At 42.0% G+C, this 72,089-nt stretch overlaps 1 long non-coding RNA gene across 1 annotated transcript; it reads left to right on the forward strand.

Moving 5' to 3' along the window:
- The first annotated feature begins 14,925 nt into the window (after positions 1-14,925).
- Positions 14,926-38,083, forward strand: LOC142492094 (uncharacterized). Its single transcript, XR_012800735.1, has 3 exons — positions 14,926-15,438; positions 36,892-36,961; positions 37,954-38,083. It is a non-coding gene; the product is annotated as an uncharacterized LOC142492094 (long non-coding RNA).
- The last annotated feature ends 34,006 nt before the right edge of the window (positions 38,084-72,089 follow it).

Genomic DNA, 72,089 nt, shown 5'->3' on the forward strand with positions numbered 1-72,089 from the left:
CCTCTATCTGCTACCATTCATATATTGCATGTTTGACATCTTCCACTTTATCTTCATCCTAACTTACATTATCAGTGCTCAGTCCTCACCCACCTGTCAAAACCAAACTGGCTCTAAATTCACTGCCATGCCTCCTCTACTATTTATATTTGCTCTGACCTAATTTCTTTAATAATATATACTTCTCTTTCTAAAAGCCTCATGATTTCTCTAACTCAATTCATATATCTTAATTTCTCCTTATTTACAGTATCCACCTCTTAGTTCACATGAACTCCTTTCATATCTGTACCCTCAGACAATACACAACTATACCCTCTGCACTAAAACACACCCCTATAAATCCTCCTCACACATCCTCTATCTTTCCATGCTTCTTCTCCTTGCTTCTGGTGATCTCTCCCAACCCTGATCCCTGCCTTATTTCTATATGCTCTCGTTCTCACCTCCCACATACAACTTCTACTTCTCCTGGTGTAATCCCCTCTAACCTCATACCCATCCTAGCAACCTCTCTCCCCTCTCTCTTACTCCTGTACCCTTTGGAATGCTCGCTCCTTTTCCAACAAATTCCTGTCTGCACATTACTTATTTTCTTTCACTTTCTGCTCCTCTTTGCTATAACCGAGACTTGGCTGACTGAGTCTGACTACACTGGAAGTTGCCCTCTCTAATGGTGGCATTTCTTTCTCCTACACCCTGCCCCTGATGGCAGGGGTGGAGGCATGGGGCTCCTCCTCTTTTCAATCTGCCGTTACCAAACCCCTCCTATTTTACCCTTTCTTTCTTTTTCTTAATTTGAGGCTCACATTGTCCAACTTGCTTCTCCTCTCCCTCTCTATGCGATGTTAACTATCACCTGCCTACCTCTAATCACCTCATCCCTGACGAACTCATATTAAGTGAAGAAACGCGTAGGAGCAGCATACAAGCCAGTACAGAGAATCATGACCAATTCCTGACCAACTCCTGACCCCCTTGGAGTAATCACAGCCCTCAACTGTTCCTGCCACCAGCGGTCAAAGGAGGAGAAAGTCAATCAAACTTTTTGGTCAGGCAATTATATTTTACAATTTATTTTTATAATTTATATTTATTTTTATAATTTTATAGATAATTCTATTTTTTGTGCTATCTCATATTGTTCATTCATCAGCTCTCAACTGTCACACTCTCATGACTCTGTGGGAGGTGTGAGTGTTTACCATTTTATTGTGTGCATTTTAATATCCAAAGTTACATATAAAGTAATTTCATTTGAATCTTGCGCCTTTCAGTTTCTTTTTTCTTTCCTTTTTAGGTAATCTCTATTCTGAGAGGAGTGGTATCCTCTCTTGTGGGGCAGCAGATACTAACTAATGAACAGCACCATCACGAAATAATCTTCCACACATAGGAGGACTTTATATGGTTTTCCTCATTATACTCAGGATAAACAAGTGGGATTTTCTATCTGTACTGGCTTCTGGTCTGCATTCACAGGGTTGTAGTTATCAGTGGTTATCCATTCATCACGTTTATATTATCAGGTTTTATGCATTATTGAGTGTATGTTTACCAAGCCGTAGGCTTTCTCATTTATCAAGCTCTGTGTTTTAATCTATTTGAAGGTTATCAGTCCACTGGTCGGATTGGGGTCAATATTTACCCCTAGAGTTTTTATGTTAATTCCTAGGAGGCTAGGTGTGTACATAGCCAAGCGCACCCCATAAGCACCTTTGTGCATGTACCTTGGTACATATTTTTTCTCGATCACCCCACTTCTGTCTTTCTCTCTGACTTTGAATCCTGGCTCTCGTTTTTTCTCTCCTAAGACTTGTCTGTTCTTCTCCTTAGGGACTTGAACTGCCAAATTGATGACCCCGCTCTTCAATGGGCTTCCCGCTTTCTCTCTTTAATCTCTTCTTTTGGGTTCCACCGATAGACTGCAGCCAGCAACCAGAAGGATGGCCACTACCTGATCCTGGTTTTCACAAAAAAACAATTCTTTCCCTGATTTCTCCATTCCACCATTTCCTCTCTCAGATCATCTAATCTCATTTTCTTTCTATCACTTCACCCCTTCTCCACCTCCATCTACCACTTATTTCTGAAGAGACCTGCGTTCTTTTAACCTACCGGCTTTTGATTGCACTCTGCGCTCCTCCCTCTCCACACTCTTCTCTGCTACAGACTCTGACAACCTGGTCATGAACTTGTACTCTGCTCTATCCTCCTATCTTGATCTACATGCCCCTCTTTTCTCTACCGTTCTCACCCTTATAACCCCAGACCCTGGCTAAACTGCCACACACGCATGCTGCATTCCTGCATTCGTTCCTCTAAACACCTCTGGAGAAAATACTCCTACTCCCACAGACTTCCTGCACTACAAATTTATCCTAGCCTGTTACAACCTGCCCTCTCCCAGGCTAAACAAATCTACTTTTCTTCACTAATCAACACGCACAAGTCAACCCATGCCGCCTCTTCTCTGTCTTTGACTCTCTACTAAGACCACATCTGTTACCTGTTTTTCTTCTTCCTTTCTTCTCAGGACTTTGCTGACTATTTCAAGACAAAGGTGGATTCCATTTGTTAAGAAATCCCCCTCACATTCTACACCTCTTCCTAACTCGCCTCCTGCCCTCCTCAACTCTTCTTCCTCTGTTACAGAGGAGGATGTGTCGCTGCTGATCTCCCTTTCTCCTTTACCACTTGCCTTCTTGACCCCATTTCCTCCTGTCTCCTCAAACCTCTTTCTCCTATTCTAATCCCCACACATTTTCAACTCCTCCCTCCACTCTGATACTTTCTCCACCTCCTTCAATCACGTAACAGTTATACCTGTTATGATGACTTACCTTCTATGGATGTAACAATGCTTGTCTCAAAAAGGAAGCGACCCACAGGGCTGAGGTAGGAAGGTGAAAGAACCGACCTGAGCTGATGGTCCAAGTCCTGATAGTGTAGTGAGTCGTAGGCCGAAGGTCAGGGCTGGCAGCAGAGTTGCGTAGTTGGTGTGGATGCAGAGGTCGAGGTAGGCTGAAGACAAGGATGGTCGAGGTATGTGAGCCAGGTTTTATAACGAGGACGACAATAGGAAAGCGCTTTGCATGTACTCAGCATGAACTGGAACTTTGCTCTGCAACTTCTTGCTTACAGTGTTGTCCTTTTAAAGGAAGTTGCCAGGAGCAAAAATGGACGATCCTTCCACAGAGGGCAAGCAACAGCAAAATCCCAGACCGGACTCTGAAAACCCAGAATGGATTTTGCCAAACCTCATAATACAGTGGCCTTCCTCCAACATCATCGAAGCATCAAGACAAAGGCACGGAGCCCAAGGCAGCCGCCTTGCTTGCCTTGCCTTAAGGCTTGCCCTTTGTAGGTGTTACAATTGACTCCTCCCTCATATTCTCCTCTAATTATCACAAAGTAGCTAAACCTGTATACAACTAATAATACAATAATACAGCACACACATTCATAATAAAAGCTGCAAAAGGCCTACAACACACATTATTTAGCTTTTTTTTTTAAATTGTTGTTCAGTCCAAAATATTCAGAGTAATTACTCTATGGTGAGTATCATTGTTCAGTTCTATTTTTAATATTTACCATGCCATGGGATCAGGAGTAAATTTTTTTTTTTTTTTTTTGAAATATCAATACAATTTGATTTCTTACAAAAAGAACATTTGTTCCCTGCAGGTAATTTGCTTCTAGAAGTAATCAAGAATGCATGGTTTCTCGGCTCCAACACAGCCCAGAAACAGAATTCTATATATATATAAGCACATGTTTACTAAGCGGTTGTCTGCTGGCACTTACCAGTTTTAGTTGCCAGTGTTCCTTCCTGGATTTTCAATGATGCACACAGTCATCCAATAGGAAGTGGCAATATCATCCGTTGCAACTTCCATTTGGTCTGTGGGATTTTTTCCTCAAATCGGATTTTTAGAACCCACCAAATAAAACAATAAGAATCTTGGGTTCCCGGAGCTAAATACAGCCTGGGTCCACTTTGCAGGGCTGCTTGGTTTAAATTCTGCAAAAAAAAACTAAAGCAGCTATCTTGTCTGCTTGTTTTGTTTTTTTATTTGATTTTTTTTTTTTTAAGTATTCGAACCATGGGACCTCCAAAGCTAAACAACACAATTGTCCGCTCCAGGGATCCCCCCAGCTCTCGAGATACTGAATTACTGTGGCCACCAAATACCCAGGAAGTGTACTGGCACCTAAAACTGTCGTGTATCTGGAGAACTCAGAGCTAAAAATAACAAGGTACAAATACTGTAAATTAATCAATTACAATCTTGGGCAGGATTGCTGCATTAACATAAAGTCACTTGTTAGCAAAATGTTACCTACATTCAGTGACACTGTATATGTGCTGCATTTATAGTCTGGAAAATCCAGGAGATGTTAAAGGATATTTGGCATAGTGGTTGCCTTTTCTTTTTCTTATCCCTAATTGAAATTGTGGTGATTGGGTGTGTGTGTGTTTTTTTTTTTATAGATGTTGAAACGTTTGTTAATTGTGGCAGTGTGCATATATCACACACCTTTACTATGGGGAGTGCCACTATTTTCTATAGCTTTGCTATTGTAGAAGCTTTGGTGATACCACACTGTATATTTTACGTTTTTTATAGTTGAGGTGTACAGTAGGGCAGCATAACAGTAGCAGGCCATTGTAACCTATTGAAATTGGAAGCAGTAGGTAGCTAAGAACACCACCTGGTTAGTGATTTTCCCCACCTGCTCTAATTTGCTTCTGCCTGCATTACATTATTAAACCTAATCTGTAGAATTATAGTAGATGATCTATGGCAATACTGTATTAAGCACATTTCTCAGTCTTCTCTAAATACCTGTCCTCTTTCACCATGTTGCTTTTTTCTATTCTGGATATTTTTACAGCAAACTCAAGTTCCAGGACTACCTCGTACTTGATTTGTTTTGGCTCTTCTCTACTTCTACACTCCCTATCTAACCTGGCCCAAATTAGATTTTTAGAGCCTTAGTTAGTTAGACAACCTCCTCGAGCTCAACACTCCAGGTAAGTGGAGAAAGCAGGACAAGGGAGGAGGGGGGAGATGTGTCAATAGGATAAAGGATGCAATGAGGGCAAGTGTCGGGGAATAGTAGAAACAAATAGTACTAAAAGGGCAACTAAAAGTTTAAGAGGTTCGAGGAACAAGAGAGAAGGGTACAGACAAAATTGCCAATTGAAAAAGATAATTTGTGGACTTTCATATGGAGAATCAGTGCTTTTAATGTGTGGTGGATTGATGAGGAGAAATCTACCGGTAGAATTTCTTTGAGACATACGTTTGTCAAGATCTCAACCAAATATTTTGACTCTCACATGAAACTATGCAGAAGTTTGACCTAAACTTAATAATAATATTAATAATTAAGGAAGAAAAGTAAATTGTATTTATTTTATTAATAGAACGTTTTACCAGGAAGTACTGCATTGAGAGTTACATCTTGTTGTATTGTCCTGGGCACAGTTATGATAACAATACATGGTTACAAAGACATTTCATGAACAGTTAAAGATAATAATGTTATGGGTGTATGTAAAAGTTACAGATAAGATTAAAATGTGAGACATCTGAAGTCTTGAAAAAACAGACTGGTGGTGGCTTTGACGACGGTATGATGATTCCATACATTCATAACAAAGTACGATACAATGGCATTTAAAATACAAAATATACTCAAAAAACACTGGTCAAGTTTAAAATCACATTTAAAATGTTACTGTACCATCCGAAGGTAATATTCTCAAAAGCTGATCATTTAAAATAAATCTAGCACCAAGAAGCCTAAAGAAAAACAATAAAGACAATAAGAAATCTTGGCTAAATAAAAGTCCAAAGGGGTTTTTTCCCTACACAAAAGGAAAATCCTGTAAATGAAAAGGTAAAAAAAATACAATGTATAAACTCAAAGGTAACAAAAAGAGGAGTTTAATTTTAAACAATTCCTAAACTGTATATGTAACTATGTAGTTTACCTACTGGAATGGACTTGTGGCTTCCAGTACATTGGATGGACAAGTAGACCCCTCAAAGCTCATATAAGAGAATATTTCAGAAACAAAACAATTGGGCTTACTACACATAATGTCTCACCATTTTCAAATGAGAATCCCGATTAAAATCCAAATTGATTGTCGGGTGATAATTTCTGGCAGAATTGGAGAGCCGGATGTCCACAGACAGTAAGTGACATTGTGTATATGGAGCAAGTTTTGTAAGTCACATTGAGGACACCAGAGCTATCCAGGTAAGATATCGCCATTTGTTTTTAAGCACACATTTCTTTTAATCTTGTGAGTTCAATAAATAAAAAAATATTTGATCCTTTTCTTGAATTTGCTGCCCTTCTCTCTTCCTTCTTCCACTATATGAGGTTGTAAGCAAGAGGGTCGCTTCCTGTCACATAAGAAAACTATAGAATTGGTTTAGGATGATTAAAGCACTTATCACGTGAGTGTATTATAGTAGGAAATTCCTTTTTTACTTATTTTACTTAAATATTACGCTTTATTATTTCCATTTTTCCCTTTTTTCCATATTTTGCACTCCCGAGTAGAAGAAAATACATTTTGGAAGAGTCTGAGGTGAGAAGGACTTTCTCTGAAGCTGCCATTGAGGATTTAAATACGGAAATATATATTTGTTTATTAGCGGATAGCACATATGGTTTTTATACGGTACTGATTTTGGAGTCACGTTTACATAAGTTGATACATTTTGTGAATATTAGATTGGTTGTATTTATATTTACATTTTGGGAATACCACAAGTGTTTAAAAATCACTTTCTACATATTTTACGAGGTATGTCATGTATGTATGTCTTTATTTATATAGCTCCATTAATGTGCATAGCGCTTCTCAGCAGTAATATATGTGACAATCATATAAATAACAAATAGTACAAATAACACATAATGGGAAGAAGTGCTTCAGACATAAAAGTAACATTTAGGAGTCCCTAAAGCTTACAATCTAATTGGTAGGTAGGCAGAACGTACAGAGACAGTAGGAGGGCATTCTGGTAAGTGTGTCTGCAAGAGGCCAAGGTTGATGTATGAGGTGTAAAGTAGCAGCCATGGAGTTAATCATATGCTTCCTTAAGCAGGTGTTTTTTAAGGTGGGTCTTAAAGGTGGGATAGAGAGGGTGCTAGTCGAATATTGAGGGGAAGGTCATTCCATTGGTGTGGGGCAGACAGTGAGAAAGGTTTAAGGCGGGAGAGGGCTTTAGATACAAAACAGGTAGAGATAAAACATCCGTGAGCAGAATGCTAGAGTCAGGATGGTGTACAGCGAGAAATAAGGGCTGAGATGTAAGGAGGAGCAGAAGCGTGTACAGTAAAACTTTAAAAGTGAGGCAGAGAATAGAGTGTGTGATACAGGATTTTATATGAAGCCAGGACATGGATTTCAGCAGGGGAGATGCTGAAACAGATTTAGGAAAGAGTAGAGTGATTCTGTCAGCAGCATTTAGGATAGATTGTAGGGATTGACATGTTATTAATGCAGGTTTTATTAATACTACTCAAAGGGGTATCCTCTATCTGTTGGTTTAAAATAAAAAGACAAAAATGTCAATTGCCTGTTAAAAATAAAAAGAGCAAGGCTCTTTTAAAAACATAAAATGTGCCAATAAATCAATATTTATTTTTTTAAGTGCTACTGTAGGTCTCCATGTGACAGCTCTTTATAACATGCCCAAACAATATTTCTAATTCTCATAATTTTTAGTACAAACATTATAGTTGTCATTTAAAACAAGATATTTTTTATGGAGATACAAAATGGGTGTGTTGTTAACGAAACAAAACTGCACAAAGGGAATTGGTTTAAAAAAAAAAGTCCATGATTAATATAAAACTGCTTTCCTGGAAAGTATTCCATAGAGTGTCAATTGGAATGCATCAGGGAATATGTCTTCATTTTCCTGTACCCCCATGGTGGAAACATCCAGAGGGAATGTCCTTAGCACTGAATGTCTGGGATTCTTGCACAGGTCCATGTGTAGAAAATATGCACTCATTTTAAATATAAACATGAATTGGGATTAGTTTTCTAACTCTAGGTTTAGTGCAAAAGAAAATGCTACATTTAAGCCATGGAATAAATAAACAATGCTATCAACTTCTATGTTATATTTTGCTTGTGCGGTGTTATTAAAGAACCCTTTTATAAATGTTGGTTTTAAATGTACAGTAAGGTGGATTAAACAGTGATGCTGCAGGGGAAATAAATGTTGTCAGTAAAGAGGATAAAGTGTTACTAGAGATGGCTGAAACTTGTGCTTGGCCTTTTTTAGTGGCTAAGGTGTGTCTTCATGAATGCAGTCTTAAACTTTCCTGATCCCTGGGCTGTACAGATATGGCTGTATTCCCCACTTGTACCATGTGGATGAATCCTCAATACAAGAAACAGGACATAGTGTGTATCAAAAGTGACACAGTTTAGTAAGTAAGTACACAAAATACTCACTTTGTATCAAATTCACAGGCCATTTGATACAAAGTGTGAGTATTTTGTTTATTTAGTGCATATCAAAAGTGACAACGTTTAGTAAGTAAGTACACAACATACTCACACGTTGTATCAAATTGCCCACTTCCATTGCAAATAATGTTAGTGTGGGAATGCCGTCCATTTTTTGGGTGTATGGCCTTTTTAAGTAACAATAAAAATTGTGGCTCAGTCAAAGTTCGCAAGTGATATGCCAAGCATTAAGTCAATATGCTTTGCTATTCATGTAATATGCTAACTTCCTAAGTGCCATCCAGACTCTGAAAAACGGAGAGGGAGGGGGGGGGGGGGGGGGGGGAAGAGGAAGATATTTTCTTGTAAATTCTGTATTTTGTACTTATATTAAACAGGCTGGTTTTTTTGCATCACATAAGTTGCAAGACATTTAAAAAATTTTTTACAACATTCACAATAAATATATTTTTAGTTTTAGTTAGGAATCAAGAGAGCAAACGTTTTGGAGCTAGTCCATAAATGACACACAGATTTCATGGGGCAGCCAGATGTAATCTGAACTGGGTTTCACATTCATGATTAACTTGTCAAAAGATGGCTCATACAAATTTAGTACAAACACATTCCAGTGTGTATTATGTTCTTCTTAACAGTAAAAAGCTTTCATGAAACACATTCCATACTCTAAAATGCAACACGGAACAACCACTTTTTTATTCCAGTGACATCATTTTAATTATAAAAATATTTTTAGCATTGAAATGGCTTTTAACAGCCAATGTAAAAATCAACAACTAAAAGCAGAAGAGAGCAAGTTTTGAAGTCACAGTAAAACTGCAGATAGAAATAACACTTTGTAATTATGGCGTAATGGGGATAACTGTCAAAACATTCTGAACAGATAACGCAGATAAATCTAAAATGCATCGATGTTTCCAGATGGATCTTCTGTTCTGTGTGTTCAAGATGAGTTCAAACTTTAGTGGGGTGTTTTCTCAAAGTTCATTGGCTTAAAAAACTGGGAGAAAAAAATCCACTCGCTTTTTCAACTACATTTATGTCCATTGAAGCTTTGGAGTTTATTGAATGAGTAAAAAAAAAAAAAAAAGGTGATTAAAAATTTGACCGAACAATTGAAAACCTTTTGAATCAAAATATATTATCTTGAAAATTATAAAAGTAACAATCCATTATTTTAAGGTGGATGTTAATTTAATGTAGATGTTGCTCATTAATAATGTCTCCATGAACTTACACGTTGTATATTGATCATAACTACAATCCATATGGGTAGAAGGTCGCAAATTGTTTAACATTCCATTAATGTCAACTTAACGTATCCATCTCCGTAACGCATATCCTCAAAGGTACTTGGGCAACAATGTCCTGATATTTTCCTTAAAAGTAACCGATCGATACATTTGAATGGATATTAGGCTTACTCATATGCAAATCGTATGGTAATGACAAGTTTACCTAACAAAGGAGATCCTCAGACCTCCATTACTGTTAGCACATAATAATAACACTACGATATTTAAGACCTTCCAAAATCTGCCCTTGGGCTACGGCTCCAGTCCTCCCTGCAGCATTGGCTGTGCGCTGACCCATGTTGCGGCATGGGAAGACAACATTTTTGTCTTCCCTGTTAGCGTACGTGTCACAGAGCGCCCACACACATACAGCCACTGGGACCTGCCCCATAGAGGGCTGTGCTGTGGTGTGTGCAGGGCCGCCAACAGGGTGGGTTTGCCGGGGTTGGCGTCCCGGTCCCGGTGAGTCAGGGGGCCCGGCCGCCGAGGCCCCCTGTGCGGCCATGCCCATTTCATAAAAAAAGTGTAATATTTTTTTTAAATATGCTGGTGATCAGCGTGCGCATGCGCAGAGCAGAGGTCTTGGCGCACATGCGCAAGGAAGCAGGGTGTTTGGCCTGCTGCCTGTGGGCCCACTCCCCCGCTCCCAACGTGAGACAGAGGGGAAGCGCTGTGGCGAGTCGACACCTGCCAACTCAGCTCCCCCTGTGCCCGCCAACCCAGCTCCCCCCATGCCAGCCCCCTGACCTGGGCAGCAGCCTCGGGGACCAGGGGCCGGGTTGGGGGAGAAATGCTCCTGTGAGAATTAGCCCATCAGTCTCGCCCCACAGCCTACCTCCCACACTCCCGTGCCCTCCAAGCCAGCCAACCTCCTGCCCTGGGCAGCATCCATGGGGATTGGGGGCAGGGGGGGAAGCAAGGCAAAAACAATGGACGAAGCGTATGGTGGGCAGGGAAGCAGAAAGCAGGAATCAGCACCCACCTGGTCAAGGTCAGTCACCCACCCAGGCAATCACTCACCCACTCAGACAGGCTGTCACTTACCCACCCACCTACCCACCCACGCAGTCACCCACAAGCCCACCTTGGCAGGCAGTCACCCACCCACCCTGGAATTCAGTCAATGGAAGTCAAACCTGGCAGTCAACCACCCACTCATCCTGGCAGGTAGGCAGTCACCCACCCACCTAGGCAGTCACCCACCCACACAGTCAGTTACCCATACATAACCCCCCCCCCGGCCCATACTGAACCCCTCCCCGGCCTTTTGTCACATTGGATGTAGAGGTATCTTTGTCTTTTGTTGAAAATATTAAAATAAACAGATTGCATTGTAATGTTTTTTTCCATTTGACAATAAGTGAACAGTTAAGTAAAAGTTGAGCGCTAAAACCATTTTTTCCATGGTAGGGGCGCTATTGGTTGGGGGAGGGGCTGCTCCCTTCCTTTAATCTGGGCCACATGATTTCTGTTGGCGGTCCTGGGTGTGTGGTGCGCACCCCGTCGTGACCTCCGGGGACTCAGCTTTACTCACATCCAGATCCTGATTATTACTGCGTTATTTCTCGGAATAGCCTAATAGCAAAGTATTAAGTATAGGACCTAACCCTTTCATTTCAAAAAGTTACATCTGTCATACAAAGATATATATTATGCATCATTTAAATGTCTGAAGCACATCATAAACTACACTATGGTTTTTAGTGATTACGTGATATGTTTGTGTGAACTATTATGGTATATAATGTAATAATTACTATATAAAGTATGGGTGATATGTACAATAATGTATATCTATACATATCTCTACAATAAAAATTAATTTAATTTTTATATAATGTACAATTAAAATAAATGAAGGATGGTCTTCATTTATTTTAATTGTACATTAATAAAAATGATATTAATTAATATTGTTGAGGAATGTATGGATATACATTATTGTACACCCATTTTATACAGTCATTATTACATAATATACCATATAATTAAGTGAAAACGTTAAGTGTAAAAATGATACATTTCTCAATATTATAACAAAATTTGCATTAACTTTTGGTAACACATGAAAATCTACGTTAATAGCACTGTCTTAACAACACATCTTGTAGTTTGACCAATGTACATGTGCAGTGTATTTGTTACGATTGTGCTTGCCACAAACCGGGAGCGGACCGCGGGGCTGAGTTGGGGTTATATAATCACCGACCTTAGTCCGCGCATACTGATCCAGAGTGCTCAGTTCGTAGTCGTACATAGCAGGGTCAGGATTGGAGAAGGTAAGATCGTCGTTATTCAAGCAGGAGTTCGGCAACAGGTAATCAGGAGTTCCCCGCTTCAGCTTAGGAGCGTGAGCAAGGGAGTGGCCTCTGCGCGAGGAGCGGCCTCGGCCCATGACGCCGGTCTCAGCAGGGGGAGACAGCAGGCTGGCCAAAGTACACTGCAGGGCAGCATCGGGAAAACCAACGCTTCAGCACAGAAGTCAGGAACGGGCATCTGCATGGAACTAGCAGCAGGCCTCAGGAACAACGCTTCAGCACAGGAGTCAGGAACGGGCCCCTGCATGGAACTAGCAGCAGGCCTCAGGAAACAGGAACTAGGGATGAGAACTAGGGAGGTTAGTACAACAGGAGACAAGCCAGGGTGGCTTGTGGTAGAGACAGTAACGTCCAGGGTAGGAATTATGCTCGGCCCTGATTCAGAGCCAAAGCCCAACCTATAAAGGGCGGAGATCCAATCACAGGGGAAGGGTGTGGGAGCATTCCTCCAATGATAGGGCACAGGGCAGAAGCTGCAATGAAAGGCAGCACATGTGCCCTTGATTGCCAGAGGAAGCTTGCAACTGCAGAGGTCTGCAAGGCTATAGTCAAAGCCAGGAGTGGATTCCTTACAGTATTAGAGCAGGGATGCGTAAACTGGGGGCGTGAGATTTTCTGGGGGAGGGGGCGCGGTGCTTACAGAGGCCCCGCGCTCTTCACCAAAGCATTTCAATTAAATGCCGGGTGAGTGCGCGCGAGGCCTCTGTATGGTCCCTTACCTTGTCTCCGGTGGCTTCTGGCGATGCGTCGCCATGGCAAGGCGGTGGCCGTGTGGTCACATGACGTCATGCCGTTAGCAACACCGGAGACAAGGTAAGGGAGGGGGCAATCGGGAGGAGAGCAGGCAGTGGGGCGCAGACTAAAAAGTTTTGGCAGCCCTGTATTAGAGAACGTGTCTTTGAGACATGAAAATCAAAGTTAATAGCTCTACTACTTTGAACAACGGACATTAATTTTGCATTTTATTAGCTTTTAGGATCCCTGTTAATATGAAAAATAACATCTGTTCTCTATTCAGCAACGTAACATTATTAGGTCAAAATTACCGGAGCTCTGAGGTTCTATCCCCTATGTCCTTAAATAGAGTTTCCAACATAAGTGTAGGGATTGGCTTGCTGCTAATAGTTTACACTGTTTAGGTTCTGATGTCTCACTTATATTTACAAGGAGCAAGGGTCTCAATTGATTTGCATACATTGCCACTACATAACAAAAAAACAAAAAAAAAAAGCTGGGTTTTGCCAAAACACGAAAACAATTAATTTGTGTATTCAGTGCACCAACAGCATGCCTGCTGTTATTGTGATGTTACTTTTACAGGAGGAACAAACAGTGTTGCCAATTTGGAAATGTAAACCATTTTGATTACTAATTCCATAAGGGTTTTTGTTTGGTTAGAATAGAATGGATGTACAGTAGCTTTGTTAATAGATATTTAGGCATTTTACAATTTCTCTTTAAATGCATATTACTTTTGTTAGTGGCTAAAGTAGGGAATATACACGTATATAAGTTATCATTATTATTAATATTGTTTATTTGTATAGTGACTATAAATGTTGCAATGATTCTGAAGTTGCACTTATTTATATTGAATTACAAGGCATGTTGTAGAAAAGTCTAAATGATGGCCATATTCAAGAAGCTAAAATTATTTCAGATCAATACTTGACTCTGCCATTACAAACATACTGTATGTGACAACATCCAAGCATTAATGCGAGTACTTGGGTGTTTCTTCCATATTTTTCCCACAGCACGATCTTAGGGGGAGATGGATTAATCTGCACCCTTGGGTCTAAATAATAAATAAAAAAATGAAGTTTTTATACACAGTGGTTTATTTAACGCTTGTAGATATAAGCACTGCTTTGCAATGAATGAATGTTGAAGTTTATTTGACACATCATCACTGTTTGATACTATACACTGTTTTTTTATTATCTTTTTTCTTCACATATTGCACTGTGCACTTAAAATTGAGGACCAGCGCCAAGGAGGACATTAGCTTAGAACAGGCGTGCACAAACTTCTGGAGCTGCGCCCCCCTGCGCGGGAGCCGTAGCGTTCGCGCACCCCCCTCTCCAAAGACTCGGCGACAAATGACGTCGTGGGTCATGTGACCCCGCTGTGTCATTTGACGCACGTTGCAATGGCCATGCGTGACGTCACATGACCCGGCAGCGTCATTTGACGCCGCATTTCCATGGCTACGCGTCGCCGAAGACCTGGCAGAGAACAGGTAAGTGAGTTACAGAGGCCTCATGCCTCCCCTGGCATTTAATTTAAATGCTGTGGGGGAAGAGCGCGGGGTCTCTGTAACCGCCGCTCTTCCCCAGTTTGCGTACCGCTGGCTTACAACTCTTAGAAAGGGTTTGGACAATCCGTGAGACTTCCAGGCTGCAGGACTTCTATATTGAGATGGTTTTATACACCCTCAATTGGCACTATTTTGATTGAATATCATATTGTGTATGTATTTTTAAATGGATTTACTTTATCTACTCCCATTAACAATATTTTTTTCATTACTTTGCGGCCAAGCGCTGGAGCTGTGTATCATCCTGTTGAACTTTTCCATGTTAAACAAAATCTTGCCAGAGTTTATGTAATCTTTATCTCCTTTCATTTGGTGATAAGATTGTCAGTAATTAAAACTAGAGATGCATTGTTGTTTTTGTTTTGTCCATTGTTTGAACAGTATTTACAAAGCCATCATTATTCAAACTGATAGACATAAGCAGCTGACATACTTGAGTTCAGCAGACTTGGAGAAAATGGAAAAATACTCGTTTTAACAGGATGCAAATAAGTTTAATTCTTATTTTAAGGATGATTTCATCTTTCTAAAGAAGCCAAATACACTGATACATTGTTTACAAGTTGATGCCAGCTATGTGGGACTCTAAAATAATATTTTTCTTGCAGGACTGGAGCTTTAATTGGGCCTTTGCATACGCTATAGAAACAAAAGAAGACTTATCTGAATTAGAAAACATTAAAAATAAATAAAAGGGTGTGTGCATGTGATCTTAATCTGTTGCCAGATTTTGCTGATATACAGTAGATTAAAATGCAGATGAGGCAGTGCTTGTCTTGTATGCAAGACTATTGTTTGAATGATGGCACTCTTTTCAGATAGATAACTGTGGCATTAGAAATACACAAGGTCTTGCACTTGGGCCAATATCAGATATGAAGACACATTGCAAGATTGATAGCTACTACCAGCAAAACAGATCACTAAAACCCTTGGATGCGACACACAGGAGGGTACTGCAGTACGATTTTGCACAGAAGAATGAAGGTAGCAATTATATTTTATGCTCAGGACAAATTAAGATTTTAACTTCTGCTTCTGGGAACATTCATGATGTCGTTTTCATTGGAGCGCCGAAAATCCCCAAACTGCTGACGTTTTGATGCACAATAGTGACAAGATACAGTAAACAAAAATCGATATGCACTTTCCATAGCTCATGTAAAAACCTGCACAGAGATGTGAAGTGCGGCTTCTGTCATTTAAATGTAGTTGCCGACATTTTTTGCTGAGTAGCTGGTGGAGTCTTTTGGTACGTTATTAAAAGCTACTTAAAATTAAGGTATAAGAATATAGAGATACCCAGTATAGTTTTGCATTGTAGTATTTTTATGGATATGTTATTTTGCACAGAGGGTTTCCTTAACATATATAGCAACATCCTGATACTATGGAACCTGTGTAAATTTCCCACGTCTTAGATCAGTTCTATAATAATACCACCATTTTTTAAAATGTACTGATGTCTATTGTCCTGTACATGGTGACAAGTTAATCAAGGACACTTACTAAGGGGGTTATTCAGTAAGGTCCATTACAGGTTAATGCACCCGATCCGCCATTACCTGCCATAGACTTAAATGGGAGTTAACGTCGGGTCAAGTGTGTAAAACATAACGGACCATAATAAATCACCCCATAGCTGAAATTAAGATGGCGAAACCAATGAAGTTCATTAAGACATTTATGAAGGCTGCTCTTTTCTGCATGATAGCTTATATACAACTGTAATCCTGTTTCCCCTACCAAATCTCACATGGGGTCTCATAAGGGAAATAGCTCTCTGGTTACATCGGTCTTGTTGGTGCATACCTGCTGGTAATAGGGGGGCCTGGGTCTCCCACGATGACATGGGGGATAACAGGTCAGGTTCCTGGGGTTGTGCCCGAATTCTTCTTACTGATGCAGCGCCTCCATCTTGTGCAGCCCCCAGTGGTATGGGGTGAAGTATCTGCAAAATAGTTATGTTCCCCCTCCTCCCAATATACTGCACTCTCAGGCAGGAGGTATAGGTAAAAAGCAAGTGGTCTTTATTATCTTCTCTTCTTCAGCAGAAGTCTCTCACACACAGCAGACAGAAGGTATTCACCCTCAGGATGTCTCTGAACTCACTCCTGATCAAGGGCACAAAGGGTGGTTCCTGCTCTTCCCTACCCTCTTTTAGGGTAGGAGGTATGGGATTACCCCAGACTCCCCTAGGGGAGGCCTCAAGCCTACCAAAGCCCTGGCAGCTTATCACGGGTACCCGGTCTCTCTCAATGATAGAGACCAACTGACTAAATGGAAGGAACAGCACAGTAAGCAGCTCCAACAGGCACCACCCCTGTGTCTTCTAATTGGACACAGGGCCTGATGACACTGCCTTCACTGAATCACTGCACTGCATGAAGTGGGGAAAACCCATAATTACTCCTGGCAAACCTGCCTTTACCAGGTATTATTGCACAGGAGGAGGACAGAATAATAGCCCAAACCTACCAGGCTATACAACTATGAGATGTGATAGCATAAATACACTGGGCTAGATTCCCTACGCTGTATTAAATCAGGTCATATTATGTAGGGTGACCATACGTCCTTGTTTAGCCAGGACAGTCTCGGATGTTCATGCAATGTCCTGGTGTCCCGACAAGTTTCTCAAATTGTTCTTATGTCCAGGCTTTTAACTTTCTCCTTTTTTGGACTCACTTAAAACTCTTAAACCCGTAAAACTTAATGATGCCCGTTTTTCTGTGATTGATCATATCAAATACTGTAGTAGACATTTTAAATATATTTGTAAACTCAAATTAAATGACTTATTAGTATAAAGCAAATCACATTTTCCTAAACTTGAGAGTTTGTGTTATGTTAGTGTAGCCAGGTCTCCCCAGCCTGTCAGCACCCCCCTCACCTTGCTGACAATCGCGGGTGCAGCCGAGTCAAATGGCGGCACCGCGCGGCGATCTCAGGGGTGAGGGCGGTCAGGCCCCGGCTCGGGGGTTGCCGGGGACGCGTGCGGCCGGTTGCCAAGGCCGCACGCGCGTTACAGGACTCCTGGCGCTCTCGGAGCCGGGTGGTAAGGGCACCGCCATTGCGCCTCAGTTCGCGCATGCGCAGTAAGCCCCCGGCAGCTCAGACAGCTCGCGCATGCGCAGAAGGTACCCTAGAGCCAGGGAACAGTTGCGTGAGGGTAGGGAAGGCGCAGGAGAGGTTGCGGCGGCCATTAGGGGTTAGTGCAGGCACAGGAAAGGAGCGCACGCGGCCCCTATGTGTTTTTAGGCTCCATGGGACTACAACTCCCATGAGGCATAGCGAGGCAGGCACCAGGTGCCTCATAGGAGCCAATAGGGCTGAAGGATTGCCCTGGAGGAAAGAGATACATTGTTTGGGCTGCAGCTACGCAGTTAGTTGGAGCAGCGGAGCAGAAGGGGAAGGAAGGGTGCAGGGAGTGAGTGAAGCTCCTGCATCGCGTAAGGTCCCCTACATCCCAGGTAGGCCCCAACTCCCCACCAGGTTAGTGGGTAAGCGCTGAGGGACGGCCCAAGATAGGGACGCTGCCCTTAGTGCGTTAGTGTGCTGTCTTATCAGGGTCACGGCTGGCAGTGCTGTGAGGCCTGACAAGAAGGCATAGGGTTAGTGTGCAGCACGTTGCTGCATGCATTCTGTAGGTTGTAGCGCGTAGCTACCCCGTTAGTTAGTGTTAGGGAGAGTCAGGACTGGGAAGAGTAAGGGGAACGGAGCAGGTTATTAACCCCTTAGGTCCCATAGAGGTCCTCACTCCCCAGTTTGTGGTGCTACAGGGACAGGCCCTAGGTTAGGGACCGTGTCATGTAGTGTCAGTCTTAGATAGGGATCAGCGGATGCTGCAGTTCCTTGAAAGAGATTTGGGCCCAAGTCGGTGCTCAAAGACAAAGACTATCTTCAGGGTGGGACCGCCCCTGGCGGACCCCAAGCAAGGATTCACCGGACCGGATCAGACGGGATCCCAGAACGACAGAGCCTTTGTGAAGTTCCTTGCAGGCCCGAGTGCAGGAGCACTCGGCAGGTACTCTATAAGGGCACCAACTAAGCTTAACATTCTCTCTCACATAGTGGCAGCGCTGACCACGGGACAAAGGGGTTGGGCTGGGGGCACCGTGTGGATGTTATATGGTGGTGATGTTATGAGTACAAGAGATGATGTAATAGTTATAATGTTAGTGTTTGTTCATTCAGTAAACCTGTTATCCATAATACTGGTGTATGTGGTTCCTGAGTGGGTTCCTATGTTAGGGTCATTCTACATTTCCATAGAATCCTACATAGGTGGAGGCGCTGAAACAAGAAACGTTCCAGAGGATTCACCCCAGGCTCTCACTAGCGGAGGCTCAGACCTCCTGTGAGCCTGCAGGTATACGCACCACACCGGTAACACCGCATGTTCTACGCACCCACACTATATATGCGATTGAGTGGGGTGGAATACCCGTTACATTAGGAAACTGAAATAAATCAATGACTCTGCATAAATGGGGATGCGTTTAGGCAAAAACCATTACAATATTTATTTTTAAAGCAACAAACCTGCTTACAATTATTATTTTTTTTAAATAGGTTTGAAGCAGGGGGTATCAGGAACTGAACTGCTCCCCGAAATAAATACTTACTATGCTAACAGTAGCCCTGGCTCGGCTATCGAAATGGCGGCTTAAATGTCACGCGTCGAGCCTTGACGTCATTCCTTGTGGCTTACTATTGGCCCACGTGACCAGGATCTTTAAACCTCCAGAGCTGCTACCTGCACCTACTACGGGAATCTGTATCTGAGGCAGCAGGGGGTCTCCGGAGCTGCAATAAACACGGTTCAGACCCAGATACACCCTGCTACCAGTCTATTTAAAAAAACATGTTCTACTCCTTTATGTGATCTAATTTGTTTTAGAAATAATGTTTTTAAGTGTTCCGGTTTCTTCTTTTGAAAATCTGGTCACCCTAAAATAATGTGAAGTTATCCAAAATAGCAAAATGCGTAATTTTCCATGAGTTAACACATATTTTCACCAATGTAATATATGAAAACATAATGGCTGGGATTGAGCTCATGAGCATAGGGTAGAGAGATGCCGGGGAGAGAGACGCCGATCAGCAATATTGCAGTTAAATGAATACTCACCTCTCTCGTTTTCTCTATCCTCTACAGCACAAGCATTATTTCAGTAACACCAGAGTTACAATAGGTATGACTTAAATAATGTAGCATTATTTTTCTGGCGTCAACCTTGACAGGGCTTAGCAAATACGGTATGGGATTAATATAAGGAAGGCTATAATGAGCACATTTAAATGCCATTTACAATGATGGCCATTACAAATAACGCCAAGCTTTTTACCAGAGTAAATCTTGGTTCTTGTCACATTATTTGCTTCAGTGAATACTATTATGATCAACAGACTTTGGCTTAGGCTGACATCACATATGTTAAATACTCTAATGAAGCGGTGCGTAAACTGGGGGGCGTATTTAAAGTAAATGCCGGGGGACAGCGCGAAGCCTCTACAACCTCAACTTACTGAGATTCAGCCAGCTTCTGGACGCATCTCTAAGGCAACGTGGCATCAAATGACGCCGCGAGGTCATGTGACATGACGTCACACGACCCCGCAGTGTCATTTAATGCTGCAGTAAGGTAAAGGGGGGCATGAGCACCGGGGGAGACAAGGCAGGGGGTGCAGCAACAAAAGCTTGCAAACCCTGGCCTAATGTTACCTTATATTTTGCACATTCTAAACTTCAGACGCACTCTCCTTAAACAGACTTACAAAGTAAGAAAAAGCTAGTTACAAATTGCTATAGAGAAATGTTCTAATAATCAGTGCGCATAAATCTAGAAAGAAACTAGACAGAGAAACAGAAAGCACTATTAAAATACAAGGGAGTTTCTGAATATGTATTTCACAAATACTTTCTCTTCACATATGCTGCACACATCTGTATGTGTGTTATAAAGGCTGGACATTTGAGGGAACAGATTTTCATCACTTACATCATATCTTATTTTGAAAGCAAGATTAGGTAGTTTCCAGTGAAACAAACCACAACTGAGTTCCTGACAAAAGAATGGAGCTGTTGCAGGAATTGCTTTTCTATGCACTGGGGCCTTGTGCTTCACAGAATTCCATTGTCACTATGTTATGTAAATTCATTCAATTCAGCAGGGTCTTTGTGTCTTTCCTATTCTTTATCTGTTGAGTCCAAACTCTGCCAGATTTTCACATGTCTTTACCCCATTTTGCTGCGGCCTCAAGATAGGACATTTTTGCCATTTGAAAAAAAAAAAAGAAGAAAAGAAAGAGGGAAAGAAAGAAAAAGAAACAAAACGGGTTATGCTATGTCTGTGAGGCGTAAATGCTTTGTTAAGATATATTCTAGGTTATTTGTCAAAATAGTATATATTAAGAGAAGAAGGCAAGACAACACTTTTTCAAATCTTTTTAACTACGATAATTGTACACTGTTTTTAAAGAATTGCTTGCAACACCGAGCTCCATTATCAGTTTATATCTTTAGGATGCTTTGTAAGTTGTACTAACTTTTAATTGACCAAAATTTCAATTTTACAAAGATTTTCTTGTGCATAAGCATTCGAGACTGCAAAGGTCTCTTCATATTATTCTGCAGTCACGAAAACTTATGCACATGAACATATTGTACAAATGATACAATTTGTTGGTCCATTAAAAGTTATTACATCCTAGAAAGTTTCTGACTCTTGCCTGGAGCAATATTGCTACATGCACTGTAATGCTTATCAGGCTGGTGCAAGGTATTCAGCACCCGAGGTGAACTTTCAGCCACCCCCAGTTTGCCCCTGAACCGTCAGATTTTTTTTTTATTATTATAGCCCCATTCTCTCTCACCCCCTCCTCATCTTCTCATCTCACAGCCCTCCCATGCCTCCTCTCATCCCCTCCTCCACCTCAATCACCCTCCTTCCCTTCCTCTCTCACCCTTGATTCCCCTTCCTCTATCACCCCTCCTTCTCCTCTTCCTCTTTCACCCACCTCATTCTACTCTTCTTCTCTCACCCCTCTCTCTCTTGTTTTCCTCTCTCATCCCCTCCTTCTCCTCTACCTCTCTCAAACACCCTTCTCCTCTTTTCACCCTCCTTCTCTTTTCACCATCCTTCTCCTCTTCCTCTCTCACCCCCTCCTCCATGTCTTGCCTACCTGGCTTCAGTGGAACGTGGTAACAGAGGAGCAGGACGGCGGGTGGCAGTGGGAGAAGAGGACAGAGGAGGAGGAGCAGATGGTGGTGGGTGAAGAGGACGAAGAATGGCAGGAGCAGGGCAGCAGAGGAGGAAGATGGCGGGTAGCGGTAAAAGAGGACTGAAGACAACTAGAGCAGGTCAGGGCAGCAGAGGAGGAAGACGGCAGCAGGCATGGTGGGAGAAGAGGACTGAGCCGAGCAGAGCGGCACAGGAAGATGCCCGGGTGAGGAGCTGTGCTGTAGCAGCGGCAGACACTGGAAGTCAGTAAAGTCTTCTGAGTCAAACCACTGGAGCGCACTCTTCCCCGGCCGTCCTACTCCACTCAAATGGTCCTCGGTCCTCTTCTCCCACAACCTACTGCCGTGTTCATCCTCTGCTGCCCTGCTCTGCTTCCACCATCATCCTCTGTCCTCTTCTTCCACTGCTGTCCATCATCCTTCTTCTCTTCTGCTGCCGCTGCGCCCAAAAATGTGCAGCCTAGTTTTAGCACGGAGACTGATGCTTATGTATTTGAATAAGATGGGCACTTCAGGGGGATCATTAACCCAAGTTGAATCAAACATGGCTCAGATATATGGGCAGAACCAGAGGCAGAAAATAATGAAATCCTGATTTCTGATTTGGGTCCCCACCTCCTCCTACACCTCTATGGTGGAATCAGAGGTCAGGGGAAGAAGAAGGGATCTTCCACATCAATAATTATCTCCCGTAGGTCCCTACCTCCTCCGATGCAGCTCTAGGGTCCTGCAGGGGGTAGAAACACACAATATAAAATGGGAGTCAAGAAAGAAATTCATGTTAGGGGAGAGAGAGTGGGTAACATGTGTGGGGGGAGAGGGACAAAGGAGAAAAGCTACATTAAAGATAGGCACAAAACTTTGAATTCTGAAAAAAATTGTTTTTATTTCCATAATCTTTTATAAATCTCAAAACAAAACCAATCGACTACCAGCAAAACCAAAACGGGATTATGTTTGTAAGTGACCACCCTTAGTATTTAATCAACTGTCCTTTGCCCATTCTTTTTATGTGTGCTTACAGAAGAGGTAAAACTCACATGTTGTCTGAATTTCTGGTGAATGTATTTGAAGAGAGTCAAGATGACAGGTAAATGAGACTTTTTCACCCTCACTTAAACCGCAGTGGGTTTCGAAACCATCTGACCCTTCCTTTGGTCCCGAAACCCGTTGCAGTTTAAGTGGGGTGTAAAAGCCTAATTTACTTGTCATCTTGACTCCCTGCGGATATCCAGGAGGGGGGGGGGGGATTATCAGGAACCCTAGCACCTTTAAGCTCCTTAGTATTTTTTGAGTGCACAATAGTCCTATATTTCCTGTTTATGTAGCATTACTGCGTATTATGAATTGACACATACTTTGGTATTTAACCTTTATGACATCAAATATGTTTGCAATGAAAACTGCATAGTCTATTCACAGGTAAGGGGTCAGACGAGGGTCAATGAAAGTGCCAAACATTAATCATTTATGTGCAACATTCTCTCCTTAATTGTACAGTTGCACTGTGCATTTCTGACAAATGAGGTCAAGATGTTGTGTGCAATTAGAAACTAATTAGAGGAACTTTTTAAGTGTTTGAAGTGGAAAAGAAAACTAAAGCTACAAGTGTGAAGGAACAGGACAGAACATAAAAGATTTCACTTACTTCCTGAATTTCTTTTCAGCCTGTATTTTGTTCAGCCAGAAAAAGGGAGTCATTCATATGTGTGCTCAATGAAGACGGAAAGCTACTTGCTATTCACAGGAAAGGTTTACATTTTTCTGATTTATTCTGGTGTTATCACCAAACAAAGATAAGGCAAAAGTCCAATTTAAAGCTAAAGTTCGTGTTTTTAAGTACATTTGCTCAATGATTTGACAGTCTTAAACTTTCTATATTTGTAGAACATCCTTATAATCTGGGCTTTGTCATTTTCAGTTGGTTTTTGAACTCGCCCCATTTATCTTAAACCTTTTGCATCACTTTCTCTTTTACTTGCTTTTCGTGATTGTAGTCATCCACTTTAAAGCAGCAATCCAAGCTGCTGTTTTTTCCCCTTAATTTTTCCCCCCGTTAATACGTGCATCAATACAATCCGCACAATGATAAGTAATTAGCTAAGTTGCAGATCGATCAGTGAATATTTGGCTGGGGTGGGGTTCACTAAATGAATGTCAGTGCAGCAGAAGAGGACCAAAGATGCAAAGATATGTGGGGAGGATCATGTGACCCGGCAGTCACTAGGTACAATTGGTGCACTGCTAGAGTGAGGGCAGTGCTCAAAAAAGAGTGTTCCAGAGTCTGTTTTAGAAGAGGAAAGGGATGTGACTATGTAAATGGTTGCTATAGAAACAAAAAATGTTGGTACATTATAATACACAAGAAAAAACTATTTTTAGTGTGCGCGGTCCCAAAAAATCTTGTAATGTCCCAAAGTATGAATAAAAATCTCTCTGCAGCTCCTCACTCTCCCGTGATCAGCAGGGCAAACAACCGAATATATATACACATATAGCAGAGATTAAAAAAAGATAATAAACACACTATTAGTATAAATTTAAAAGTAATTAATATTTATAACAAGCATAAAGTAAAACTTACATAAAAATGGGATCACAGTAAATCCAACCATCTCTGGGGGGAGCTTGAAGGAGGGGTAGAAAGGAGCAAGTGTACCAACACAATGGCAAGGTCTCAAATCGCCAGATTATCCGGTGGTAAAGTTCTTCCGGCTCAAGTTTCAAACCCTTCACCTCGCGCTACAAACACCACAGGGAGGTATAAACACAGCTGCCCGGAGGAACATAATGACGCTTCCTCTCTACTGCGTGTGACGTCACCTCTACGTGTTTCGCGTCACACGACGCTTCGTGTGGAGGTATATTAATTACTTTTAAATTTATACTAATAGTGTGTTTCTTTTCTCTTTTTTGCGCCCGAATATAATGTGTATATTCATTATAATACATTAAATATGATAATCAGAATTGTAAAAAAAAATAATGCTACAGTACAAGTATTTTCTCTTAGAACAGAATTGGCTTATTTAAAAAAAAAAACACAGATGTAGGATATTGCTTGGTCTGCAGCTTTAATTTAGCGTCTGTTTGATTAGAAACAACTTTACTGCTGAGGTTTGGTATTACAAGAAATGTGCATCGTGATATTTGATACAAGTGACAACTCTCCAAGCCTGTTCAATTTACTTGACATCATTTTGAATGTTTCATGCAATGGATCTACTCATTCAGTATGTTACGATTCAGCTTTACAGATATTTCAGATCCTTAGCCTGAACCACTATCTTGTAACACATTGCTAGCCCTACAAGTACAAAGTCAGCAACCCATTCAGTGACAGCTTTTTCTAGCTTTTGGAGATCTTTGATCCTGCAGGTGTCCCTGGGCCTGTTTTGGTAGCATCATGCAATTTTTACTGCTTTATAGCTGTATTTCAAAGAATGCAAAGAAAATAAAATAACTGCGCCAACCGTATAAAATGGGTTCAAAGTTCAGTCCCTTCTGGAGTAAAGTCCTGCTGCCAGAGTCTCTGTAAGAGGTGATTCAACAACCTCTTGATTGTAACAGGAGAGTAAAGAAGGGGGGGATCCTCCGGCGCGATGTCTTACTCAGGTTTCCAGGACACATGCAATATAAACAGACAGAGGGACCACAATCAGGAAGGGTTAAAACACAGTGGTATGCTGGGGATATGCTGTTAAGGAAGCACACTTACATTAAAACCTCTATATCCACCTTGAGTATGGTGTGTGTTTCACAGAACAACCTCAGAGAAAGGGGAAAGACAGAAAAAACATAGTATAACACCGTTTTATTAAACAAAATTGATTAAAAAGAGATTGCCAACTCACAAGCGACCATTAAAAAATGGCATGGAATGATGAAGTTTTCAGTCTCTGCCTGGACTGCCTCCCAGATGGTTAGGTGTCCGCATGGAGTCTGTCCCAGTAGATGATGAAGGCACTGCAGTGGTACGGGTGTAGATCGGGTGGTTCGTCCTGACTTGTGCACAGTCTGGTCTTCCTCCCGGTCGTCAGACTCCCCACTGCTGCTGCTGCTTCCGTTGCCTGCCGTCCGCGCATGCGCATGCGCTTCGGCGATGATGTTTCACTAACTGGGATTTGACTTTCTTCCTGGGTATGGTGGCTTGCGAGGACCAAAAAGCCGTCAGACGCGTTTCGCTAAAAGCTTCCTCAGTGACGTAGAGACATGCAGGGTAACAGCACTCCTTATACTTGTCAGTTCATTGATTGTCCAATCCAACGCTGTTCCTTATTCTATACATTTGCATGGGTAATTACATTGTTTATAATCGTTCTTATACACATAGAGAGATCCATTGAATGAAAACTAAAACAATAATTTAAATAATTAATTAAATGAAATGTTAAAACTGATATAACCTTCTGACTGTACTGTGAGATAAAATATGAATGAATTATCATGATCTTAATATTAAATGAATGCTGTCAATTCTAACTCCAGATTTAACCCTTTTGGTGTAAGTGTTTGGAGGGAGAAGATCCAGAAGGATTCCCTTTGTGATATTTTTTTAATGAAATCTCCTCCTCTCCAATCTGCTTTTACCTGTTCAATTCCTATGAACTTTAGACAGGCAGGGTTTTTATTATGCTTGAGCCTATAGTGATTCGACACACTGTGGGTTTCCAATCCATTTTTAATGTTCCTGATGTGTTCTCCAATGCGTGTTTTTAATTTCCTTATTGTTCTTCCTACGTATTGGAGATTGCATCCACATTGCAGCACATATACTATGCCCTTACTGTTACAGTTAATGTGTGATTTTATTGGATATTCAAGTGATGAAACATTGCTCTTAAAAGTTGTACATTTTCTAATTAATTGAGTGTTATTCTTACATGCTATGCAGTTCAAGCAATGTGAGAACCCTTTGGACAGTTTGTCCAACCAACATTGGTTCGGTTTAGGATGGAGGTAGCTGGAAACTAATTTTTGTTTCAGGTTTGGGGCTTTTGAGAATATCACATCTGGCTTTTCACCTACAATCTCAGCAAGCCATTGATCCTGTTTTAAAATATGCCAGTGTTTCTTTAAAATACCCCTAATTTTGTTGGACTGTGTACTAAAAGCTGTAATAAAAGGAATAAAATTGTTTTTAAATTTATCAGCTGGTATTTTCTTATTATATGTTAGCAGTTCTGTTCTGTTTAAACCTTCTACTTTTTGCATAGCTGTTTCCACTGTCTGGACTTTATAGTCTTTCTCCAGAAATCTTTCCTTCATAGGTGCAATCTGAGTCTCGTAATCTTCTGGTTTTGTGCAGTTTCTTTTTAAACGTCTAAATTCCCCATAGGGGACGTTTTCAAGCCAGTTTTTCTTGTGGCAGCTATCTGCTTTAATAAAATTGTTACAATTGACAGATTTAAAATGTGTTTTTGTATTGATTTTATCCTTTTCTATAAAGATCTCCAAATCCAGAAATTCTACTTTTGTGGGACTAATGTTATATGTAAAGTTCAGATTGACATTGTTCTGATTTATTGTGTCAAAGAAATTTTGTAGGGAGATCATATCTCCCCTCCATATGATCACAATATCGTCAATGTAGCGGCGATAAAGCACCAAATTTGCCTCCCACGTCTGGTTGGGCCAAATGATTTGGTCCTCCCACCAACGAGAAAGAGATTTGCATAACTGGGGGCAAATTTGGTGCCCATCGCAGTTCCTCTTGTTTGTAAGTAATATTCATCCCCGAACCAGAAGGCATTATGGTCAAGGATAAACTTAATCCCATCAATAATGAAGTCCAACTGAATTGGTGCTATTGTTAAATGTTTTTCTAGACAGTATTTAATTGCGTTACACCCCTGTATGTGATTTATACACGTATACAGTGATGTTACATCACAAGTTGCCAGCAGAAATTCTGGTTGCCAGACCACTTTTTCTAGCAGCTGAAGTATTTGAGTTGTGTCTTTTAGGTGTGATGGAAGTTTTTTCACTGCGGGTTGTAATAACGTGTCTATGTATGCAGATAGGTTTTGGGTTAATGAATTAATCCCCGATATTATGGGCCTTCCCGGGGGATTAATAAGCGACTTGTGTAGTTTCGGGAGATAGTAAAAGACTGGTGTCTTTGGGTTCTCTATTTTAATAAAGTCATATTCTTTCTTTAAAAGAATCCCTTGTTCCAGACCACCGTCTAACATAGATAACATGTCTTTTGTGAATTTTATCTTTGGATTAGATTTTAGTTTCTTATATGTAGTTTCATCTCCCAAAAGACGTTCAGCTTCCGTAACATAGTCTGATGTATCTAAGATGACAACTCCTCCCCCCCTATCTGCTGGTTTTATTACAATCTCTTTATTTTTCGAAAGATCTTCTAGTATTGTCCTTTCATTCTTGTTAAGATTTGGTCTATTCCTATTTTTTTGAACACTTATCTTTTTTAGGTCTTCTTCAATTAGTTTTTGAAAGGTTTCCAGATAAGGACCCTTACAAAAACTGGGATAAAATTTAGATGGCTTTTTTAAATCCGTATGTAAAAATGGATCATCTTTATGTTGTACAGGATCAATGGCTTGCTGAGATTGTAGGTGAAAAGCCAGATGTGATATTCTCAAAAGCCCCAAACCTGAAACAAAAATTAGTTTCCAGCTACCTCCATCCTAAACCGAACCAATGTTGGTTGGACAAACTGTCCAAAGGGTTCTCACATTGCTTGAACTGCATAGCATGTAAGAATAACACTCAATTAATTAGAAAATGTACAACTTTTAAGAGCAATGTTTCATCACTTGAATATCCAATAAAATCACACATTAACTGTAACAGTAAGGGCATAGTATATGTGCTGCAATGTGGATGCAATCTCCAATACGTAGGAAGAACAATAAGGAAATTAAAAACACGCATTGGAGAACACATCAGGAACATTAAAAATGGATTGGAAACCCACAGTGTGTCGAATCACTATAGGCTCAAGCATAATAAAAACCCTGCCTGTCTAAAGTTAATAGGAATTGAACAGGTAAAAGCAGATTGGAGAGGAGGAGATTTCATTAAAAAAATATCACAAAGGGAATCCTTCTGGATCTTCTCCCTCCAAACACTTACACCAAAAGGGTTAAATCTGGAGTTAGAATTGACAGCATTCATTTAATACTAAGATCATGATAATTCATTCATATTTTATCTCACAGTACAGTCAGAAGGTTATATCAGTTTTAACATTTCATTTAATTAATTATTTAAATTATTGTTTTAGTTTTCATTCAATGGATCTCTTTATGTGTATAAGAACGATTATAAACAATGTAATTACCCATGCAAATGTATAGAATAAGGAACAGCGTTGGATTGGACAATCAATGAACTGACAAGTATAAGGAGTGCTGTTACCCTGCATGTCTCTACGTCACTGAGGAAGCTTTTAGCGAAACGCGTCTGACGGCTTTTTGGTCCTCGCAAGCCACCATACCCAGGAAGAAAGTCAAATCCCAGTTAGTGAAACATCATCGCCGAAGCGCATGCGCATGCGCGGACGGCAGGCAACGGAAGCAGCAGCAGCAGTGGGGAGTCTGACGACCGGGAGGAAGACCAGACTGTGCACAAGTCAGGACGAACCACCCGATCTACACCCGTACCACTGCAGTGCCTTCATCATCTACTGGGACAGACTCCATGCGGACACCTAACCATCTGGGAGGCAGTCCAGGCAGAGACTGAAAACTTCATCATTCCATGCCATTTTTTAATGGTCGCTTGTGAGTTGGCAATCTCTTTTTAATCAATTTTGTTTAATAAAACGGTGTTATACTATGTTTTTTCTGTCTTTCCCCTTTCTCTGAGGTTGTTCTGTGAAACACACACCATACTCAAGGTGGATATAGAGGTTTTAATGTAAGTGTGCTTCCTTAACAGCATATCCCCAGCATACCACTGTGTTTTAACCCTTCCTGATTGTGGTCCCTCTGTCTGTTTATATTGCATGTGTCCTGGAAACCTGAGTAAGACATCGCGCCGGAGGATCCCCCCCTTCTTTACTCTCCTGTTACAATCAAGAGGTTGTTGAATCACCTCTTACAGAGACTCTGGCAGCAGGACTTTACTCCAGAAGGGACTGAACTTTGAACCCATTTTATACGGTTGGCGCAGTTATTTTATTTTCTTTGCATCTGTTGTTGTATTCTGTTTAGCTGCAGCCTTCATTGTTTAAATATGGAGAAAACATCACTTTACTACAATAGGTTACATAGAGGCTCAATGTTAGAATAAGTTTTTGACACTTCCTTAGAAGAAGATATGATCACTACAGATGAGATAATAGTTAGCCCTGGTCTAGATGAAGAGAAAATGTTCTTTGAATTTCAGACTCTAGAAAAATTAATGACAGATGAAATTAAACAATGCTGGGAACTAGCTGCCATCGAAAAATATATAGAGCAGGCTAGAATCCCAAGAGGGCTACGTATCTTTAAATCTCCCACTTTGGAACAAAATAATCCTGTTTTCATGGCAGAATGGAACAGAATTATGGACAACTGTTCCTTTGAATTAATGAGGTTCATCACCATCACAAGGGGTGAAACATTAAAAAGATTAGACCAACAAATCACTGAGACCCAATGTAACCTGGAAATATATGAGGGACACGAAGAATTCAATTTATGTGAAATAGAAATTAAAGACAGATTAGACAAAATAGAGGAAACAACCAAACAAAATAAAAGGATGAAATTTAGAAGGGATAAAATTGATTATAAGGATAATAAATATAGAGATTATAAAACCAAAGAGAAGAGTCATGGGGTAACAACAGCACACAAAGAAAGAAGTAAATCTAGAGAACCAGAAAAATGAGATAGAAGAGAAAGGAGTAAATCTATAAGAACAAATAGAGAAGAACAGAGACAAAAAGAGAAAGAAAATGGATGTGAGAGGGATAGACGCACACAACAAAATAAACGTAGTGAAAACCAGGATAGATATACCAATAATTGGAAAAATCAAAGTAAATATACCGAATGGAGATCAAATAACAATAAAAGACATGAAGGAGGTAATTCAAGGCCACACAAAGAACGGGACACCCATTTAAAGGGGAATAGAGAACCCACAAGAAGGGAACGGGAATATAGAGAGGATAGAGACCATGAAAGAAGAGATCTTAGTAATAGAAGAGAACGGGAAAGATGTAGATCACCATGGAGGAAAGAGAATCGTTTTGATAACCAGGAGCCTCCTTTTTTAGAACAAAGGAGGGGATGGGAGAAGGACAGAGAGCAGGAGGGTTACTACCCCAGAATGTGGAGGGCAACATCAGCCATAACCTCAAAAGGAATGAGAAATGGGGAAAGAAGAGAGGATGTAGAGGGGGGAAGAAGGGACCTAAGAAGGTAAACAACACATTTAAACAAATAGGAATCTTCAATTTAAGTAAATACAAATTAAAAGAGGAAGAAGAGGCAGTTCTAAGTAGAGGCCTGAATTTCGCCCCATCTAATAGAACATCATCATTTCAAATGTTCATTGATGCGCAGAAATACGTAAGGCGCCTGACATTGAAGAGGTATTATGCCAAAACAAATCAACAAAGGGAAACGGAAACTATGACTGTACAACATAAAGATGATCCATTTTTACATACGGATTTAAAAAAGCCATCTAAATTTTATCCCAGTTTTTGTAAGGGTCCTTATCTGGAAACCTTTCAAAAACTAATTGAAGAAGACCTAAAAAAGATAAGTGTTCAAAAAAATAGGAATAGACCAAATCTTAACAAGAATGAAAGGACAATACTAGAAGATCTTTCGAAAAATAAAGAGATTGTAATAAAACCAGCAGATAAGGGGGGAGGAGTTGTCATCTTAGATACATCAGACTATGTTACGGAAGCTGAACGTCTTTTGGGAGATGAAACGACATATAAGAAACTAAAATCTAATCCAAAGATAAAATTCACAAAAGACATGTTATCTATGTTAGACGGTGGTCTGGAACAAGGGATTCTTTTAAAGAAAGAATATGACTTTATTAAAATAGAGAACCCAAAGACACCAGTCTTTTAATATCTCCCGAAACTACACAAGTCGCTTATTAATCCCCCGGGAAGGCCCATAATATCGGGGATTAATTCATTAACCCAAAACCTATCTGCATACATAGACACGTTATTACAACCCGCAGTGAAAAAACTTCCATCACACCTAAAAGACACAACTCAAATACTTCAGCTGCTAGAAAAAGTGGTCTGGCAACCAGAATTTCTGCTGGCAACTTGTGATGTAACATCACTGTATACGTGTATAAATCACATACAGGGGTGTAACGCAACTAAATACTGTCTAGAAAAACATTTAACAATAGCACCAATTCAGTTGGACTTCATTATTGATGGGATTAAGTTTATCCTTGACCATAATGCCTTCTGGTTCGGGGATGAATATTACTTACAAACAAGAGGAACTGCGATGGGCACCAAATTTGCCCCCAGTTATGCAAATCTCTTTCTCGGTTGGTGGGAGGACCAAATCATTTGGCCCAACCAGACGTGGGAGGCAAATTTGGTGCTTTATCGCCGCTACATTGACGATATTGTGATCATATGGAGGGGAGATATGATCTCCCTACAAAATTTCTTTGACACAATAAATCAGAACAATGTCAATCTGAACTTTACATATAACATTAGTCCCACAAAAGTAGAATTTCTGGATTTGGAGATCTTTATAGAAAAGGATAAAATCAATACAAAAACACATTTTAAATCTGTCAATTGTAACAATTTTATTAAAGCAGATAGCTGCCACAAGAAAAACTGGCTTGAAAACGTCCCCTATGGGGAATTTAGACGTTTAAAAAGAAACTGCACAAAACCAGAAGATTACGAGACTCAGATTGCACCTATGAAGGAAAGATTTCTGGAGAAAGACTATAAAGTCCAGACAGTGGAAACAGCTATGCAAAAAGTAGAAGGTTTAAACAGAACAGAACTGCTAACATATAATAAGAAAATACCAGCTGATAAATTTAAAAACAATTTTATTCCTTTTATTACAGCTTTTAGTACACAGTCCAACAAAATTAGGGGTATTTTAAAGAAACACTGGCATATTTTAAAACAGGATCAATGGCTTGCTGAGATTGTAGGTGAAAAGCCAGATGTGATATTCTCAAAAGCCCCAAACCTGAAACAAAAATTAGTTTCCAGCTACCTCCATCCTAAACCGAACCAATGTTGGTTGGACAAACTGTCCAAAGGGTTCTCACATTGCTTGAACTGCATAGCATGTAAGAATAACACTCAATTAATTAGAAAATGTACAACTTTTAAGAGCAATGTTTCATCACTTGAATATCCAATAAAATCACACATTAACTGTAACAGTAAGGGCATAGTATATGTGCTGCAATGTGGATGCAATCTCCAATACGTAGGAAGAACAATAAGGAAATTAAAAACACGCATTGGAGAACACATCAGGAACATTAAAAATGGATTGGAAACCCACAGTGTGTCGAATCACTATAGGCTCAAGCATAATAAAAACCCTGCCTGTCTAAAGTTCATAGGAATTGAACAGGTAAAAGCAGATTGGAGAGGAGGAGATTTCATTAAAAAAATATCACAAAGGGAATCCTTCTGGATCTTCTCCCTCCAAACACTTACACCAAAAGGGTTAAATCTGGAGTTAGAATTGACAGCATTCATTTAATACTAAGATCATGATAATTCATTCATATTTTATCTCACAGTACAGTCAGAAGGTTATATCAGTTTTAACATTTCATTTAATTAATTATTTAAATTATTGTTTTAGTTTTCATTCAATGGATCTCTCTATGTGTATAAGAACGATTATAAACAATGTAATTACCCATGCAAATGTATAGAATAAGGAACAGCGTTGGATTGGACAATCAATGAACTGACAAGTATAAGGAGTGCTGTTACCCTGCATGTCTCTACGTCACTGAGGAAGCTTTTAGCGAAACGCGTCTGACGGCTTTTTGGTCCTCGCAAGCCACCATACCCAGGAAGAAAGTCAAATCCCAGTTAGTGAAACATCATCGCCGAAGCGCATGCGCATGCGCGGACGGCAGGCAACGGAAGCAGCAGCAGCAGTGGGGAGTCTGACGACCGGGAGGAAGACCAGACTGTGCACAAGTCAGGACGAACCACCCGATCTACACCCGTACCACTGCAGTGCCTTCATCATCTACTGGGACAGACTCCATGCGGACACCTAACCATCTGGGAGGCAGTCCAGGCAGAGACTGAAAACTTCATCATTCCATGCCATTTTTTAATGGTCGCTTGTGAGTTGGCAATCTCTTTTTAATCAATTTTGTTTAATAAAATGGTGTTATACTATGTTTTTTCTGTCTTTCCCCTTTCTCTGAGGTTGTTCTGTGAAACACACACCATACTCAAGGTGGATATAGAGGTTTTAATGTAAGTGTGCTTCCTTAACAGCATATCCCCAGCATACCACTGTGTTTTAACCCTTCCTGATTGTGGTCCCTCTGTCTGTTTGTATTTCAAAGAATAGAGCAAGGTTTTGTTGATGGAGGATTTTAAATCAGTTTTTTTTTATTATTATTATTATTTTTATTATTATTATTCCATTTACTGAATAAGCAAATGGTTACTGGGTTGTTCCTTGAAAGTCCATTGAGGGTCCTTTGGAGCTGCTTCGGGCTAAATTAAGTAAGGAAATCAACTTAAGAAGGACGATGGGTTCTTTTGTTTCCCCCACCACCCCAGTTTTTTTTTTTTTAAAGGAATTTTAGACTTTTTCCCCCTTGGCTTGGTTCCCAAAAAAGAACCAGGTTCCTATCATTTAATACATCACCTTTCTTATCCAGAAGGATTTTCAGTTAACAGCGACATTGACAGTGAGTTATACCCAGTCAGATACACCTACTTTGAGAATGCGTTTGATCTACTTATCGATTTGCAGAAATGGTGCTTGATGATGAAAACTAACATTGAGTCTACCTCAGGCTGTTACCAATACACCCGTCCTCCTTTCAGTTTTTAGGTTACCAATTAGAGCATGAGTTTTATGTTGATAAGAGCCTACCTATGGACTGCTCCATTTCATGCACTTATTCCTAAGCTTTTGTTACTATTTTAGAGTGGATTTCAAAGATACTGACTGGGTGAAGCACTTTCATACATTACCTGGATGATTTCCATTTTGTTGGCCCAGATGATAATAATGTTTGTTACAGGCTGCTTCAGACTTTCAGCCTTTTGACTAGGGGCTTTGGAGTGCAATTACCCCCTAAAAAAAAAAATCTGAAGGCTCGGCTACGCTTATTAGTTTCCTTAGTTTAGAAATAGATTCAGGGGCAATGTTTGTTTTTTTTGTTTCCCTTGGAAAATTTAAAAATCTCAAGGTTTTGGTAGGGGAACTTTTGGCTCCATGAAGATAAATGTTAAGCAATAACAATCTCTGCTGAGTAACCTTGTATTTGCTGACGGAGTTATGCCGATAGGCCGGATTTTTTCCTCTGAGTTTGGCCATGTCAGGGATATCCAACTTACATCACCATATTAGCATCACCCGTTCTGTGAAGGATGATTGGTTATATGGCATTCCTTTCTTTCTTGATGTAGTGGGATATCTGCCTGGCAGGGGAAAGCTCAATTACAATTATTTACTGATGCAGCTAGAAGCTGTTGTCTTGGTACTTACTGTAAAGGGAAGTTTTGTGGGGGGAAGTGGCCAGTCTGTTTCCAGTCAGGGTTAACCCATAACCTAACTGTGCTGGAACTTTTTTCAGGATGGTGGCTGTGGAAATTTGGAAGTGTTTATTGCAGGACAGCTAGGTACATTTTGGACAGATAATATAATAGTTGTTTAAGCTATAAACAGGCTTTCAGCAAAGCCTCATCTCCAGTAACTAATTTACTTTGTCACTTAGGCTATGGCCCCAGTGCACGCGCTGCATGCGTGATTGAGCACCTCCCGGCGCTCTCCTCCTCCAGCCGAGTGATCTGATGGACTTCAGATCACTCGCAACTGGGGATGTGTGGCGGGGAGCACAGCCATGATGTCACGTGGCTGGCTCGCCCTCATTGGCTGAACGTCGCTGTGCGTGGTCAATGTTTGGCTGCCGCGCCAAAAGACGGGGGTCCCTGTGGGCCTCCGGGTGGTCCACGCTGGTTTCCAGGGGTCCCCACAGGTGTCCAAGAGCTCAGGGGCCTCAGGGATGTTCCCGTGGGTGACTGGGGATCTTTTAGTGGTCCCCGCGGATCCCCCTCCCCCAACCCCAATACATACAGTACAGTAATGGGCAAAATTAATATTATCCAGATATGGATAATAGTGCATTTGCCCATTAAAAATAAAACCAGCATAAAGTTAAAAAAAATTGCACTTATCTTTGCCAGGCTGAAGGCTGTCCTTATCCTCATCACTGTCCTTGTCCTCCGTTAGCAGCAACAGTACAATAAAAAATACAAACTAATGGCCCATAATCACTTAATCACCTTAGCGGTTAGTAACCACTATATTAGTTATGGAGTTAAATCACCCTCCCCAGATACCCAACCGGGAGGCCTAACCACCTTCCCCGGGGCAACTACACCCACCCTCCACACCCACTACCCATTGATTGGCACAGTGTTAAAACATTCCCATATAATATGGGCATGCTTTGCTACTACATCAGTAAATGGGCAAGCTAAAAAAAAACACAAGAAACCAATTGATTGGCACAGTGGTACATCATGCCCATATAATATGGGCATGATTTACTACCATGACTATCAATGGTCAAGCAAAAAAAAACCAAGCACCAAAAATTCTACATTAAATCAAAACAATCACCAAAAGAAACACACCAAAAATAAACAGCAATTAAAAATCAAAACACCAAAAAATGCGAGAAATAAAGAGCAAAATACCAAAAAAATAGATTTAAAAAGCAAAACACCAAAAATAAACAATAATTAATACAACAATCAACAAAGAAACAGAAGAATTATACAAAGCAATCAGTAAAAATACATATTAAAGAAATAAAAGCACGCATTTGCGAAAAAATGCATTCTTTGTCACTTGTACCCTGAAGAGGCATAGATAAAGACATTGGCAATTAATGGGTGACCAAAAAAAATTACATTTGCAAATACAATTTAAAAAAACAGAGAAATAAAGTTTACATACATTCAATGTTTTTCTTACGTTTAGATGTCTTCACCCTCTGATTCCCGGGTCTCAGGAAGCTCTCGACCAAAGACGCAATGATCCTCAGCTTCAGGTAAGTTGCTTCTTCTTTTCTTTTGTTCTTGTTCTTTTCTTGAATCTTCTCTTCTTGCTTTGTAGTCCAATTGGGGGGAGATGTGTTCCCGCTGGCTTCTTAAGGTCAAAGGAGACGAAACAGGTCTTATATAAAGCATGTGATTTTTACTGTCAAATGAAACCTCCAATCCTATTGGATAGTGTACCATGTAACAGAGCCACTTTTTTTTTAAGGATGTGACATCATGTAAAGGGTTGGAAGCCAGCCAATTAGGAAGGCTGTGCTTCCCTCCCTTTAAGATGATGTCACCAAAAACATGATGGCTGCCATCACATGGTTTACTCTAACCAAACAGATTGTGAGATATACCCTGTGAGGCATTATATGGTATATCCCCAATCTGATTGGTTGTAGTAAACCATGTGACCGTATCCATTTTTGGAAAGGATGTGACATCACGTGATGTTCTTTATTCAGGTTTTGAGATTATATTGTTTAAAGCAGTTTTGCTGGCCTTTTATGGGGCCTATAGAACTAGTGCCAGCAAGTTAACAGAGTCCTGGGGGTTTGTTTGAGGATGCTAAAACTGCTGCGTAGGAGGTTACCCTTTAGATCAGCAGATCTAAAACTAATCAATTACCAAACGGGACTGTGGTTGTTTAATATACAATTCCACATACCCCATTTTGCCTTGTGAAAATGGTAACTGATTATCTGTCTTTTAGGCCACAGGTCGGCAGACTGCTATTTGTTCATATGAATGGCTCACCTTATTTTTCAGTATCGGTTTATTTCTGTTTTTCGATCAGGCATCACTCATTTGGTTTAGATACCTCCCTTTTTGGTACCCATTCTTTTCAAATTGGGCTTGCCACTGACTCAGCTAGGGTGGGTTTACCTGAGGAGGTTATTTGGAGGCTTCTTAGGTGGAAATCAAACTGCTTTAAAAATTACATCAGACCCCATGTGGTGGGTTAATCACAGTCTGAGTTTTATCTTTCTACTTTTAGTTCCTGGGAGTCCTGCCACATACATCTGGATTATATGGGCATCCTTTTATCTACTGTGCAGCTAGAAGGGCAGCAATCTGACCTGATGGAAAGCAACTGCATTTTTAAAGATTCCGTGGTTTGGGAGGACCAGGTTAAAATGGGAGGAAACCTTGTCAGAGTTGGGTAAGCTTAGATCTATTTATGGGGAACCATGGATAATTATTATTCACACTGCAGGCTATATCTTGGTTGGGATTAAAGAGATTTTGGTCAGCTGTTTTTTCCTAGATCAACTTTGGCATGAGGTTGTTTCTAGGCTTAAATGGGCTGAACACTAAAAGACTTTATTCACAGTATTGGGGGTAGGTTCATCATATATTTTCACCTGAAGAATGGTAGAAATGGCCCTTTGTAGGAGTGACGGGATTGATTTGTCAGACATAGGTCAAGACATAGACCAACAGAAACAATGAAGTAGCACTCTAGGTTGCACATCTATGTGTGTAACATTAATAGTGGCTAAGCAAGTGGTAAACCAAATAATATGGTATGCCAGGGACCACTGAATGACCGTGGATCTTGCTTGACTGTGATAGTAATAGTCTAAAATAATATATACACATACAAAATAAAACTTATTGAAAGATACAGTTTTATACGATATTCAAACCAATAGATGCGAAGAGTCAGTAAAGTCCAAATTTCATGGCCGTAAACATACACAAGTATCTACTCTTATTGATTACCCAAGGGGACCTAACGACACTATTGATGAAGTAACTGGGAATCTTGAAGTTTTAAATATGCCCAATAGATTTAGTGTTTTTACAGAATCAGATTCTCAGTCTACATCAAAGGAAATAAAAATGGACAAACAAACGAAAGCAAGCAAAGAACCAGGAGCTAGATCAAAAGACTCCACCCAGGTAGGTGCCTCACTCAGCTAAACATCCCTCTTCCTCTTTTTTAGGGAATGGTCGTGCAAACCAAGCCAAAGGGACAGACAAACCGTAACCCCTTTGGGAAGAGAAGCAATCAGGGTCGTCACAGACCACAAAAAGAAAAAACGATAAAGAGGAACAAGAGCAGGGCGGAGAATACAGGAGAAGAAAGTTAGATTAGGGATAAATATACCTGAACCAAGTGGGATTTACAACCTCTCCTCACATGTATTAACATCTAACCAGTCACTCCTCCTTAGCAGAGGAATCCATTTTTCACCCAGTGCTAAAGTGAGATCATTTAATCTCTTTGTTGATTTAAAAAGTTTCATACGGCAACTCACACTAAAAATATTTTTTTCTATTAGATCTTCAAAGCAAATTCATGCCCTATCGTCTCTCAGTGCAATAGAGATTAATTTTAATAATGATATGGCAGATTTACAAGGTGAATCAGAGTACAATATTGATTCACAGTTACCTAGTACTAACAATAGCGTAATAAGCTCTAATTGGCTTGAACAGTTTACTGAAACCACAGCACCAGGGATAGTTCACACTTGAAACCGAAGTCACTTTTTTATCCTTAGTATAAAGGAAGATACATTGACACATTTTATACCCTCATTTTACGTGACTGAACAATTAAGTATAGATACATCATACATGAAAAATAATCTCAGTAGACATAAAGTACAAGCACTAAATGAGCTTAAGAAAATTGATAAAATGGGGGGCGTGGCCAGGAAGCCGAGCGTGCCAGCAGCAATCAAATTAGCTCCCCAAACAACCCCATGTTAAACCGGGGAAAAAACACCCTAAACCTGGGAGAAAATATATACCCAAACCACCAATGGAACCAGGACACGGAGGGAGAGGGAATTGAGTGATCTTACCCGTAGTGGACCAGGAAAACGAGCACCTGTGACCGTCCTTGGGCTCCCCTCCTTCACCTCCTAAACTTCTACGATGGCCACCGGGACCGCGCGGCGGAGGTGACTCCCGATCCTCGAACCCTCGGGACAAGTGGAGGTAGGGGAGATCCCCACGTTGAGGCACAGCTCAGCCACATATACCTAGAATTGGAGCGGTGCCTGCCCGCCCCTCTCCCGACGATCACAGCACGCCCGCACCGAGCCGGAGTCCCAAGATGGCGCCGGCCGGTGTGTGAGGGGCTGAGAGACTCACAGTTGTGCTGCCGCAGCGCTCTGTGGCGAGGAGGACTCCCCTCTTGACACGGGGACCCGTGGGCTCCAGAGGGGAGAGGGGGACTCACCCCGGGGGAAGGAGGTGGCCAGTAAGTGCGGCCCTTCTACAAGGAGGCGGGTGGCCATCTTGGTCCACCCTATATTCTCTCAACTGCAGCTCTGAAATAGACACAGGCTGCAAAAATAAATAAATAAATAAATAAAAACCTGCAAAAAACACAAATAAAGAAAAAAAAATTCTCCCTACCTTCCAAGTAAACTCTAACCTGAACCCCACTATCTCTTTTAAACCGACCACTGAGCCAAGTACACAGTCATCCCAGATGAGACAGAGGGGTCCAAACTACCAAGGTATAAAGGCTCAACCAAAACCAAATAAAGAAATGTAAACAATGGGTGTATGATCGGGACATTTTAAGAATGAGGGGGTTTATCTCAATTTAAAATCCGTTTACATCATTTAAACGCACCCAGCTCTACTCTCAGCAAAAATTGACTGACTGACTAACAACAAATATGCCGCCCACTAAACAACCAAAAAAAAACAGCGGCCCAGTGGGAGGCTTCCCTCTTCTTCAAAAAACAAAACTCAAAAGACCACGAAGCGTCCACCGCAGGCGGAGATGCAGAATCAGATCTAGACTCTGGAGAGGAGACGGACGCCCCGCTTACCCGCAAAGAAATTAAAGGGTTTGTACAAGAATTAAAAAGCTCTTTCCACTTCCGCCACAGCATCAGAGTGGAGATTGTGTCCATAGGAGACCGCATTGTGGAAGTGGAGGAGAATGTGGATAACACCGCCCTGGCACAAGAGTCCCAAGAGCAAGAAATCGAAGAATTAAAAACCCAAGTCAAAACAATCTTCGAAAAACTAGAAGACACGGAGAACCGGTCACGACGCAATAACCTGCGGATCAGAGGGGTCCCGGAAGAAGTGGACAATGCCCAATTGGACGCATATCTCACCCGGCTTTTCAAGTCCCTGTTACCCGATACATCGGATGAAAAACTTCAGATGGACAGAGCACATAGGCTTCCTAGACCCAACGAAGCCACGGGACGTGATCACACGCCTACACTATTTCCGTATTAAAGAGGAAATATTGAGAGTCGCTAGAACAACCCCAGAGATAGAGCAAGATAATGTTCCTCTCCTCATCTTCCCGGACTTGGCTCAAGCCACGCTGAATAAGCGGAGAATGTTCGCGCAGATCACCAACTCGCTGCGGAACAACAAAATCCGCTACCGCTGGGGCTTCCCGTGTAAACTGCTGTTCACTTATCAAGAAACTATGCATATTTTACTCTCACCAGCAGACGGTGAGGCAAAACTACGATCATTGGGCCTACTCGAACCAGAAGATCCGGAAGCCTCTCAAAGGTCTCGTCACTCACCTAAGGCACAACGCTAGGCATGGGCGAAAACTCCAACCTCTGGGCGAGCTAAGACCCAACCCACTTGAAAAACTAGAGCTGGAAACATTCCTAACACCCATTCAAGATGACAGGCAAACCAAAACGTGGTCTGGACTTAAGGTACAAGCTGAGACGTGGCCCACTCCACCAACCTATCTAAAAACTAATCAACGGTCGAGATAATTGAAGCACGTCGACCAATTCGACCAAGCCACAATGACCACGACAACCTGCACATCAAGAAACCACTGAGTTTAGCTTCTAAGTTTCTAAAGTGTGCAAATTCCAAAACTCAGGCTATGTCCTTGTTCATTGTGGAACTGTTCTCCCAAGATACCCACAAAGTTGAGACATTCAAAGTTTGACAGTCAGTTTGAACTAATTTGAACACTTAAAGGGACTGATATACAATGTTTGTTTGGAACTGCTTTCTAGATAGAAATGTTTTTACAATACAAGTTTTAGACCGATATGTTGTCTATAATAGATTTGGTCTCCCAAAGTTCAACTACTAAATCTTCATTAGAGACTAAAATATTAGAGGCTACGTCTTAGGTGATTTTCTCCATGTTTTTGTCCCTCTCCCCCCTTTAGACTACGAGTACAGAGCCTGCCAAATTATAGCTGCCACCAATCCTACTTAATGCTTTTTAAAAATAAGTAAGGACATGTTGCTGTAAACAGTTATAATGTTCAATACGCCCCATTCTTGTATTTATTCCCCTGATGTGTAAGATCACACACACAACACACCCCAAACTCTTTAGAGTGATTTTGTTTTCCCTTTTTAAAGGCTTAGCTCCAAAACAAAAGAGCACTGCGGTGTTGAGTCGCTGGGCCACTGCCCGCCCCCCTCACGTTCATTTAACCTGTGAGTGCGAGAAACTCGCACCGCCGGGTTCCACTATGGCTGGTCCCTCCAAACAATGTTTGGAAGCCGGGGTCCTCGGTTTACCCCTTACTACCCCCCTACCCTTCCCCTCCTCCAAGTTATGTAAGCATTTGTCACTTTTATGGAATAATATGTATATCTCTCGTTGTATACTCATACCAGATTGTTTCTGAAGACAGAGGTACCGACCCTTCAACTATATGTAAGTTATCACTCTGTTCACTTGTATTACAGAATCCTGAACCACCACCATGCCGATTAATATAATATCCCAAAACACCAAGGGCTTAAATACCAAGGGCTTAAATACCCCCCGAAAGAGACGTATTGCTCTCTCGGAAGCCAAAAGACTTGCAGGAGATATAATTTTGTTACAAGAGACTCATTTGAAAAAGGAAGACCAATCGCTGCTGATCAGCAATGACTACCCCCTAATCTACCACTCATCAGCTCCCACGAAAAAGAATGGCGTAGCTACACTCCTCCATAAAAAATTTAATTTCAAAGTAGACAAAATTAAAAGTGACCTCGCTGTGAGAATTCTAATTATTACAGGGTCTCTGGACTCTACCGATATAACAATAGTCAACACTTATGCCCCTAACGACAATCAAGAATCTTTCTTCCAAGAACTAAAAAGTTTAATCCTTTCTGTCCAGAAAGGCTTTTTAATTTTAGCAGGAGACTTAATGCAATTATGGACCCAAATTTAGATAAATCCCCCAGTCTCCCACCGCCACAAAAAATAGCTCCCTCTACTCGGGGTCTCGTATCTATGACCAAGGAGCTGTTGTTGGTAGACTCCTGGAGATTAGTAAATAACAAAGTAAAGGATTTCTCCTTTTTTTCTCACCCCCATAATAGCTATTCTCTAATTGACTATTTCCTAATAGACCAACAAATTAGTAATAATATCTCCTCAGCAGTAATTGCCCCCTCTGCTTGGTCAGACCACTCAACACTTATAACCAGACTAGTAGGCCTCACTACCAAAAATATAACAAGGTCGTGGTCCTTGAATGAATCCCTACTATTGAACCCACAAAATCTCCAACTAATAGAAAAAGATCTGGCCCAATTTTTTGAAATAAACAATACCCCAGAAGTTTCCTCTTTTACCCTTTGGGAAGCCCACAAATCAGTGATAAGAGGCAAACTGATTGCCCTGGCTTCTCAAAAAATAAAAACAAATTGAAATACTAACACAAAAATTATCAGAGCTAGAATTTATCCACAAGTCAAACCCCTCCCGGAAAAATTACAGGCAAATAATCTCAGTGAGGGGCGAACTAAACCTTTTAGAGCTATAAGATGGACTCAACAGCAATACTATGAAAAAAGTAATAAAGCAGATAGAATGTTGGCACGTAAATTAAAGCAAAAACAAGCTAAAGCTAAAATTCATAACATCTACACTAAAAATGGCTCAGTATCTCACAACCCCAAAATTATAAGTGATGCATTTAGGGACTACTACATATCCCTTTACAATCTACCAGGCCCAGTGGCTGACTCGGCTAAAGAGAAAAGAGCAATAAAAATTCGAAATAATATAGCAGAATGCCGACTCCCCACTCTAGACCCAAATGACATCACAAACCTTGAAAAAACTATAGAGCCCCTGGAAATTATGGAAGAAATAAAATCCCTGAAAATTGGGAAGGCCCCTGGTCCGGATGGATTTTCTAATCTTTATTACAAGAAATATTCCACAACTCTCCTCCCATTTCTTACCAAAGTATTCAATGAGATGCTACTAGTCCTTTCCCCTCCTAGAGATATGCTTCAAGCTACCATAGTGGTAATCCCCAAAGAGGGGAAGGATCATCTGTTGTGTTGTAGCTACAGACCTATTTCACTGTTAAATACAGACCTAAAACTATACGCAAAGATACTGGCCAACAGATTAAATAGTATCCTCCCTAAATTGGTTCATCCGTACCAGGTGGGGTTTGTCCTGGGCAGACAAGCCCTTGACAACACAAGGAGGACAGTGAATCTAATACACGTAGCAAATCTCACAAAGTGCCCATCTCTATTACTCTCTTTAGACGCAGAAAAAGCGTTCGATCGATTAGACTGGCAGTTTATGTCAGCTACGCTTTCGCAGATGGGATTCACAGCCAAATTTTTAAATAGTATAAACACACTATACTCCACATCAACGGCCACTGTGAGGACGAACAGCTCCTTGTCTGACCCCTTTTCAATATTAAATGGAACCAGGCAGGGTTTTCCGCTCTCACCTTTGTTGTTTGCCTTAGCCATAGAACCATTAGCATGCCAGATAAGAATGAACCCCAATATTGCGGGTATTTCTGTTGGCCAGGAAGAATTCAAAATAGCTCTTTTTGCGGACGATATACTATTGACGCTTTCAAAACCTCTCACATCCCTCCCTAACCTTTTTCATGTTCTGTCAGAATTCGGCTCACTTTCAGGTTATAAAATTAATCATTCCAAATCCATGGCCCTTAGTTTAAATCTCCCTAAAAAATTAGTAAAATTACTCCAACTAAATTTTGACTTTAAATGAAATGCGAACCATATTAAATATCTAGGGGTTCAATTAACAAAAAATTATTCAACTTTATACAACGCAAATTTTAAACCCTTTTTTGGCCAGATAGTCAAGGACTTAGCCACTTGGAACCCATATATAATATCCTGGTTTGGGAGAATAACCATTATTAAAATGAATATTTTACCTCGACTCCTCTATCACTTTCAAACTCTCCCGGTTAAAATCTAAATAATAATTAGAAAGATCTAAATAATATTCAGAAGAAAATTTTGAAGTTTGTCTGGCAAAACAGGTGACCTAGAGTTCGCAAAGATATTCTTTATAAGTCCAAATCAGAAGAGCTTAGCTCTTCCGAACTTACAAAACTACTATAGAGCAGCTCAATTAGGGCAACTTGTTAGCTGGCATTCAAACCCAACCGAAAGGAGGTGGGTCGAGATAGAGGATTTGATTTGTTCCCCATGCAAAATAAAAAATCTTCTCTGGCTCAACAAAAAGTCTAGACCACCCGAGAGTTTCAAGAACCTGGTGATATCCTTTGCCTGTAATCTCTGGGACTCCCTCAAATCCAAGTTTCAACTAACCGGTACCCCTTCCCTCATGCAACCCCTATTCTCGGACCCCTCCCTTCCTTTTTACACAGAAAACCCATTCTCCCATATCTGGGTTCAAAAAGGACTCACGAGAGTCAAGGATATTCTCACTCAAGGGAAAATCCCCCCATTCGCTTCTTTACAAACGAATCATGATATCCCCTCTTCCGATTTTTTCAGATTTCTCCAGGTTAGGCATTACTGTATATCCAATCAGTCTACAAATCAAGTCAACCCCATGCTTTAACTCTGTTTGAGGACTGGTGTCTACACCAGCCCCACACAAAGGGCATTATCTCTAGAATATATCAAAGTTTATCCTCTATCAAGAGCTACCCAACCCCCGATAACTATATGGTATCCTGGGAAAAAGATTTTAACGTCTGTATTGTTCTCGATACTTGGAAAGACATCTGGGAAGCTGCCTCCAAAAATGTATCGTGCGTTGTAATAAAAGAGAATATTTACAAGTTAATATTCAGATGGTATATGACTCCTGCCAGGTTACACTCTTTTCTCCCAGGGGTCTCCCCTCTGTGTTGACGTGGTTGTGGTGAAGTGGGGAATATTCTGCATATATTCTGGTCATGTCCCAAAATCCAACAAACATGGACGGAAGTGTTCACCTTAATGCACAAGATCCTAGAAATCACTGTCCCACATGACCCAGTATATATTGCTAGGCAAGCCAATGGCCAATATTCCCCGAAAAAAAGCTAGAGTACTAACCCAAATGTTAAATGCTACACGGTGTACAATTGCCAAAAACTGGAAACAACCTGCCCCCCCATCCTTAAACCAAATAAATAACAAAATTTGGCATATAGTTTATATGGAAAAACTCTCAGCCTTCTGAACGGCTCTACCTCGCAATTCTCTGAGATATGGGCTCCTTGGTTTCGCCATGCAGGTATATCCCCATATATAGATTAGAATATTTGGAACAGAGTGATACATGTGATAATTGAATTGTTGTGTATGACGCTATATTTTTACAAATGCTACCCCTTCCCCCCTCCCCGATCCCCCCTTTATCTGTTATATGTTTTGTTAATTTTTATTTCGTATGTAAAAAAAAATGCTCAATAAAAATTTAAGTAATAAAAAAAAAAGAAAATTGATAAAATCATTATACGTCAGGCAGACAAAGGAGGAAGCATTGCTCTTCAGAATCGTTCTGACTATATGTCAGAAGCTATTGGTTTGTTTTCTGATTCCCAGTCTTACAAGGTGCTCTCCAATGATCCAACGCTAGTGTTTCAATATGAATTGTGCGCCCTGCTCAGGGAAGCGGTGGCGAATGGTATTTTGACCAAGGATGAGTTTAAATATTTATACATCTTTAACCTGTGAATACCAGTGTTCTGTCACCCCCCCAAGGTACATAGAGCCTTGTTTATCCAGCAGGGAGACCCATTATATTGGGGGTGGAGTCAATGACGTTGAATGTGTCCAGATATGTTGATCACTTTCTCCAACCATATGTGGTCAAACTATCTTCGAGATACGCTACATGTCATTCATTCTATCTCCGATATTCAATGGAAACCCACATATTTGTGGGCTACATATGATGTGCAGTTGCTTTATACATGCATCGAACATGTTGAGGGACTGGTAGCAATAGAATATTCCCTGAGCAGGGATAATAATCTCCAAGAAACACAATGTAAATTTCTACTCGCTTGCATCAATTTCATTTTTGGTAACAACTATTTTCTGTTCGAGGATGTCTTCCATCTCCAAACCTGTGGCACGGCCATGGGTCCCAGGCTCGCGCCCAGCTATGCTAATCTCTTTATGGGGTTTTGGGAGGAGAAACAACTCTGGACCAATTCATGGCTAGGTGCGGGCCTGGTATACTTTGGTCGCTACATAGATGACTTACTTATCATCTGGAATGGGGATAGGGACATCCTCGAGCAGATTCTGGTTGGGTTTAATGATAATGACATGAGACAAAAGTTCACACATCATATTAGTAAAGACCAGATTGTCTTTTAGGACCTATTGCTCACAATTGATGAAAATTACCTTATTCAAACAAAGGTTCACTTTAAAGAAGTGGCTGTTAATGGATACATTAATGCGGCAAGTAGCCATCATCTAAAATGGCTACAAAATATTCCACTAAGTCAGTTCAACAGACTGAGATGAAATTGTTCGTCTGATGTCGTCTTTGATGAACAATCCAAACAGCTTGTGAGTAATTTTGTCCAGAAGGGTTATGATCTGAATTTAGTCCTGAAGTCTTACCACCAGGTTAGATCATTTGAGAGAGTAGCACTACTTGAGAAATAAAAAAAGAAACACAACATGGATAGTAATAATATTAATAATAAAGTAGCACAAAAAAATCAAGTAAGCAATGCAAAATGTGTTACTAGATATTGAGCCAATCGAACAAAGTTGTTCAAATATTAAAGAAACACTGGAATGTGCTTTCCTGTGATCCCCATTTGAAAGATCAGCTGACTAAATCTGCTCAAGTTGTTTTCCGTAAAGGAAAAAATATCAAAAGCACACTGGCACCGAGCAGATTGAGACAACTAGACAACCAGGGCTAAAACATCATATGCCAAGGGTACCTTTCGATGTGATAGAACAAGATGTCTTATGTGTAGGCATATTGTGTCATTCTTTTACCTCTCACACCTTTGGTTCCTCACATCTAATTAACAGCAACATCAATTGTCTGACCATGTTGACCACATATGTAGTTTATGCTCTATCATGTCCCTGCCACATACAATACATAGGATGCACTAAGAGACCGCTTAATGTTAGGTTCTTGGAACATCACCAAGCAATTATTAAAGGTGTGCTCACACACAGTGTCCCAAGACATTTTGCCCAGGCCCACTCTAAAGATCCATCTGGACTTAGAGTAATTGGTCTGGAATCAATTAATCCTTAAAAATTAGGAGGCGATAAGTTTAATGCAATGTGTGTATGTGAATCATTTGGATTTATACACTTAGCACACTGGCTCCACTCAGATTAAATGAATGTATAGACACTAGCACAGTAAATTAGTTTAATGTATACACATTCATTAGCTTTGCTAACTGTCCATTTGTTTCCCTTACTATGGCCTTCTATAACGTTCATTTCCTCTAGTCCAAGTTAATTCTGTAATTTCATTTTATTTGTAATTTTTTTTTTAATATGATAATCCATACTCATTAATATATGTCCATTATATTTAGTCATTAAACTTATCTTATCCTTATTTTCAATTCATCATTGTATTTTTAGGTGTTCATTTTCAGGTTATTCCAGTTTGTTATCTTATACTTATTTATTGTCCATTCACTACGTTTGAATCACATACATTTTTGCATTACTGTATTATTAATCACATTTGTTTTAATTAATTTTTACACATTCTGAGTTATTTAGGGCAAATACAAATATGCAAATATTTATGTGTATGTAACACCTCCCCCCCCCCAATCGCAGATAGGGACCATGTGGGGAAATCTACACTTGTGGTGCATCACCTGATAGGCTCACAGAAGGCCTGAACCTCCGCCACTTGGAGCCTGGGGTTACCTGATGCGTCGTCGAACACAGCGCCTCCACCTGTAAGGGTTCCCACCTGAGTGGGATGGTCCTCTTACAGGAACCACAATAATAAAACACGCACACAGTGTATGCTAATAACTGTTTACTATTGTAACTACTAATAATAACTACGGTACCTGTACCACACAGAATAATGCGTATACACACACACATGGACGTGCACCAGGTGCACACATCAACATAGGTATTCCCCAAAGTACCTTATGTCCAAACCCCACCCACATGTGTTGGAGATAGCGCTATCCCTTGACGTGTTGGTGCACTCTTTATAGATACCTGCCCGGGCTCCAGCCACAGGTGCCGCTATACACTGAAGTGAATCCGCCTGATCCGACGTGATGTCCTCCTACGCGTGGGGTGACTTCCAGCGTGGATAATATCACTGCAGCTCCGCACCGTCTGTACTTTGACGGGGATCCGTCTGCAACCGCCCGGCCGCAGTCACTGTTTGGTGGGGCCTCCGAGAAGATAGTCTCTATATAACTCTGGGGGGGTCCGAGCCCAGACCCAGTAATCAGGCTGTGCACTACTGAGTGGCTTCTAACTTAACCAAATAGCTAAAGGGGCAGAACTCCTCAAGTAGGGCCTGTCCCTGAAACAACCACAAACTGGGGCAATGGTAACTTATCTGGGGCCTCTGGGGGGTAACTAGGCCTAGTGCCAGGGGCTACTGCTCTCTGCACACACACCCTAACTTACCCAGCTCCCAGCTCCAACTGACATTCTTTTTAAAAACTGTCTAAACTGTCATCTCTCACAGCTTCACTGGTTGCCTAGCAACATGTAACTGCAGCCTCTCTTAACTGTCCCTATTCAAAACTGCCAGCGCAGGCTCCCTTGCACTGAAAAGGCCTTAATGCAGCCGCCCTATTGACTAAGCCGCAGCATGTGACAATCCCCTGAGGGATACGGGGCTATACGTACATCTTATTTTAGATATTACACTCACTATCGAGTGCTCCATGAGTTTTTTGCCCTTATAATCACTCCATGTATATTAATGCATTTTATCATATACTAGCTGATATACCCGGCGTTGCCCGGGATGTAAATGCGTAATAGGTAGTATTATTTATAAATCATGGAACAATAGGTTGAGTATTTGTTGTAAAGGTTGGATAATAATGTTGAAAAGAAAGATGGAAGAAAATGTAATACGATGTTGTATTAAAATGGTTTATTGTAAACACACCACAGTACAATGTATATTTTGGTGACATAAGTGATGTCAAAATGTGAGGTGTGTGTCCTGAGAGGGTGTGAGTATGTGTGAGGTGGGTGGGTGTTTAGTACGGGTGGCGCGTGGGTAGTGAGTGCTGGCTGTGGGTCGGGGTCCTGCTAGGGTGTGAGGCGGCGGGAGTGTGGCGAGTGCGGGTGACAGCTGGTCAGTGATGTTGTTGCTTAGGGGCAGGAGGTGGCAGGTGTGTGTCGAGTGTGTGGGGCCGGTGAGAGGCGGCGGGTGTGTGTCGAGTGTGGCGGGTGTCTGTTCAGTGCGAGCGGCAGCTGTGTGGCGCAGGGGTGTGAGCGGTGGGCGGGTGAATGGCAGAAGGGCGGGTGGGCGAAAGGCAGAGGCGGGAGGGCGGCCGAAAGGCGGTGAAGGTGGGGAGATGAAGGGGAGGTGAAGGGGGGGAGTGGAGGGGAGGCGGAGGGGAGGTAAAGGGGGGGCGGAGGGGAGGTGAAGGAGAGTAGAGGGGAGGCGAAGGGGGGAGGCGGAGGGGAGGCGAAGGGGGGCGGAGGGGAGGGGAGGAGAGGGGGAATGGGGGGAGGTGGAGGAGGGGAAGGGGGGAGGTGGAGAAGGGTGGAGGAGGGGAAGGGGGGAGGTGGAGAAGGGTGGAGGTGGGGAAGGGGGAGGTGGAGGTGGGGAAGGGGGGAGGTGGATGTAGGGAAGGGGGGAGGTGGAGAAGGGGGAGGTGAAGGGGTGGTGGGAGGAGGTGAAGGGGAGGTGTGGGGAGGTGAAGGCGAGGCGAGGTGAGGGGAGGTGAAGGGGGGTGAGGGAAGGTGAAGCAGGGTGAGGGGAGGTGAAGGGGGGGTGAGGGGAGGTGAAGGGGGGAGGTGAAGGGGAGAGGGGGGAAGGGAGAGGGGAAAGGGGGAGGGGGGAAGGGAAGTGGGGGGGAGGGAAGTGGGGGGGAAGGGGTGGAGTGGGGGGGAAGGGGTGGGGGGGAATGGTGGAGGTGGAGAAGGGGGAGGTGGAGGAGGGTAAGGGGGGAGGTGGAGAAGGAGTGATGTGGAGGTTGAGGAGGGGAGGGGGGAGGTGGAGAAGGGGGGAGGTGAAGGGGAGGTGGGGGGAGGTGAAGGGGAGGTGGGGGGAGGTGAAGGGGAGGTGGGGGGATGTGAAGGGGAGGTGGGAGGAGGTGAAGGGGAGGTGGGGGGATGTGAAGGGGAGGTGAAGGGGAGGTGGGGAGAGGTGGGGGAAGGTGGGGGGAGGTGAAAGGGAGGTGAGGGGAGGTGAGGGGAGGTTAAGGGGGGTGAGGGGAGGTGAAGGGGGGGTGAGGGGAGGTGAAGGGGGGAGGTGAAGGGGAGAGGGGGGAAGGGAGAGGGGAAAGGGGGAGGGGGGAAGGGAAGTGGGGGGGAGGGAAGTGGGGGGGAAGGGGTGGAGTGGGGGGGAAGGGGTGGGGGGGAATGGTGGAGGTGGAGAAGGGGGAGGTGGAGGAGGGTAAGGGGGGAGGTGGAGAAGGAGTGATGTGGAGGTTGAGGAGGGGAGGGGGGAGGTGGAGAAGGGGGAGGTGAAGGGGAGGTGGGGGGAGGTGAAGGGGAGGTGGGGGGATGTGAAGGGGAGGTGGGAGGAGGTGAAGGGGAGGTGGGGGGATGTGAAGGGGAGGTGAAGGGGAGGTGGGGAGAGGTGGGGGAAGGTGGGGGGAGGTGAAAGGGAGGTGAGGGGAGGTTAAATGGGGGTGAGGGGAGGTGAAGGGGGGTGGGGGGAGGTGAAGGGGAGGTGAAGGGGAGGTGGGGGGAGGTGGGGGGAGGTGAAGGGGAGGTGAGGGGAGGTGAGGGGAGGTAAGGGGGGGAGGTGAAGTGGGAGTGGTGAAGGGGGAGAAGTGAAGGAGGTGGAGGGGGGTGGAGGGGGGTGGAGGGGTGACAGACGGTGGATGGGGGGTGGAGGGATGTGACAGGAGGTGAAGGAGGGGTGGAGGGGGGTGAGAGGAGGTGGAGGGGGGGTGATGGGAGGTGAAGGGGGGAGGGGAGGGGGGGGATGTAAGTGACAATTAATGTATCATGTGGCCGCTTGCTCCCACTTCCCCCAGTGTCTGCCGGTCGTCTGTTCCCCCCCCCTGAAACCTTCCGTCTGTTGTGGACGTCTGCAGACGGGGGCGCATGCATGCGTCCGGCCGCTCCCTCACCCGTCCGCCCGCTCGCTCCCTCACCCGTCCGCCTGCTCCCACGTGGATCTGAGGCGGGAGGCAGCGTGTTGTTGCCGCTCCCCCGGCCGGCTGTCCGCTACCCCACTGTGTCCCGGGCACTCGCTCCCGTGCGGCCGCTCCCCCGCTGGCTCTAGCGGCCGGGGTGTGAGCTTGGAGGCAATGCCGGAAGGGAGGGGAGGCGCAGGCGTTTGAGGCAGTGGGAGGCACAGAGGTTTTGCGCTGGGAGGGGAGGCGCAGGGGTTGGAGGCAGCGGGAGGCACAGGGTTGGAGGCGGCATCACGGGTGTGCACTGGGAGGGGAGGCATCAGTTTAGTACTTACCTGGGCGGGAGGAGGTGTGTGTGTGTGTGTGTTGGACCTTTCGCCCCCGTCACTCCAACTCAGGCCAATCAGAGGTGTGCGGGGGCGGGCGGGCCAAGGGAGCATCTCATTGGCCTGAGGCGGAGTGACGGGCCAAAGGTCCAATGCGATTGCCCCTAGACACAGGGAGACACAGGACAAACAGACAAACAGACGCATACAACGGTTTGAGAAATATATATATATAGATTATTAGTATCTTATATGTCTTTTAAACATGTAACTCTGACCAATCAGTGGCGGATACGTCTCTCGAATGCTACTATTAGGTGTTATTGATAAACCACCACTTGTTCCATTGTTATTGTTTACCAGTTGCTAGGCAACATTTGCTATTTAAGGGAGTCCCCGCTACCAATTGGTCAGCCTCTGATGAAGTTACGTCACGTGACGAAATGCATCAGGATGTTACGCTATACGCACTGACGTCACTATATGGAAGTCCTATTGCATACCCACGAGGAAGCCCCTTCAGTTTGCATCCATTATACACAGGCGATCTTAGGACAAACTCACTGCAGCGTGAAGTGGAGCGCCCCTCCAACCCGGCAAAGGCAGCGTGTGGTGTGGAGGTTTTCCATAAAGTCCACATCCAGGCTCCCTGTGTTTGAGCCCCGGAGTATCATGAGTCTATTAGGACATTTGCAACGTGTACATTTGCTCCAACGTGTACATTTGCTCCAACCATACCTGATTGGGGATCATTGTTCCATCGGCGACTAGGAGTTCTTTCTATTTCTTTCTCACTGCTATTGAGATTGTATCTCGTAAACGCTGTTTTATTCAGTCCTCTTGTGAGTGTATGTCCAAGAGAGACCTTTTTTAAATTTGGATTATTAAAATTTACCTATACAGTATTATGCTATGGAGCTTGCGCTTCTTTTCTTCTCTTTTTTCATATATGTCAAGACATATTTAACATTGATTTAGAGAAGGCCATATTTTTCAAGGGGTGTTAAAGTCAATTCAAGGAGTCAAATGACTTCAACAGTGGGGGAGGGGGGCATAGACCGATGTAAAGTAAATTGGTGGGTTATTGGGTTGTTTTGTTGTCCCACGTTGGGGGTTTTAGGTAGAAGTGTGTGAGCTCAGCTCTGAGGCTGGTCACTGTTACTGCCTATCTATGGTATGTTGATTTAGTTATCTGGTTTTCTTCCTGGTCAGAGGGTATGAGGTACAGTATGGCATGGCTTTATAACTGGTAGGGTCTTTGGAAGTTGAACATGTTACAGTATATGATATGGATGTTAATTATTTATGTGTTTACATGTTTAATTAAAGGCTGTGGCCTTTTCCACGGTAACAAATCCTGGTTATTTTATAAGGGGTACTCTAGTTTAATGGGTTAAGCACTAGTTGCGGTGGTGGGTTATTAAGAGTTTGAGATGTGTTTATATTTTGTTATTAGGAGGTGGACGGGTGTTATATCTTGTTAAGTAAAGTATATTGTACGGCACCACTGGATGTTGTTATGCTCTATTTCAGTTATCTGATATATGTTTCAGAGCAGTGTAGTCCTCATATGATAATTTTACATTTATTGCAGATAACTGAATATTTGTTTACTGGCTGCTGCATTGTCATAATTGTTATTTTGATATATATATCCCAACCAGGGGCAGAAGAATGGACAGTGGGCTTGGTGCCAAAAGCAATCTGGGCCTTCTGGTCCCATCCAGTACAGCATGCCATTGCAGAGCTATGGATTCTGGGGGTGCAATGTTTTCCTACTCGGCAGAGATTGACTCTGCCAAGCTGTCAAAACTCACACCTCAGAATTCATACCAGCAGCACTGGTGGACACCAGGGAAAATGTGTCAAAAAAAGGTTAAAAAAAACATCTATGAACCCCTTAAGATCAAGGGCTCTGGTACTGTACTGCTTACATCAACTATAGTTCCACCCCTGATCCCAATAACAATGTATGTTATATGCAGTATTACACCTAACTTCATATCACATACAATCACCATAAAATTACAGTGCAGTGGTGGTTTTGTAAGCTTCTGTTTTCCATTGAAATCTAGAACTATATAAAACAAACAATTGTTGGTTCGAAATAAAATAATGTCATGAAATTATATTTGCAATACTATATGTCGAAGTCTAAAATGTATGTTTTGTAATAGTTGTAGTGTAATGTAGACTGATTGAGAAAGTATTTTCTTCTATTTGTAAATAAAATGAACAGTGTGCTAAATAACAGCTCATAATGCAGATGAATTCACTGTTACCAAGTATTCTAAAATGGATAATCGTTTTATTATAAAAACTAGGAGCACAAAATCTACTGGGAGATGTATTTTTCAGAAACAAGAATTTTATAATTAAGACTATGTAGTAAAAAAAAACCTAAAAGCAATTCAATTAAACATATTTGCAACTAAATAGACAACAATTGACTGCATTCTTCATTCAGAAATTAAGTAGCAAAGTACATTGAAATATTTCAGTACAGCACAATCATATTCCTTGACTGGAGAATGAATTGAGTCCCTTGTAAAATGTTTCATGCAAGGTCGTTCTGAATAGTATCAGTCTTAAAAGAGTGAATAGATCTTCTGTAACTATCATTATTATCCTTCAACTATTCACATTGCATGTTTGCTGTATTTCTTCCCATCAAATTATGCCCAACTAGGATTGATCCGGCAACAATGGCTAATATTATACATGATACATAAAGCTTTGCCCCCTGCAGACGCACTTATCAGAACGCCCTCCTACTGTCTCTGTACGTTCTTCCTACCAACCAATTAGACTGCAAGCTCCTCGGGGCAGGGACTCCTCTTCTGAAATGTTACTTTTATATCTGAAGCACATATTCCCATGATCTGTTATTTGTATTATTTGTTATTTATATGATTGTCACGTGTATTACTACTGTGAAGCGCTATGTACACTAATGGCGCTATATAAATAAAGACATACATACATACAATAAGGTGTCTTTTTAACCAATTGTTTAGTTATAAAAGGGAATTGGCTATTGACACAGAAGTGTTTATAATCTAATTCAGGGTTAGTGCAGACCTACTTTGAACCCAAATAAATTAGTGACAGTGATACAGTTAGCCCCAAATTTACTAAGCAGTGCTATTCCTTAAGAGACCTACCAGCGCTAGATGACACCATACAGCCTTTCACTTAAAGGTTCTGTAAGGTGTCTTCCAGTGCCAGAAGGTGTCCTATGGAATAGCACCACTCTGTAAATATGTGCCTTAATGTTACATTTAGGAGATAGTTGCTCATTAAAAATCAGACAAGTACAGTATAAGCATTTTAATATCATCAACGTTTGTGCTAATCTGTAACGTGATGTTTAAGGTGATGTTTTCTTCTTTTAATTCTGCTTTATATCTTGATTTATCCCATTTTAACTTACACGTGACCGTTAGATGTAAACAAAGCATAGGGATACCGGCACCCCATAACGGGGCCTGTATCTCGGGAAGTAGGGGGTCCGCATGGCTGAATTTAAATTTGTTCAATTCAGGAGACCCCCTGCTACATTACTATAGTGTTAGAATTTTAATAAAACCCCTGCGATCGCCTGTGAGAGGCGTGCAGTTAGAGTGACTGATTCAGCCTATCTCTTACTGCGCGTCTATTACAGGCAGGCAGACCCAGGTAGGACTCAAACAGCAGGGACCCCTGCTGTGTTAATCCGATGGGCCATTTTGTCTGCAACTGACCATCTCGGGTCCACCACGTGGCGTAACACAAAATGTACCTAGGTAAATGTTTGAATAACGGCCGCTGCATCTGTACCTCATCATGTGCATGAAATGCCCAAGGGGCTGCTACTACATTGTTGATACGGGTCAGGGGCTAAACAAGAGAATGAATCTGCATCGCCACAGCATCATACGAGGAACAAGAGACAATCCTGTTGGCGAACATTTCTCTGACTCTGGACATAAGATGAACGATTTGATGGTGGCCATAGTCAAAGGTAATCACAGAACACCAAAAGAGAGACGGTTGTGTGAATATTAATTTATGCAACTGTTCGGGACACTTAGCGGTGGCCGAAACCGAGACCGCAGTTTCATGAGTCACTATCCTGACACAAGAGAACTCTCTTCCCATGAGTGCTTAAGGCCATGTCTATACATACTGCGCTATATGAATGCACACACAGCTGTATCTTACACATACAAATGTACAATATAATTCTTTCCCTATATACCAATAGGGACTACATAGTATCTACACACACTAATAGTAATGCAACACCCTCTTACATTTCTACGCCTACCCACACCATTGGTATACCCTCCCACACACACCTTTTGTAAAGCACTGTCTACACTGTGGGCAATTTATAAATGTATATTTACACACAAACACACACACATACACACACACATAAACACATACACATACACACACACATACACACACATACAGGCATACCCCGCTTTAAGGACACTCACTTTAAGTACACTCGCGAGTAAGTACATGTCACCCAATAGGCAAACGGCAGCTCACGCATGCGCCTGTCAGCACATCCTGAACAGCAATATCGGCTCCCTACCTGTACCGAAGCTGTGCACAAGCGGGGAGACTATAGAGCCTGTTACACATGTGTTATTTACATCAGTTATGCACGTATATGACGATTGCAGTACAGTACATGCATCGATAAGTGGAAAAAGGTACTGCTTCACTTTAAGTACATTTTCGCTTTACATACATGCTCCGGTCTCATTGCGTATGTTAATGCGGGGTATGCTATGTACACACACATATTCTTACATCACAAACATTCAGGGACCATTTAACACCATAAGTCATAAATCGCATACTGCACAGGGGGAGGGATAGGCTTCAGTCACAGATACATTCCAAGATGCACGTTTTTTAAGTAATAAACTCTTGCTTTATCCATTGTAACATCACCGGAAGAAGAGATTAGTGTATCTCGAAAGCTTGCACAAATAAAAGCATTTCGTTAGCCATAGAATGGTACTGTCTATTCGTTTTAGATATATATATATATATATATATATATATATATATATATATATATATATATATATATATATATATATATAATCACTAGTAAAGCAAGGAATCTGAATTCACCCATTTTGGGCAAGGAACCTACATAAACGCAAAGCACAGATTATTATTTTTTGGGCACAATTACTGCATTTTTTGCTCTCCATTGTGTCACAAACAGAAGGTGTTTTCTGTTTCTTACATCTGGCACAGATTGTTAAGGAGACAGGTTAACACCTCAGCAAAATGTTTTTTAATGCAAGCAACAGGGACAAATTTAACAACGTAGACAAAAGTGTGCACTCTTTAAATTTCAAATCAGTGCAAACAGGTCCCAATTAGAGCAAAAAAGTGCAAAATAAAAATTTGGTTCCACAATTGCTACATCTCCCCAATGTTAGGCCATTTTATCTGTCAAAGGGATAGTTTCTGGGCCCACATACCATAAGTCACGTCAATAAATTCATTCATAAGGTGAATTCTATGTTTACTACTACCATTTTTATCTTGCAAAACATATTGTATAAATTAAAAAAAGATGCTGTCAAAATGATATGTGTTTGTTTGCTGCATGATAACAGAAATATATATTTGTCAGTTCTTTGCTGTGTATACAATGTACCGAACATTTTGCCGCATAGCCTATATATGATAGATATATCTACCTGCATTGCTGTGTTCTAAGAACACATGATGAAATACAGTAAGAGAAGAACTCACCTGAAACTTATCCAGGCTTAACTGTATTATATAACAGGCATTGACTTGGTCAGGAATATTGGACATTTAAATGCAGCACTAACTACCCTTCCATCTGTAGCCCTGGTCCCCTCTGGTGCCCCGGTCTCCTGTTTGCCCCCCCCCCCCCCCCTTACCTCCGCTGCTATGGGGTGATGCAGGTGGCGACGGGCTGCCCAGAGGCTCCCTTTGCAGGGCGCCACCATCTTGGCCGTGTTACTCACGCATGCACAGCAGAGTTGCAGTGGCCATTAACGCGAGTGAGGAAGGGCAAGCATGGTGCTCCATAGAGCAGGGACCCCCAGAAGTCGCGCATGCGATGTTGCAGGCGGCGGCAATTAGAGACTCATGCATGCGCAGTTGCAATTGCACAATTGGCCCCAATGATAAAGAGGCCCCAAGGGACTACAACTTCCTGCAGCGCCAGGGGCTGGAGTGCAGGTGACCCACAGCAGCCAATAAGGCTGGGAGATTCCCCTGCAAGAAAGGATATATTTCGTACGCAGGGAAGAGGAAGGCAGTCAGAGCTGGGAGCAGGTTAGGGAAGGGTGTGTGCAGGGAGCAATAGCCCCTGCACTAGGCCAGATTACCCCATAGGCCCCAGATAGGCCCTGAGCCATACCATAGATTGTGGTTGCTACAGGGACAGGCCCTAGGTAGGGACTCTGCCGCTTTAGTTATTTGCTGAGTTCAGGGACACAGTTCACCTGGTGTGCGGCCCTGATCATCGTGTCTGGACTCAGACCATCACTCAAGATAGAGACTATCTTCATAGTGGGACTGTCTGGTGGGACGCCACCCCACGTAGCAGAGGCGACGTCGTGGATCACGCTTTCGTATCCATCATCCAAGTACAGCATCTGCGCGCCTGGGTGTGGACACACCCGGCAGGTACCTTCATCATACACCAAGTGCACCAACCCTCATCAAAACTTAGTGGGCAGCTCTGTCTCACACTTGGGTGGGGGACTCTTGGGGGTATGGTGTGGGGTTACGGTTATTGTTATATTGTGTTGTGTAGCATATAGTAAACTGTTTTATCCATAATCTGGTGTAAGTGGTTACTGTATGTGGTTCCTGTGTCAAGGGTTATTCTACACACTAGAATCCCTGCACAGGTGGAGGCGCTGTAAGCATCGTTTCAAGAAACACCCCAGGCTCCCAGTGGCGGAGGTTCAGGCCTCCTTTGAGCCTGACAGGTAACGCACCATACACTGTAACACAGGTATATTCCCACACATGGTCCCAATCTGTGATTGGTGGGTGGGGGGAAGTTTGGTACATATCTCTTAGCAGAGAGGCACCTTGTTTTAATATCATTCTGAGAACAAGTTCCCACAACTGAATTTTTTTAAGCACTCAAGTTTCATCAATGATACACAACCTTCATTGAAATTGTAAGTGGAATGCACTTCTGCTCAGTAGTCAGACCAAACAAAAATGGATACTGGCAGCATGCAGTTCTGATACCTCAAACCTTAGCAGAGTTACAGTATGTGCCGTGTTAGAAATAAGCAGTTTATATTTATGTCAAGTGTGCCCATTTCATGTTTATGCCCATTTCTATCAATGCATGAACTTTGTGTCGGGTTTGTGAAATGGAACATATTTTTTGGAACAATTAGGGAAGATATTGCTCAAAGTGATATTATAACGGGATATGTCAAAGTGTGCATCTACTGTACAACTGGTGCAGATGTCCTCTCTGCATATATTAAATATGTTCAATCAGAGGGGGAGTTAATTTGTGTGCAGCAGATCAGCATCAAATCAAATAACAATTTTCATACATTTGACCCCAGAACATATTTTTTTTGCACTTTGTTACGGAGCATCTTGGCTCATAAAACCCAGTAAGGTTATGATGAGCTGTGTTTGGAACTGGATACAGAATTCTGGGTTTGATGAGTCATCCCATATTGTTTGCCACTTGTTCAGTGAGAAAGACGACACTGCTGCATTAAATAATACAAATTCTATGAATACTGTAAATGCAGCCATGTAAACAGACTTTTACAGCATAGCATGCTTTATGTTTATCCTTATTCCCTACTTAGCCACTGAGTATTGTACAATGAATTGTAAAACACTTGTGATAAAACATTTTCCAACTTTATTGCTTCTGGGATTTTAGTCACCCTTTTGATCTGTGTATTACAAGGTCGAAACAGTATAAAAGATATCATTCATTTAACAGTGTCTATCTACATCAGCCAGCATAGAAAGCTACTGTACTGATTAAGTCTCCAGTTAGCTGATAGCAAAATGGTTGTCATGAGAACTGATAAGAAACATACACATAGAAAGCTTGTTTTGAAAAGCTAGTGCACCATTCTGTTTACCCAGCCTGGCTCAAAGAGTTCTGTGTTGCTGTCAGCTATATTTATGTTGATCCATCTGTGTCATTGGCATTTTCTCATATAAAAGAACAGCATTTCCCTTGTTATGTTTGGGTGAGATTACTATAGGTCTGAGGGGCAGCCCTGGGTTTTTTTTTTTTTTTTGTGTGCTGCTCAACTACGACACAAATAAAAGTAACCTACTGTAATGTTGAGCTTCTGCTTCTTTACAAATGTCTAGATCACTTGAGTTCACTATATTGAGAAGGAAAAAAACAGTGACACACGGTATGTAAATAGCAACATCCTTATATAGGGACATTTTAAAATGTTGACATATTAAAGCAGCAGTGCCACTGTCAACTTATTGTCTCAACTTTTTTTATTTATTTTTATTATTAGAGGATAAGAAGGAAGCAATTTAAACTTTGATCCTAATAATGGCAGCTGTCATATTTGAAAGAGGACAGATAATGCATTGGATACATTGAGAAGGTTGTCTGTTCACGTTTAATCGAACATGCAGGACATATTCTATTTATATGTACTAATTAGGTCAAGACTAGTTCTTTGTCTGTAATACTACCGGCAGTGGTTTTACCACTAGTCTTGCTAAAGTATGAGCACCTTCTTGTAGATTTGAGAGTCTGGGTAGGTGGCATTGTATGAGGTCCCTGTGAGGAATCCGTTCCTGGGTTTGGCGGGAGCTCACTCTTGCAGAGCTGGTGTGCTCTCAAACAAACCTCCCCTTACAATTGCAAGTACTTTCACCTGTGTTTGCAATCATGCTGCTCTGTCTCTCTGCTCTGGCATTGGAAGAATTCCCACACACCCCTGTCTTGACGTGTTCCTGAGGCCTGCTGCAGAGGTCTGCTTCCTGTGCTGAAGCGCTGGATCCCCGGTGCTACTCTACCCTGTTCCTGAGACCTCCTGCATTCACCACAGGCATAGGTCTATTTCCTGGTACCTGTCCTGAAGCGCTGGATCCCCAGTGGTAACCTTCTGCTTCCTGTTTCCTGAGGTCTGCTGCATTCCTGCCTTGTAGAGGTCTTCATTATGGGCCGCTCCCACTCCTCGTGTAGAGGACATTCCCGCAGTACGGCTGCTACGCTGAAGCGCTGCGTACCTGATTCCTTGTTGCCGAACTTCTGCCTGGATATCGATTACCCTGACATCTCAAACCCTGACCCTGGCTTGTCTAAGGATTACTCTACATTATCCAACCCTGACGCTGCTACGAATGACTACGAACAGCGCAATCCAGAACCGGCTTTGTGGTCTAAGGTCGGTGTATTCACATCCTCACCTCAGCCCCATGGTCCGATCCCGGTTTGTGGTGAGCACGACCGTTACAGTCCCTAACCATGGCAGTCCAGCTCTTTATCCATAAGAAGATTGGGAAAACTGATGACCATATTTTGGGTTGGTTGCAAACAATAGAAGTCCCATTTTGGCCTGACTAGTACGTACAGATAGGATATTTCCTGCTTGTTTGAATAAAAGGGAACCATCTCAATTTACCCAGTGGTACCTGTTAATTCTCCTGGATCTCTCTGCTACTTTCGACACTGTAGATCACCCCCTTCTCCTGAACATTCTCCACCCGCCCCTGCGACGCAGTCTTTTCCTGGCTCACATCCATCCTTTCAAGCCTCTCCTTCAGTGTTTCCTTCTCTGGTGTTACCTCCTCTTCCATGCCTCTCCCTTTTGGAGTCCCACAAGGCTCTGTTCTTGGCCATCATCTCTTCTCACTCTACACATCTTCCCTTGGTGAACTAATACAATATTTTCGTTTTCAGGGTCATCTTTATACCAATGACACACAAATCTACCTCTCCTCCCCTGACCTCTTCCCTTCTGTCCTGTCATGTGTCCCAACTCTCTGCAATTTCCTCCTGGATGTCTCACCACAACCTGAACCTTAACATGTCCAAAACAGATTTAATATTCTTTCCCCCTTCCACTACCATGGTACACTAATACTCTACCTCACTGCTAATAACACCAGAAACTCCTCAACACCTGAAGCTCACTGTCTAGGGATCATCTTTCACTCTTATTCAGTCCCTCACAAAGTCCTGTCAACTCTACCTCCGAAATATACCATGCGACTCAATGGGTACAGGGTGGGTATAGTGGGTCCGGGGTGGGTTTTTAGGCCTCCCAGGTGGGTAGCCGGGGAGGGTGGCTTACCACAATTACTATTGCGGTTATTAACCGCTAAGGTGATTAAGGGGCTAGGGGCCATTAGATAGTATTGTTGCTGGCATCAGAGGACATAGCCCTGCAGTATGCTGCAGAGGATGCCCTTCATGTTGGCAGGGGTAAGCAGAAAGTTTTTTATTTACTTTATTTAAGCTGGGTGGCTAATGTTCTGTTAATAATGAGCAAGTAATCTACTATCCATATCTGGGTGATAGTTATTTTGCACTGGTGATCTTATATTTTTGAAATGTACATACTGTAAAAATGGATGACATATTGATGAAATGGACTGGGGGGGTCTCTGGAGATCAGGTTGCTGGTGGTGTGCAGAATCCATTTAGTCTCCATTTTGTCTGTCTTTGTCTTCACAAGTCTCTGTCTTATGTTTCATGCTGTGTTCCTGCAATCATTCGTGTGTGAAAGAATGTGTATGTTGCGCGTGTATCAGTTTGGCTACCAGGAGACTCAAGGACAAAATTGGCTTATGGCTCAATGCCCAGAAAGGAGGGGGAAGCATGTATTCTGCAGCATATTCAGACTAAGAGATAAAAATGTATCCTAATATACCTTGTTCATTGTATTAAGATGTTTTAACCCAGTTTTTACTTATTTTTAGTGACCTTTATAATGATTGGTTTAGAATAGGGAGAAGACATTGTATTCTATCTAGCAACTTGTTTTAGACAAAGAAACTCATGTGTATAAAAAGGCTGCAAGGGCCCTCCCCTTGCAGAGTCTCTGGTTGACACCCCTGTATGATCATTCATTTTATTACAATAAACTCTCATTATCCACGACCCGTGTTTGCTCTTATCTTCGTGCATTTGAAAACAACGACAGCACATTACTGTACTGCATGTGTTTGGTGGTGGGCAGAGGTGTATTTATTGAAATGCAGGCCATGTTTTTTTTTTTTTTTTTAATTACAGGAATGGTACCACAGGCCAGCGGGAACCACCCGAGGACCCCCGGACGCCCACAGGGACCACCTGAGGACCCCTGGACACCTGCGGGGACCACCAGGAGACCCCTGTGTGGCCCCCGGACACCCACAGGGACCAACCGAGGGACCAAAGACACCTGTGGGGACCACCTGAGGCCCCCCAGACCCTGTGGGAACCACACAGGGCCCCCAGACACCCATGGGGATGACCTGAGGACACCCAGACACCCACAGGGACCACTCATGGACCCCGTTTGGGCCCATGGAACCCATGGGGACCACCTGGAGGCCCACAGAGCCTAGCGGGGACCACCTGAGGGCCCATAGACACCCGTGAGAACCCCCTGGGGTGCACTGTGGGGCCTCCAGACACCCATAGGGACAACCCAGGAACCCCCCGCCGGCCTGTGGTATTAATCCTGTGTCTAAAAAATAAATAATGGGTTTATGTGGGGGCACCTGGTGTGGGTGGGTTGTGTATTGTGGTTTACTAAATATTGTAATGGTTTTTGGTGGCCTAGGAGGTGGCTAGTAAGGCTGTTGTGTGTATTTTTTTGTATTGTGGGTAGCAGTTGTAGGTGAAGGGGGTATTAGCCCCAAGGGTGTGTGTTTTAGGCCTACCGGGTGGGTAGCGGGAGGTATAACTCCTTCATTACCTTAGTGGTATTAACCGCTAAGGTAATGAAGGGGTTAAGTCCACCCGCTTGCCCCTTTCCCCCAAGGCCTAAACACCGCCAAGGGCCAAATACCACATTCACCCACCTCCACTACCCACAATAAGCATGGCACTGGTGGTTATCCCCGTCATTGCTTAGCGGTTAGCCGCTAAGGTAAAGAAGTTGCCTGTAAATTCATTTTTATTGCATCTGATTCATGCCAAGGGTCTCTCTGTTATTAATGGATATCAGTTCCGGACTCTACCGGCATCAATCCAATGCAGAAAAATGCATGATTTTTTCTAAATGCCGTCTCGCCGCTTCTCAGCGATTCGGAGAAGAAATATCAATTCTAGAGCGGCGATCAGACTCGATAAGCTGAGAAACTGCAGATAAGTGGCTTATCGCCGTGCGTTTGGCGATTTTTTTCGGAAATTTTATTGGAACAAATTTCTAGTATCACCATAATATCGAAGCTTACAGAATAACAATAGGCTTTTTTGACGATAAGCTGCCGATTACTGACTTATCGGACCTTTCTGCATAGGTCTGATAGTGTGTAAAGACATTTCAGTATCCACCACAAATCAGATCCATATGGTTTAACATTTAAAGGCATAGAGCATGTTGCTCGCAACTGGAGAGGATGAGACAGAACCCGTTAATTAGCAAGGAGAGAGGCATTCTGAAGGGAGACCTTCTGGATACATAGACTCATCTATGGTTCCAGGAGGTCTAAATGTAGATTTCGATTTGGGAGCCTTCTTGGTAAAAAAACACTCATAACAGTAGTTATGTCCTTTTTTTAACATTTGATATATTATGATATGCATCTAACTTTATTTTCAATCTCCTTCTCGTCCTCGATTATATTTACATGTGATATTTACCTGTGATGTTTGATTCAGAGTTTATATCATTAACTAAGCTTCTGACTAGATTGTATGTATCTTATGAAGGGCATTTAATATGAAGACACTAATACACTTTCATTCTTACTTTTTGAAGTGAAACTTCTATGCTGGCACCTACCAAATGAAAATTTCCCTTGGAGTAAATTGCCCTGTTGGAGATGCAGTCCCGGAAGTGACATCACTGCTGGCAGAAGAGGCCATTAAGCAGCTGGCACAGATTTGGAGGCCTCCCATGCTCGCATGCCGGGCGCATCATCGCAGTCGGTGCCGTTCAGGCGCGCCACACGCACACACCACAGGCACAGTACACACGTGCACAAAAACACACACACACAGACAGAGGTACACACACACACAGACACACACACACAACATCACCATCACAAATACAATTTCTGCGATAAAATAGTGACAAAATACAAAGATGTTTCACTTAAAATGCGCCTGCTCGGCACACACACTTTTTTACATTTTATTTTAATCTGATTAGATCCATATGAAATATAGTCAATAGACTATATGGGATAGAATTGACATGATTTGTTTTTAGTAAAAGAAAAATGTTTTATAGATATATAGATGTGCATAGATAAGTGCATATCTCACCACTATTGGGATTTACTATTACTGGACATACTACCCTATGATGGTTCTTTTTCTCCTTTTTTCTTTCTCTCCCTGGTATCTTTGCGCCTAGGTCATTCTTTCTAGATATATAGATGTGTATGATTTTAATACATTTTTGTACATTTTGTTAGACGGAAAATAATATTATATTCTGTATGTGATACCCTGTGTCATTGTGTCAAACATTATGATTGCATGACAATTGATTAATCTTCACAATAAGTGTGTGATTAAAAATTGGTTACAGGTTCTGAAAAAGAAATGATATTTTAAATAATCTAGTTCATTCTTTGATTAATTTAACTTCATAAGAATTGGACATTTGGTATGTCATACATTTAATAGGGTGCAGCTGAAGCTGTGGTTATGCAAGGTGTACGCAAATTTTGTACCAATAAGAAGACATCTAGTTCTTTGTAATTAGCTTTATTCCAATTTGCCTTCCTAATGAAGCCATAGAGCGAAACACATTGAGTAGTGGTACACTGCTCTTCATGAGAGATGCTGCCAAGTATCCTGTCGATAACAGAGCTGTTGTTGAAGAAACCGGAGATGACGAAGATGGGTAGAAGCCGTTCACGAGAGACGGTGTTTGAGCGGTGGTGTGACTAAAGAACTCTGCATACAGTATAAACCTAACAAAAAAATATTTTTTTAAATTGTTTTTATTGTAAGTTTAAATCTGGATGTGTTTTTAGTGTTTCATAAACTGTTGAAAACCATCTGCACCATATATTGTTAATTTTCATTTGAGATTGAAAGTACCCATACCCAGCTGATTTACAGTAGAAGATAGAATGAAGAAAGACACCAACATGAAAGACCACCTGCTCAAACACCCATGAGCTCGATATGTGGGGTAGGTACTATTAGTGTCATTTTTTTCTGAACATCAAGTTATTTGGGGTCCACACGCATTTTTTCACTTAAATCTGTATTGATTTTTTTTTTCACTTGGTTCACAGAACCTGCGTTCCCCTACTTTAGTGTTACTGCAAGTTGATGTACCTGGGGCAAAAAAAAGTGCTAAGTACCTTTATACACTGACCCTATTCAACACATCTTAAAACTATCTCACATGGGCCTGGATTCACTAAGCTGCCATTTACTTCAATGTATTACTTTGTGGTAAAATATTTTATAAATAAATAAAAATAAATACTTGAATGGCAGGTACAGCAGGATCAACCTCAGATACCCCTTATCAGAACTTTGTGAATGTTCCCCATAGCACCCATTTATTACCATAGTTGTAATGATAATCCAGCAGGAGTTTTTGCATTTTGTTTTCACAGGTTCAATCATACCTGGTGGACATTTCTTCTAATAATAAAGGTATATCACAAAAGAACCCCAGCCACCAGCATTTTTTTTTTACCTTAGTTTGGTACTTCTATTGTACAACAGTAGAATACATTTTTCTAGGAAATAAATTCATGTTGAACGTTCATTCCGACAAGGTCCCATAAAGAAAGGCCTTTACGTTTGTGAATGGTAAATACTGCACATAATACTCACATACAACATTCCCCTATTGAGTTCATGTATAATTAACTAATTCACATTTGCATGAGTGTTTTTGACAGGGAGAATTTTAATGTAATAAGCAGGAAAACTGGGTGAGAAATTGTAACAATGATAGAGGAAGGCCTCACTGTGACTGTAACCTGTGAGAAAACGAACTGTCAATGCTCAAAACCTCTCAAGTTGAGTTGCCTATCTCCAAATTTTTGTTAGTCATGTCAAAGTTTTAGACAATTTTCTAACTCATGCTGGTGAGAACATCACTATGTATTGTCAGGAGATCTAGGCTGATGTGCTTTGTACTGAGTTTAAAATTGAGCCTCTGTGGACTGGAAAAAGTAATAAGGTGGAGAAGGAAAAGGTTTATTTGTCTCCTATCAATACTGTGTCAATGTCTCAGATAGATGCTATGTGTCAGTCACCAAATGTCCTTACTTTGCTTGGTTAAAAAATACGTACTCATCCTACACTAAAGTGTAGATTCAGGATTGCATTCTATTTTGGCTCTATCAGTTCAGCAAAGTAGAGTAGTTTTCCCAACCAACCATGTGCAGTCATTGAGAGTTAGGAGAAAGAAAGTACTAAACGCATCTACCTCAGGGGCTCCATACCTTAGTCAATGGCAGTTACCTCGGGATAACTGTGCGATACCTGGTATCAGAGTTTAATAAATCCCAGCCAAAATGGGGTAAAGGTGGCTCAGGGAAGATATAATCTTTTAAAACCAATCTTTTAAAATGGCAATTGTTGCCTTTGAGACTTTCCTTCTTTATATGACGAAAGATGATCAAGATTTCAATATCTATATCCATTTTATTTGCCACATTCTGAATCTCACAGGGCATATGCCCCCCCCCCCCCTCCCATCACTCTCAGCCACCCTTACAGATCACCTGGGCCCCTTAGGTGGTCCAGTCCCCTGGTTGAAAAACACTTGTATCAGAGAAGAAAGGTGAATAAATATATCCCCTGATTTGCCCCAAGGAGTGCTAGGAGCTACAGATGTAGCAAATGTTGTTGCACTGACACTTTGCTGCGGGACATAAACAACATGCCAGCGAAAAAAGCGGTAGTGATATTGAATCAGCCTCATGTGAAAGGAGGCAGGGCTAATTCACTGGAGTAAACCGTCAGATGCAACAATGTCTGCTATATCTGTAGTCAGGATGAGTGGAGTAGCCTCGGGTTAGAGGCAGTTGCCCCCATCCTTTAGATTGGACAGAAAAGGTATCCCAAAAAGGAACAAAGAGACTTTGCAAAATGTCTTACGACATTGAAACTGGAAACTGTGACACAATACACAGGTAATCATACTTTTTTCTTTATGTTTTTGCTAAAGAAGCGCAACTTAAAAAAAAAAAAAAAATGATGTTCCCTATATATCTGTGGGGTGTCCAGAGTGCAATTTTGATTTAGATTGCAAGATAGACATAAAAAAAACTTTCTTTAAACATCAAACTTTCTCCCTCCATTTGACCATATATGCTTTTTCCTGTGTTTTCAAAATCTGTAATGCTCAACCAAGTGCAGTTAGCTGATATCCATAATGTAACTGTAACACTATTTCCCCCACCCTCTGGGAAATCCTGCCATTACATGGTGTGTAGTGCTGACTACCTGTTGGCTCACAGGATGCTGACTGGTCCGCCGGTGGGACGTCTGGACAGGCTTCTGGGGTATATCACTGGTCTTTATCTCTGCTGGTACAGCGCCTCCATCTGCTGTAGGCTCCAGACGTATGATGGCAATCTCCTACAGAAGAACGTACTCCACTCCCCCCAGAAAGATTGCAAAATAGGCAGGAGTATAATTAACTGGAACCGGTTTATTACTTCTCTGTATACACAGTCATAGAAACATCTGCTTCAGCACAGTATAATACAGGCTCAAACCTTTGGATGGTCCCTGGACATCCACTCCAGGCCAAGGGCACCTGAAGCAGTCCTTACACTTCCCTGGCTCTCTAGTAGACCCAGGGGAATGGTATCACTCACTCTGCCCAAGGGGAGAGAACAGTGGGTGCCAATGCAAGATACACACCTTTACGCTTACCTGTCTCTCTCAAGGGTAGAGACACCTGATTAAATGTAGTGGTGCAGCCCCTTAAGTACAAAGGAGGAAGGTACCAGGTCTGAACACAGGATTGTGCAGAACACAGGCCTAGTCCCACCTCCTCCCCTGTCACTCAAGGGAGCTGATTCTGTGGGAAAAAACAGGATTGGTCCTGCCACTGCCTGCACTGTTACCAGGGCTTACATGACAGGGAGGGCAGACTGGTAGCCAAAACCAGGCATGGCTACATAACAATAGATTATATTGTTTTCTATGTTCTTTTTAAAAGAAACAGTAAGTAAATATAATCTGGATTTTTGCAGTGTGTGGAAAGTAATATTTTACTTTCCAATCTGAGAAGATTAAACTTTACAAGTTTGAAGCACGGTTTGACCTTCTGAAACACAATGTGACAAAAGCTCTGCAAACATTTAAGAGCTCTTTTATGAAATCAAAATAGCTGTGTTAGTCTAGTTGTGATAGTGCACAGTAAATGAGTACTTCAGCATTAGGTGATACCTTTTTATTTGGACTAATAATTGATATTTTAAGACAAGCTTCCGAGAGCTCTCTCTCTTCCTCGGGTCGCAATACTGATTTACAAACTAAATACAATTATTCTATGTTCATCACAGTAATAACATACTGTATCTTGATTGTAACCCAGCCTCCTATCTAAACTACGTATGTAAAATTATTACTTATTTGAGCCTTATTTACACATGAGTATGTTTTCTCTTTTCTTTGGATCCATTTATTTCTAGTTATTGGTTTTTCCGATTATCTCTTTACACTAATTACATACCATCCAACTGTACATATACAGCAGGTAGGCTACTGTACCTGTTTTTAACATCCTGTATTCAGTTGTACCTTTTATCCCTATTTCTGTCAGTGGTTGAAGCTTGGAAATTTTCAGCTAATTAAAGCATTTAGATTATTCATGACTCCTCTAATAATGATCAGCTGGATATATAACTATATATGTATATATATATATATATATATATATATTAGGGTTAGGGTTAGGGTATATATATATATAGGGTATATATATATATACAAATGTAAATACAACTGTATGCTCATCTGCATGTCTTAGGCAGGTCTGCAACCCCGCCTTTCACCATTATCACCCAGCACACAGCACTTCCACTGCAGCAAGGGATTCTGGGAAATGACATGCAAATGAGCACACAGTGCCACTTTTTGCTTCAAAAACCATTTTTAACATGGTTCCCTATAGGCTTAAGCTTGCTGCATGGTCACAGCTTTGAGCACAGCCAGGGTTAAGGTGCATACCCAGAAAACCACCCACAGACAACTTTTTTGTTTTGAAAATTATTTTATTACGCAGCGAATCTTTACAACAAGATTATAACAGTACATAAATCATTTTCCAAACGAAAAAAAAAAACCGCGACGTTAACAACGGCGCAGTGCATATCCCACACAACTCACATACATTTTTATTAATGGTTTCCCCAAAAGTAAAAAAAACAGTGACGAACACGGCGGTGCAGTGCATTTATACATATGCACCGCACCACAGACATGACATATCATACACACATTATCTCTAACTTTATTGCACAGAAAAACTTTTGGGGCGGGGGAGTAAGGGGGGGGTGGGGAGGGGGGTGTTTAGTCCTCCTCCTCAGGGCCGTCAAAGATGGAATAGTCCTTGAGCAGGCTGTGGAGCAGCCTGCGACAGTCCTGTACCGACATCCTCTTCTTCCCCTTGATCAAACTTTCCCTGGCGAATAGTAAAACGTCCTTGAAACAGCACATTAGACGCCAACCGGCTTCGATTGCGTCCTCTGTGTGTGTTCCTGTGAAAAGTCCGTGGAACACCGAGTAGTACGTGACGCACTTCCTCGGTATACAATCCTTTAAGTCAGTGTCCAGCGCGCGCAGCAAGGCCTGCACAAAGGGGCAGTTCCAGAAGAGGTGTATGATGCTTTCCTCTACTGGGTTGCACCTGGGGCAGTGCCTCATGAGGCTGAGTTTACTCTGGTACTTGTCCGCATTCACAGGGAGTCCCCCTGTGTGGCCTGCCAAGCAATGTCTTTGTGTTTGTTCATTAGTCTTTTCGATGCCACATTCCTCCACACCGTTCCAAAGGTGTTGGGGTGGAGACCTGGGACCGATTCCATGATGTCTTTAGCCCTGATCATTTTGTAGATGACCTTGGGCTTCCACAGGTCTGGTTTTACTCCCTCCAGATTGTTCTGCCTCACAAACTTCTTCACGTCCTTGTAGAACAAGG

This window comes from Ascaphus truei, chromosome 4, assembly GCF_040206685.1.
Source record: "Ascaphus truei isolate aAscTru1 chromosome 4, aAscTru1.hap1, whole genome shotgun sequence".
NCBI lineage: Eukaryota > Metazoa > Chordata > Amphibia > Anura > Ascaphidae > Ascaphus > Ascaphus truei.